Genomic DNA, 72,089 nt, shown 5'->3' with positions numbered 1-72,089 from the left:
AAAGGCAATCGATAGAATAATTGGTTAGAAAATAATCAATAGATGCAGCCCTTAATCTGCATTCACCTAAAAATGCGGCCAGCGGCAGCCACTCAAAGCCAGACACACACCCTGGATTTACATGTACGCAACTATGCACTATGCAGTACATATCTGCATTTATAGCTGGAACAGGACAGATAAGACTCACTCCAGTCCTCATATACATCTACAGTTGAAATTGGACAGCTTATCTTCACATATAGAGATCTGCATCTGGCAGCCTCAAGGTCAAACACCCACAAACTGTACAGTGGTTTTCGCATTGTTTGTGACTTTGTGCCCAAGGCACACGAAGGGAAGGGGCAGGTAAAAATGGGTGATCACGACTTAATAAACACGTTTAAGTCGTTTTAACTCACTTTATTCACCGTACGCCGGCAGGACCTGGAAACACAGGTTCCCTCCACAATTTACATCTGAGCCACTGCCCCACTGCGCATGCGTATATTCCCTGGTGTGTATTGCCGTAAACTCGTAAAGGGTACCATATAGAACTGTCGTAAAGTGTACATTAGAGAGCAACACAAGTTAACAAAAATCTCAATGCACAACTATATTGCATTTTGTATCTGTTTTTGAATTAACAGTTTATTTGTACTTGACTGTTGAGGCCCCAGGCAGTCACCTGACCTAGGTCGCGGAAAAGAAAAACCGCGAAAATCGCTAAGTTGTCTTTGGCTTTGGAAATGAACTATAACTATATCTGTGAGTTTGACATACTACACTGATGAAGACAGCATGTTAGCATAATGATGAAGACGGCGAATTGGTAAACTCCCAGGGGCCTTGGAGCGTGTTCCAGGCCATCTCCAGTGATACAAATGATACATAGTTACAACCACAGTTAAATTAACAGTGAGGATCTTTAGTGTAGATTCACAGAGATCCCTTCCAAGTCCCATGAAATGCACTTTTTCCCAAACAGTCGGTCAGGACCCATATGTGGGTCGCAAACCAATTTTTATGGGTCGTGAGTAAATACCCCTTTATTTCTTGTTTCCTACATAGTTTTTTAATAATCTTTTAATCCATTACTTAGAGGGGACTTATTTTCACTAGCTTGGGTACTGGGGAGAGACGTCACATTTCTCTTTTGGATTTAAAAAGTTTGGGAACCACTGGTCTAATGCATTATCAAACTCTGGTTCCTTAAAACCCTGTTATGTTCTAGTTCCCTTAATATAGATCAAGACGCAAAGTCACTACCCCCTCCTCTCTCTCTCTCTCTCTCTGTCTCTCTTTCTCTCTCTCTGTCTGCTATCTCTTTCCTTCCTCCTGCAGTGTGTCTGCAGGCCCCTCCAGTAAACAATGCTGCTATTTCCTGCTACTGTACAGAGAGAGAGAGAGAGAGAGAGAGAGGGGAGGATGGATGGAATATAAATATAAAAGATGAGAACAAAGAGAGGGCCATGGAACTAGAACGAAGCATGCCTGTTGGACCAATTCAACGAAGCACTTTGAACTGGGTTGAAAATGACATTTGAGAGAGGGTTTTTTCAGAGTTAAAATAATATTGATCATTTTGCTGTGTGTGTGTGTGTGTGTGTGTGTGTGTGTGAAAAAATGGGGAGGCACAGATATTAAGGTGAAAGAGGTCTTTTCAGGATTACGGGTCACGGCTGATGCGACGCGTCATGAGCTTATAGATCGGCTACGTTTGGCGCGAGACGGAGTTGAAACTAGGTTGAAATTCCCCAGAGACGGGGAGATAAACATCCTTACTGTGTGTGTGTGTGTGTGTGTGTGTGTGTGTGTGTGTGTGTGTGCTCTTCGTGGTCAGACAGATCGCTGAGTCATCTGCAGATGACCACGCATTCTTTCTGAGAACTCATTAGATTTACAAGAACCAGATTCAGACTCACAGGTCTGTGTGTCTTAAGTGCTTCGCTGATCTGGAGATGTCACACTGAGGTGTGACATCTGACTGTTGATTTCGTCGACTAAAACTATGACCACAGTACGTCAACCGATACAAACTAGACTCAAATGTTAGGGATGGACTTGTGGAGCAGAGATGGAACCAAAAGATAAGGCATTTTATGTTTTGGTTGTGTTCCGGTGTGGCGCTCTGAAAATAGCCGATGTAGAGCGGCTATTTTTAGCATGCCCAAAAACAATTCGGCCTGCCAAAATACATTTTAGTCGACAAAATCAACTGTAGATTTAGTCGACTGAAATCGTATATATTTAGTCGACTAAAACTAGACTAACTAAAACTTTTCAGATTACTAAAATATGACTAAAACTAAATTACATTGTATTCAAAAGACTATTACTAAAACTAAACTTTGCTGTCAAAATCTAATTGCAGAAGTGTTTAGGGTGGTCCTTTATATCTGGGTGGTGATGTGGTAGGTTTCCAAAGCAGTGGGACTAGTTAAAAGGGTAGGTCTATGCTCTGATATGTTTTAAAATATATATATATTGTATTTGGTAGCAGGTTTCAACAATTTAAGTTTAGTTTGAACATACCATTTTTTTTCATTTTCTCCCTCACCCCATCCCTCCCCCCACAGTTACCGTCTGTGCTCTGATATGTTAAAAGTGATATCTTGTATTTGGGAAGCCAGGTGGTATGAAAGGAGGAGGGGTGTGATGTGTTGGTGTTTATGTATCTCATCAGGATCCGAGCAGCGCCCGCTGTTCTGGATATACTGTAGCTTTTGAAGGCTCTTGCTAGGGATCCCGATGAGAAGTGCAGTAGTCCAACCTGGAGGACACAAAGGCGTGGAGTCCGTGGACACGTTTTGAGGAATCTGACAGGGTGTAAGCACACTGTCGCGTCAAAAAACGCCTAGTCCAGGCGTCTCTTTCGGGTTTTTAAACAGCTGGTCGATGGAAATGATGCTCGCACGCAGCTTCAACTTGACGCGCCGGCAAAAGAACGGAAACGCTTTGCCGACGCTGAAGTTGAAGCCACGCGCGAGCGTCATTCCCATCCACCAGCTGTTTAAAAACCAGGAAGAGATGCCTGCTCTCTGCCTTTTCTTGCCGCCTCTTGACGCGTATATGTGCCCGCGCCCACAGAGTGAGTCAGAGTGTGGGGCGGAGTTTGAATCCAATCCAAATTACACCTGCCCGGAGTAATTAAATCACAATGTTTTTAATACCAATGGAAAGTTTTGCAATCGTTTAGGCGTCATCGATCTACTGATCTACAAGCGCCCGTTGTAGGTCGTTTGTTTTTTGCCACGCTATTGGGTAGAGTCTGTCACTCCACTGCCTCCAGTCGGGGGGGGGGGGGGGGGGGGGTGTGGGGGTGTGTTTGTGTGTGTGTGTGTGTGTGTGTGTGTGATATCCAGTGTGAGGTGGCGTTTTTCCCATAACCCTGCTCTCCCTGTGGAGAGTGACTCAGACTTACTAGAGTACAGGAATCGAGGAGGAACCCCCCTTGCCCCCACCACACACGCACACTGTACTGTCACTGTACTATCTATTTTTGTACAACAATGTCACTGTGTGTTTATGCTGTGCGGTATGTACATGTACAGAATGAGAACACAATGCTATCACAGTAGCATATCTTGTCCTTGTAACGGAGGGAGTCTAAACGTCCTGCCCGCCCCCCGGCTCTCTCCTGTGTGTGTGTGTGTGTGTGTGTGTGCGCACACGGAAAGACTCACATTAGTTGTGACTCGGTCTCAGCTGCCACAATCTGTGTAGAGACCAATTACTTGTTAACGAACATTGAGACCGCAGGTGCCAGCTAGGTTTCATGTACACTAATCAATTCCCAAAAGAACCCCAAACAAAGCTGTTATTTTGGGGGAGCGCTGGTTTCTGTTCAACGTCCTCTGTGTAGGCTGATGAGAGGAGGAACCAGCAGGAACACTTCCTGTGTGTGTACGCATGCATGCAGTCTAATGCGTACGGTCGGTTCAGTGTGTGCCGTTTTATTTTTCCATTCTCACCATCATGGCCGGGCACTCTTTATCAGAGCAGAGTTTATCAATCGGCCTGCTGTTTCCTGCTCTGTGTGTGTGTGTGTGTGTGTGTGTGTGTGTGTGTGTGTGTGTGTGTGTGTGTGTGTGTGTGTGTGTGTGTGTGTGTGTGTGTGTGTGTGTGTGTGTGTGTGTGTGTGTGTGTGTGTGTGTGTGTGTGTGTGTGTGTGTGTGTGTGTGTGTGTGTGTGTGTGTGTGTGTGTGTGTGTGTGTGTGTGTGTGCATAGATTGTGCATTACAAATACATTCACCCATTCATACACCGATGGCAGAGGAAACCATGATGGCACCAACCTGCACATCAGCAGCAATTAGGGGTTCAGGGTCTTGCTCAAGGACACTTCGACCCTAACTCCACAAGTGTGTGTGTGTCTGTCTTTCTCTCACCGCATCTGTCTCTTTCTCTCCCTCCCTCACTCTGTGTGTGTGTGTGTGTGTGTGTGTGTGTGTGTGTGTGTGTGTGTGTGTGTGTGTGTGTGTGTGTGTGTGTGTGTGTGTGTGTGTGTGTGTGTGTGTGTGTGTGTGTGTGTGTGTGTGTGTGTGTGTGTGTGTGGTGCATTTTTACTGCGCTTTTTATCCAAAGCGCTTTACATAGATTGTGCATTACAAATACATTCACCCATTCATACACCAATGGCAGAGGAAACCATGATGGCACCAACCTGCGCGTGTCTTTCCCCTCTCTGACCATCTCCAAAATTGTAAATGAATCGTACTTCTTACTGCTGAACAGATTTTCAGACTTCAAACTAATAATCGTTTTTTATCAAATATTCAATCAATCAATATTCAATCAATTATTAAGATAATAATCGGTTTGAATAAAATAATCCAGATCTGTATACCAGATCTGTGACTGTGAGGTCTATGGCAGAAAGTCTACCTTCAGTCAAAATGTTCTTTCCATCAAAGGTTGTCAATACTGGAATGAGCTCCCTGTCACACTGAGGGAGATCCCCACTTTCACAGCTTTTTAAGGACAATTGAAACGGTGGCTAAAAAACAAAGTCTTGTGATTCTGTATGACTGTCAGTCCACAATAGAGTTGGCCTACCCTAGCAATAGTTTTAATCTTTTCTTATTTTCTCCTTTTTCTGTTTGAAATGCATTATGTTTTCGTATGCTATCCTCTCATGTCTTGTTATGTCAGTCTTGTTTAGTGTTCAATGTCCGGAGACTACAGATGGAAATTAGCATCTCTGCTAAATCCGGTGTATTTACGCTACATTTCTAATGTAATGTTCATTAATATACTCCCGTCCCGTCCAAATAAACAAATAAATGTAAAGTATGACCAAGTATGATGTAGTGAACTGCCGGTTAATCAGACTAATCAATTTAGATGACACCATTGTCAACAAGTCAGCTGTACAAAAAAGTGATTCTAATTAATATGTTGAGCAAGATTTTTGAGACGTATGTAGTATTACATTTGACAGTTATGACAATGTGATTATATTTGTCTAAATTCCTCATTGCTTTTTCCCGTCAGTTGGTTTAGTAGTGATGTCTGATTCCAGTTGACAAGTGATACAATGAATCAAACCGTGATATTTGAGACATCGGTATTGTCCAAACTTCCTCAGTTACACAATTGTGCAATCTAACCTCCTTCTATCATATGTCTTTATTTACTGCAATCAGATTAACTTCTGCATTTTTCATCCCCACACCCAGGACCTACTAATGCTAGCATTAGTATCCAGTCAGAAGTAAAGTTAAAGGGAATGCAGAGATTTCTTCTTCTTTTTCTTTTTTTTACTAGAATGTAGTCGTTATGCCAATTAATTCCTCCCCACACACATTTCTGTGTTGTCACTGCTGGCTCAACTGCCAGTGAGGAGCCCCCACCAGGAGGACATAGAGCTTTCGTCCTCCTCCTCCCGCCCAACACTCCCTGCTGACAGGTGCAAGTTACAAATATCACCCTCCCTGCCCGTCGTACCCGTTCGAACCCACAACCTCCGTGGTGGAGGACAGGGACTTTACCACTGCACCACCCGACACATTTCACCATACAATGATAATTAAAGATGGTCTGATTTTTTTTTTTTTAACTAACTAGGTATAGTTTCCACATTTCAGATGACTAAAATATGACTAAAACTAAATTAAATTGTATTCGACTAAAACTAAATCAAAATGTGCTGTCAACATTGACACTGCACCCTGGTCTCCCTCCCTGTTATTTGTCACATGGCCCTGAGCCAGCTATGACACTAGCTTCTCTGCCTGGTCTCTCCTCATCCCAGCTCCAACCCACTGTTCATTTTGACAGCAACAATGCTGAATTCTATAGAATCTCTAGGTCGTCCTCCATTGTCGCTTCCAGTCATCCCGGTTCTCTGGTGCTGGCCAGATGAATGGGCTCCTGCTTCGTTCTTGAGTACAGTACTGCAGGGTTGGCTTCAGGGTCCAGCATTCACTGCCGTATCTACATAACATGCTACATCTAAATTACATATTTTCGCCTTTGCATAAGCCTGCAAGGTCATCGAGGCTAGGGAAAAAAAAGTAAACTAAATATACAGTTGATTTTGTCTGCAAAAATGTCTGTTGGCTGGCCTTGATGGCGTTGTTGTAATGCCTGATTTTACACTTGGTTGCAGCACGACACGTTTTGAGCTTGTATTCTTCTATTTTCAAAGCGCAACACCCGAGCGCAACCTACCATAGATCTACTGGATCTCTTGTCCACTAGTCCCTCCCTAACATTTTCGTCTAGTTTTGATGAAATTGTCAAATATATATTTTGTCTTAGCTTTGGTCAGCGTAGATTTTATTTAGTTTTCGTCAGTGAAAAAAGCTCGTCGAGGTCATAGTTTTAGTCGGCGGACTGAACCCTCTTCCCTCTCCCTGTAGGTGCGGGGCAGCTCGGGGCAGGCGCGGGACGCCCTGCGGAGGCACTTTGCAGAGCTCCAGGCGGCGGCGGTGCGCCTGCTGGCGGAGCGGCTGAGCAGCCTGCTGGCCGAGGTGGACGCCATCGAGACGGACAGCGTGCGTCCTCTGGACGACTGCCAGAGCCTCATCGAGCATGGCGTGGGACAGGCCGACGAGCTGCTCAGAGAGGGTGGGTTCATCAGGAGAGAGAATCGGATACTGGATAAACAAGTGAATTCGGAAGTGATGAAACAAAAACATTAGCAGACAAACTTGTAATTGGGGACCACCTGATGACCTCTCTTCCAGGCCAAAGCTTTATCCATTAGAAATGCATTATAATCGCATCTTTGATGTATTTACAAACTGAACTCCCTGGGGAACCACTGACTTCCAGGAACGTCTGTATGCCAACCGAGGAAGGTCGGTGACGCTGGAGAGACAGCTGACCTCCAGGAAAGACTGCGGGGTAACAGGTGCCAGCCACCCCTGTTGCATCACTCGCAAGAGGGCTAGTTATTTTAGGCGAAAACGTGTGAAATATTTTTCACAAGGTTTCTTCCCGACAACACCTAATGCTGCTACGGGTGCAATGGTTCTCAGCCTGTCTGTTGCGAGGCGTTGTGAGCTTGTAGATCTGCTATTTTCACAATATTTATCTGTGGAACCGAGTGAAACTAAATGTAATGCCTACATTTCCAAGTGCTTGTCAGGGTGAGGGGGTCCCCCCGTTCAAATATGATTATTTTGGGGGTCGTGGCCTGAAAAGGTTGAGAACCACTGCTTTACGAGACAATAAATCCAGTGCGTTTGTGTGTGTGTGTGTGTGTCCAGGGGAGGCTGCACTGCGCTGTGGACTGGGGGAGAAGGAAGACAAGCTGGGCAGTTTCACTAAGAAGGCCCTCCACATCCAACTGGACAGGTGAGAGTTAACTAACTAGAATGATGTTGTTTTCATTTAACTCTGAGAGATACAACTTGGTCTAGGTCTTTGAGACGGTCCTGTAGCGGAGAGCTCGCAGGTTCAATTCATGAAGTTTTCCCCCTTTTTGGGAATGTTTTTTTTGTAATGTTTGGAATTTAAATAAAAGGAAACCATAAAATAAAGGGGCCCATAAAAATGTGTCCGTGACCCATAAATGGGATCTATGTGCTTCTTGTGCCGATCCAAATGGAATAATTCAAGTGCGTGCGTTCAGTGCTTTCGCGTAACATTGTGGTTTCTGTGGGGTGCAGTCTGCCGGAGGTTCCAGCACTGGTGGACGTGCCGTGCGTGTCGGCCCAGCTGGATGACTCTCTGCTGGGGGTGCTGAGGGAGCGCGTGGCCCGCCACGGCTTGGTGTCCTCCCACCCCCCCGTCCTGATAGAGGAGCTGCAGGAGAGGCCTGGAGGGGTGCTGGTCCGCTGGTGTAAGGTGAGGAATGATCATGGTTCGTCGTGGATCAAAGCTGCACCCCACCCTAGGGACTTTTAAAAACATGCTTCAGAGTAGACTCACCTTTTCACCGTAGATAACTCTGAGGTTCACTTGTTGTTTTGTGGGGTGTATGTGTGTGTGTGTGTGTGTGTGTGTGTGTGTGTGTGTGTGTGTGTGTGTGTTTAGTTTCTACTCCCTACTGTTGTGACTGCATGATGGAGCTCTTCACGGGTCGAACCTGTGAAGAACCCGAAATGGACCTGTGAAATTGGAGCCGATTCTGACCCGTTCGAGATTTCTTTCAAATATCGGCACCGAGCCAGAGTGGACCCCAGACAATTTGGTCCTATTCCGAGCCGTTACTTTCTTTCTTTACTTACCGAGATTTTTAAGGCCCGGCGAGGAATCCATGATTGTACGCCGGTGTTTTACATTCAAAACAGCCTGCATGCCAGGCAGTGGCAGCTGGCTTCCCTTGCAGTATGGTACGCTATGCATGCATTGTGTAGCTAATTTTTTTTAAAGAAGTGTGTGTGTGTGTGTGTGTGTGTGTGTGTGTGTGTGTGTGTGTGTGTGCGTGCGCGCGCGTGCGTTTCTTTTTCAGGTGGACGAGGACTTCACGGCAGCCGACTACCGTCTGCAGTACCGCCGAGGCGGCACCGGTGGAGCGCAGTACGACGACGCGTACATCGGTGGGGAGCGCGAGTTCCTGGTGCTGCACCTGGACCCGCACAGCGACTACCTGTTCAGGGTGTGCGCCCGCGGGGAGGGCCGCACCGAGTGGAGCCCCTGGAGCGTCCCGCAGACCGGATACACCACGCTGGCACCGCACGGTGAGCCTACACGACGACACGTCAAAACCACAATGGAAACAAACGAGTCCCCCAGGAGTGTTAATATGTTATCCTTTCAGCTATAACCAGTGGTGCAAAGCGTACTCGGATGTTTTTCTTTAGTAAAAGTATCAATACTGCAATACAGAAATAACTCCGGAATTCAAAATGGACTTTTACGTACTGAATGTGCAAGTACTCACTATGCAGAATGTCCCATTTCAAATGTATGAACATCTTTTGAAAATAGCAGATCTACAAGATCACAATGCATTGCATCGCGTTGCCTTGTGAGCTTGTAGATCAGCTATTTTTAAATGGCCAAATAGGGCTATATAGGGCTGAAGTGGATAATGTATGTTTTGTAATAATAATAATCAAAGTAACTATACTAACTAAAGTTTTCAGATTGATGTAGTTGAGTAAAAGTACAATATTTGGATACAAAATCTAGTGGAGTAGAAGTAAAAGTATTGGAAGTTGGAATTATTCAAGTAAAGTACAAATACCTCAAAATTGTACTTAAGTAATAAGTACTGTACTTAAGTAAATGTCAGCGTTGTGAGCTGGTAGATCTTCAGAGCGCAACGCCCGAGCGCAACTAAACTCAAACTTGTCTTATAGTTCTACTAAATCTCTTCTCCTCAAGTCCCTCCCAAACATTTTAGTCTAGTTGTTATCTGTTGACAAAATTGTCAATATATTTAGTCTCAGTTTTAGTCACCATAGCAGTTTTCGTCAGTGAAAAAAAGGCAGTGGATGGACATTTTTGGAAAGCAACACTGACTGGTTGTAATGCATTTCCTCCAGAGTGGCGTCCAGGAACGGAGGGCTACATCCTGAGCAGTAGGAGAAACATGGCCATGCGCAGTGACTCCTCGTCGCGCTGTCCTGTCCTCTACTCCAACGCACCCACCTACTTCTGTGGACAGACCCTCACCTTCAAGTCAGTACACACACACACACACACACACACACACACGCATGGGTGTGGCTGCTACAGTTAATCAAACTAATCAATTTCATAAGTTTAATAAATATATCGATATTAATTCAAATATGCCAATCTACAAGCTCTAAACATATACATTGCAGCGTGATGCGTTGTACGACAAATGTCGTAAAGTGGTTAATCTCGATTTAGTCCATTAAAAAAAACATGCTTCTCCATTATTCAAGATTATTATTGAAGAAGAAGATAATCGATAGTTGCAGCCCAACACACACACACAAAAGCATCTAGCTTTTCCATGAATGTTAGCATTACGTAATGTGAAATGTATCCGCATTTTAACCTCCTTACTGTTGACTCGCATGTCGGCAAAGTTCCATGAAAAGATATCTAGATGTGATTCACAGGTGAGGAATGTATCTATAATGGTTTTTTTTTTGTGGCTTTCGCCTTTATTTTATATATTTTTATAGAGGGACAGACAGTAGGCTGACTGTGTGTGTGTGTGTGTGTGTGTGTGTGTGTGTGTGTGTGTGTGTGTGTGTGTGTGTGTGTGTGTGTGTGTGTGTGTGTGTGTGTGTGTGTGTGTGTGTGTGTGTGTGTGTGTGTGTGTAGGATCTCAGCAGCAGGTCAGATGGATCGCAGGGACAGCTTGGGGGTGTGTGTGGAGTCTGACGGCGGAGGGGAGTCGCTGCAGAGAGACCAGGCGGTCTGTATCTCCACCAGTGGTATGCACGCACACGCACGCACGCACGCACACACAACACAACACACACCTCTGGGGGACGGCACCCGTAGGTGCTGCGTCCTCCCGGTGGGGGCTCCTCACTCACTGTCTGGCAGGTGAGCCAGGAAGGATACAACAACAGCAGTGACAACACACGGAAGTATGCGTGGGCATAATTAATGAATTGGCATAACAACTAACTTGGAGGGAGAAAAAGAGGTTAAAATAATTAGTTGAAATCCATTTGCTGAGCAACTCTCCGTGGTCCTGGACATGCAGTTTTCTTTTCTTTATTCAGTGCGAAGAAAGTGAAGAATATAGTGAAGAATATATTATTATTCAATACACATGTCTCCTCCTAGCTACTTTTTCTCACCTGACAGTGAGGCGTTTCACCAGGAGGACTTAACGCAGGAACCCTGACCAACCAGTAGGAGTCACTGTTAACCGCCTTCACATTACCATCTTGATACCTACGAATACAATCAATTCTGTATTGGAACATTAAGGTTCCATTTGTACAGAACACTGTCAGAGTTAATTTAATTAACTCTGAGTTAATTTAATTAACTCTGACAGTGTTCTAATTTCGTTTTGCTACCACAATATTTTGCATATGGTGGTTATGACATTTATATGTACATGTTATCTTTTTGGTATGTCCCGTATGGGTGTGTCACATATATTGTTATATTATCTGATTTACTGTATACCCTGAAATCTTGAATAAACAACTGTAAAAAAAAAAAAAAAAACTCAGTGAACCAAATGTTCCAATAAACAGAATTGATTGTATTTAAACACAGAGGATTTTACTGTGTAGATTGGGGTACCAGAGATTACAAAAATATATATATGAATTGGGGTCCATGGCCTAATAATGCATCAAACTGGGGTCCATGAAATGAAAAGGTTTGAGAATGTCTATTCCATCTTGTAAGGTTTCATGTGAATTGTTTACACCGCTGCTCTCCCCTGTACCCTCCCCAGGCGCAGTGTCGGTTAACGGCAAAGAGATGACCAACCAGCTGCCCGCCATCGGCGTGGGCTCGGCCGTCACCTTTGACATGGAGGTGGTCAGCATGTTCCCACTCAGCAAGATCGACCCGGCGGACGGCGGCAACTTCAAGCTGCGGGTCACCATCGGCTCCGGCAACCGCGAGGTGGTGTTCGATTGGCTGCTGGAGCAGGCGGTGGACTGCCTTTGTTTCGGCTGCTCCTTCGCCCACTCCGGCTGGAAGGTGCTGGTCTTCTAAAGAAGGAACCTGAGCTCATCCTCAACTCTGTGTGCCGTCTCCTCCTTTAAGGTCAAGACTTTAGATGTTGGACAGTGTTTTGAGGATTTCGAATTGCTGGACAGTATTTTGAGGATTTTGAATTGAATGAACAGGATGGGCCTAAGCAGTATGGCAGCAGTGACCGCATTAGAGGCCGACCGATGCCAGATTCTTGGGTCCAATGCGAGTCCTAGACCACAGATTATAGATAAAATGGGTTGTTTTATTTTATTTCACCACTATTCAAAGATGTTCAAAAATAACCGATCTACTTGCAGCTTGTAGATCTGCTATTTGTTTTATCTTTCACTTTGGGTACGTCATTTCAATGACATGCCCAAAATAAGCAGGCCAGGTATAAAGTTTTTGAAGAACCGGGACACATTGCCTTCGTAATTGATTGTCAAGACCGAAAAAGTGAAATAACAGCCGATATTATCAGTCTCTAGGCTCTAGACTGTATCGGCTACACTGGTCCAGTTTGTTAAAGAAATGTTCTCCAAGGGAAGCAGGTGGTCGGAGGACAGTGGTGACTGGTTGTCAAACCAGGGTTCTGTCATGTTGAAAGGTTAGCGATTTTCTTGTCTTGTCGGGTTTATGTTCGGTTCCTGGGCCGGTCGAGAGCTTGGCCATCGTTTACAGACCCCTTCCCAGCGCCCCCAATGGCTTCAGGACAGGTCACCATTTACCTGAATACGGGGGAAGGGTTTTAGTTGTCTATATATACAGTGCATACAGTATCTATGCATTTGTTTTAGTTGTGCATGGGGGTAGGACATGTCGTGAATTCTGTACTGTAAGTGAACCGTGCACCATAAAAAAGTGCAAAAAGACAATCTGACCTTGTGTGTGAAGAGAAGATTAATAGTGTGTGTTTGGGGGGGGTTCACATGAGAAAAAAAAGAAAAGGTTTTGCCGCAAAGCATGCTGGTTGATTTTTATTGCAACAAAAGCACAGCCACTGTGAACGTCGCTTCTTTTGTTTTCCTTTCGTCTCCATGCAAGCCTGTAAGGCTCAGTCTGTTACATGTACCTGACTTCATTTCAAGATCTTACTTAATGTAAAAGAAAATGTGTATTTTCGCTTCTCTCGTTGTTTCGCTGTGACAATCCTACCAGTATTTACAAAACTGTATAACTTGTAGTTATTTTAAGGTGGAGAGGAAGATGGGCTGTTTTTTATGTGAATTTTGAGGAATACCTTGTTGAAATAATTAATTCAATCACTAGCTTTTTGTTTAACCACTTGAACCCTACTAGTGTCCTTATTCTGGGGCAAACGTATAGATCAGCAAAGAGGTTTGTTGTAGAAATACCACCAGGATCTAGTAGCCTATAGAGCACTGATTCCTAAACAGTGGGTCTGGACCCATTTGTGGGTCACAGACCAATATTTACGGGTCACGACTTCTATTCCTACATTTAAAGGTATATTCAGTGATTTTACTTAATTCAAATATCACTTATTTTTTCTTCTTTTCTGGATAATCCTCCCTACTATAGAGTTTGCTGACCATATAAGGAGTTCCTGCCTGTCCCCAGTGAGCCCCTGGGGTCAAAAAACCCTAGTTTCAGTTTTGGTGGCGGGTGGCAAAGCCTTCATCCAATCAGGATGAGAGGGGCCTTCCTCCAATCATGATCGACTGGGGGCGGGCCTTGGTGCACATGCTGTTGGCCTGTTGCACTTCCCCCCACTGTAGAGCGTGCATGTGCACATTTTGTTACCGGGCGGACTGGGTGGTTTTCTAAATCACCCAAATCACTGAATGCTCCTTTAAGGGAAAAAAAAGAAAAATATTTTTAAAATAAATTGTATAAATGTTAAAACAAAATCACCAAATCTAAGAAATTCCATGAATAAAATAATAAGAATTAGTGAAAATAGCCAATATACTCGGTTGTGAGCTGTTTTCACTAGTTTGTTTCCTGGGCAAACGTCTATTTTACTCTTTTGGTTATTGAGCTAAAACGTTTTAGAGCACTGGTGGACTCTACTCAACTAAGTACATAGGGTTTAAGTGGTTAATGTAAATCAACAAGCTAGCTTAGACCAATCCAATTCATGTGTCTGATCGGATATGTTTTGGTGTTTGGTAAATGGTAGTCTTGCTGTTCTAATAGGGGACATTAACCTATAAACCACAGTAAAACGGTTGACCAACAGAAGTAACTTGAACCTTTTACTAACAAGATAGCTTCAAGTCAGTTATCTATAGCCTAATCTATGTTGTGTGTGTGTGAATAAAATAGGTTATTGTAAAGGGGAACACTCCAAGATATGTTATTCCCACAGTCTAGGACAGTCCAGTTATAACTTCAACGGGAGCAACTATTAAAAGCTGCAATCCGGATTTCCAGAACTTTTTTAAAAGAAGAAAAAATATTTTGAATCAATCAGTATGGTGGAGTATATTAAAGGAGCATTTCATTGATTTTCAACCTTATCTTCCATATCGTCTCTGTTAGGTGGAAACCTCATAACCCTAACTTTTCAGGATTCAAATTCCAAAACATCAAAAGTAGCTCAGCCCCCCCTAGAGTTTTATGAACATGTTCAATCGGCAACAGGATTTGGAGGATTTTGGATTGGAGGATTTTTAAGTCAAATAACGTTGCTAATTTGAAACAATTGGTGCGCTTATCTGCATTATACTCGTTTCGGTCTGCTCACTCTGTCTTAGCTGGTCATTAGGTACTACGTAGGCATGTTTCTTACTGTCCACAGCCCTCTATCTTTCCAGTAAGAGAATGGCTGTTTCTATTATATTGAAATAACCATCGATGATGTCATTGGTAGACGGGTTTTGGAACTGTCCACAGCCCACCTCTGAGGCACAGATCGAGTAGACAGAAATGGTACCATCTTATTTTAAGCATTAGCTATGACCAATTATTTGAAGATCTAGGTTGAAAATGGGTGAAGTATTCCTCTAAAAATATAACCAAAACATGTTGTGCAGTGGTTGGAGGTGGTCTCGCCACACTTCCATTGAGACGTTTAGGCCCCATGGTTTTGAGTAGGACATCGGCTGGTTGACAAGTAGTACTGCCTGAACTAAGCGCACAAGTGCAATAAATCCCCCATACCAATTGGGCATTGCCTCTTGACTGAGCTGTAGATGTTTAGCCTCCCATGCGAGGGTTCGAGTCCCAGAGTGTACATATACTGTAATTTAACACCACAAACCCCTTGAGCCTTGCGAACTAACACTGACTGTGACATTGACAACTAAGACTGCCTGTGACATCATTGACAACTACAGTAGTGTTGTGTTCACAGGGGCAGATGCAACGACGCAGTCTACCATTCAGTATCAATGGAAGCCAGCGACGTGACGCTGCAAAGAAGCAATGATGCATGTAGCTGCTCCAAATGAGTACCACAGACGAATAACAGTCTAAGTCCACACTATTGATCCATAATATATAAATGATAGATAAGGGTTCAGGACAACGAGGCCTTTTCGTGGAGGGGTCAGTCTGAAATTTGGACTTAGACTGTTTTTCGTCTGTGGTACTCTCCCATTCGTCTTTGCGTCTGCCTGTGTGAACGCACCATTACACACTGCCATTGACAACTACGGTAACACTGCCTGTGACATCATTGACAACTACAGTAACACTGCCTGTGACATCAACACTGCCTGTTTCATCATTGAAAACTTAAGGGGCTGATGTGTCTAAGGACTTTTTCCCCCTGAGGGCATCGTATATTTTGAATAGTTATCAATGCGACCGATTCATTTGTGTGGCACTGAGGCCATCCACATTTTGTTTGGCATTTGGTCCCGCTGCATAACACAGCCTGTGACACCATATAGATGATTAAATCTGAAATTTCAGGAGATTGAAACCCACAAAAAGGAGAAGGTTGCTCATCTCCACAGGTTATGGGATGGACACGAGGAGACATGATTGGTCTAATGTCCAGACTCCAGATAGTATGATGATGGTTCATATTTACTCTTCAGACCATTTCATCAGCTGTCTCATGCATCCTTTATAGATGCTGATCGATGTCTTGGCTTCTACACTGTATGTTTTTTTTCAATGTATTAATTTCGAATTCAAGAGTATTCAGACGGAACCAAATGGACCCGCCATTTGGTTCTGTTTGCATACTGTTGAGTTACATGAACACTGAGGACTTTAGTGTGCAGTTGTGTGTTTAGAGCTTTTTTTTAAATGTATTGTCAGTGTCACGAACAATGTTTGAGGTAGGACTGACCCTGCCAACCAACGGTACGTTCAGTTCACTGCCAACATTATATTCATTCAACTGTGATTGGCTGTTTAAAGGCTTGTGACGTGGAATATCTGTATGACCTCAGCTTGTCTTGTCCGTCTCCCTATATCTGAATAGAGAGACTTGTATTTGCAATAAAGTGCTATACGTAAGTTTTGTGATTTTGTCGTCAGTGGTGGAAGTGCTCAAATTTTGTTTAGGGTCAGTTACTTTTTACAGACTATGGGGGAAAATGCCTTAAAGTTTGTTTTCTTCAACTCTCTCTGAGTCTGCAGCCTATTTAAATTAAATATATTTTTAGGACCATGCCATGCTGTGATCTACCTGCACAGCCTTTGTGATCTACTGGTAGATCGCGATCTACCTTTTGGGCACCCCTGGTATAGAGTTAGCTGGTTTGGTGGACAATTTGAGGATCCAATGAGTTTGTCAGAAGCGCTTTTTAAATACATACTTAATACATTGGTTTCACAGGAAATGGGGAGAGAGATGTCGGGATTCAAACCCGCGACACACTGCTAGGTGGTAGGTTCAATATATATTTTAACCAACACACAAAGGGTGTTCAATAGTGTTGATTTATAAAAGAAGAAATAGAGAAGGTAGAGTGGCTAGTTCGAAACCCAGGCTCCCCCAGAGTTCATGTCGAAGGGTCCTTGAGCAAGACACTGAACCCCTAATTGCTCCTGATGTGCTGGTTGGTGCCTTGGTTTCCGCCGCCATCGGTGTTTGAATGCACAATCTTGGATAAAGGCACTATATAAATGCACCAATATAATAATGGGAAAGAAATAAGAATATCAAGCATTTAGCTGGGGACCCCCTGGGCTGGAACTCCACATCAACCTCTGTGGGGTCTACAATTGTCTACATGATTTCAAAGGTTTTTATACATTTGAAAAGTGAAATCTGACATTCTGCAAAATGAGTACTTTCTACTTTTGGTACTGTTACTTTTGTACGTTTACTCAAGTAGTTTTTTATATTGTATTATGGACTTTAACTTGTAACAGTGTGTGTGTGTGTGTGTGTGTGTGTGTGTGTGTGTGTGTGTGTGTGTGTGTGTGTGTGTGTGTGTGTGTGTGTGTGTGTGTGTGTGTGTGTGTGTGTGTGAGAACAGCGTATCTCGAGAACCGCACAACAGGATCGACTTAAAACTCAGACTGCGTATCACCGAGGACCGGGTGGAATGTGCCAAGTGGGCGGATAGGCAGATCTCCCATAAAAATCACACCCATGTGAAGTGAGGGGCACTAATATATTAAAGTCTAACTCATGTTGATTAGGTGATGTAATGGTGATGTAAAACAAACGGTGCCAACACAAACATTAAATGCCATTAACAATAGAGACAATATGACGTAATGAGGGACAATATGATGTAAATGTTCCCTTCATTGTCAATGGCGTTTTTAAAACAAACATTGAACTAAAAACAAACATTAAACCTGTTATACCCTCAAAATTTGATAAATGCACAAATCCCCACATTATCATGATGTCACCAATATGACGTCATAGATGATCATCATGCAATGACATCGCTATGTCATTTAGTCACCAACAAATCCACTTTTCGGTAGTAAACTTCCACAGTCAGCAACACGCACGCTTATGGCACCATTCCCTCTGTGGAGAGAAAAGATATTCTGTCATGATGTCTTTCATTGTAGAAAAGAAAAAGAAATTTAAATTCAAAGTAGACTTTGACTTGGTCGATCTCTCTTTGATCCCCCTCGTCAATGGAGTTATATTTTGTAAAATCAGACTCTTTGATGGTGGTCGCTTTACCGAAGTGTCCTCTCGGGAACCAGTCCAAGATAACAGTGTTCAGTGGAATAAGAGATTCTCTTTTGAATGCAAATTAAGTGCCAAGGAAAGGACAGGAGTTCTAGAACCCTGTGTGTGCCGGGTGTCTGTGCGCATGGAAGAGAAGGGAGGAAAGTCGTTTATGAAGCTGGGCTATGTCGACTTGAACCTCTCAGAGTTTGCTGGGTCGGACAGTACCACACGTCATTGTCTACTGGAGGGATATGACCTGAAGTATTATAACAGTTTTAACCCTTTTACATTGAATTTTAACCCAGTCACCAGAAGACAGGACAATTCCATCCTCAAGGTTGTTATCACCATGCAGCTTATGTCTGGAGACCCCTGTTTTAAAACGCCGCCATCGACGGCTATGACGTCGCGAATCCCACAGGCCGAGACCGGAGGTCTTAATAAGGACAGAAAGGGAGGAGTCATGCACAATGTCATTGAGACTCATGTCGGGAGGTCTGTCACCACCACGAGGTCTGTCACCTGCTCCACGAGGCACAGCTTTGTAGAGAATCAGTCAAGGAGAGTTAACGACACCAGGGTGAATCCTGACGACATCATAGAAAAGATAATGCAGAGTGAGAATTTTGCTCATAGTTTGCTGAGTTCAGAAGAGGAAGGTCTCAGGCTATTGGTTGGATCTGATGGAAGCACAGCACTGGGAAACCAAAACACCAAGGCCAAAGTTGGATCCAGGGCCTCCTCCCTCGCCCTATCTTCCTTCAAATCTACGGCAACGACAAAATGGTAAACGGTAAATGGTGCATTTATATAGCGCCTTTATCCAAGTCACTTTACAGAGATTGTGCATTACATTCACCCATTCACACACACATACATACATCGATGGCAGCGGAAACCATGCAAGGCACCAACTAGCACATCGGGAGCAATTAGGGGTTCAGTGTCTTGCTCAAGGACACTTCGACAGTAACTCTGCGGGAGCCCGGGTTCGAACTGGCAACCTTACGGTTACCATCCAGGCACTCTACCCCTGAGCCACCGCCGACCCTAGGGGAAAATAGGCCTGGTAGAACTTAAGGTGGTATGAGCAGGTAGATCAGGATCAAGGATGCATCCATCAGTAAAGGGGGTGTCACAGTATCCTGGTGTGATAGAAGGAGACAAAAGGGGTGCAGCACCAGGAGAGGTGATGGTACCATTTTCATTCCAGGAAAATCATTGGCCTAACAGATGGTTATGGTCAGTGTCAAAGTCTATTTATTTTATTGACTTACTATTTTTTTCATTCCTATAATTGTTTTATATTTTATTGTTATTTATATATGTGTTCATAATTTCTTATCTCTATCTTTACCCTATCCTGTGTTCCATGCATTTATCTACTCAACACCACTCCATCGACTCACAAAATCATGTGATACACCAGAGTTCCGGAGTATTCAAAGAGAAATTCAAGGCCACATTTCCAGTCAACAGTTTTGCTAATTGAGTTAATTTGCTAATTGTGTTAATTGGTATATTTAGGGACATTGTCAACTGGTTGGATCAGAAAGGCCTTGCTGTTCATTGAAAGTCCTATGGCATTGTGAACAAGAAAGCCTTATTTCATCTCAGAAGACTTCAGATCTGCAGGAGACTTGATAATGCATTATATACCTCCCCAAGAAGTCTATAGAGGGTATGTGCATGCATGCATAAAGTGAGTGGCAAAGTGAGTTTTTAATGCATGTTTGGATGTATGGGCTGTCAAGGCCAGAAAGTAGTTTTTGCTACTCGGTAGGTGTTCCCAGTCACTCGCATACTACCTATAGAGATAGGCTATTCCAAATAATTTAAAAAAAATCATCTGCTGCTAGGATGCTGGACAAGAACTGAAAAGCGAGCAGAGCACATCACACCAATCTTGGCTACTTTACGCTGTGTAATTTAGAGTTGTCTTCAAAGTCCTCCTATACTTGTTTTTTATAGTATTAATGTGACCAAGGTGAACACTGAACAGCCACCATCAATGACACATGAACGCCTCCAAGAGTACGTTTAGGCCTTCTGCTGCTAGTTTATCCCAGAAGAAACTTGGTGATGCTGCGTTCATTAATTATGCCCCTAATCTGTGGACTCCCTTACCAGAAACCAGGGAGGCAAGAAAGCAAGCAGAGTCAACATCTTTAAGCGTCAGTTAAAACCCCATCTTTTCAATCTAGCTTAGTATCTTATGAGGTGATTATGTTGATTGTGATATATCAAACATGCATTTATATCATTTATTATTTGCACAGACAGCACTTTATTGATGTTTTTTCTTTCTTTCTTTCTTTCTTTCTTTCTTTCTTTCTTTCTTTCTTTCTTTCTTAGGTCTGTACAGCACTTAAGCTGCATTTTATGTTAGTGTAGAAAGACAGGAAACCAGGGACAGGAGAAATCTGCTTCAGCTGGAGGTTGGTCTTGGTCCTCACACTCACCTGGAGCATAACCCAACTGGCATGTTTGGCCCAGGCCCAGGGGCCCCTGAACTAGGGGGGACCCTGAGCTTGTGCCTCCCCGGTCAGGCAGAGGCTCAAGCTCAGGGGCCCCCAAAAAGTGCAAAGTTAATAACAGTGACGCGGTCTGCGTCAGCGTCACTGTTATTAACCTTGCACTTTTTGTCAGACAATGGACAATGTCAATAAAAGAACCCCAAAAGTATTAAACCATCATGATGTTTAAACCCTCAGTTTATCCATAAGGCTTCCAGAGGGAGGGATCGAAAAAGCAAGGGCAAAAAAACAACAACATTAGATGTTTTAATGTCCACGCATACCACAATGAGAGAATGAGAGGATTTAGATAAATACATTTGGGTATATATGGGTAGATAACATCTACTCCGATTTATCGAAAGGGGCCCCTCATTCATACAATAGAATCGTATATAACACGTGGTCCTTGGGTGCTATAGTGCTATTTACCATAAACCCCTATGTTTAGCAAATATGTAGGGGCCCAATTAACTCTTGCAAGAAACCAGGGCCTGCCCTATTTACAGATAACAGATATAAAGTATAATGATGTGAACATTTTATTATTAAAATAATAAAAAGCAGCAGCACTGCAAGACAGATACAGTACAAGACAGGTAAGAAGAGAGAAACATCTATTCGATTCAGGAATAAAACAAATCACTCCCATGTTACTTATTATTTTGAGTTTAAAGGGATAGTTCAGATTTTTTTAACTTAAGTTGTATGAAATACTTGCCATTAATATAGTGGTTGCAACTGTATTAATTGATTGCCCGAGTCCCATGGTGGGAGTTCTGCTCTGGTTTTGGTCAATATTAAGTAGTTCCGGTCATTTTGTGGGGGGCACTGGGGCCACGCAGTAAAAGTAAATGAATCCACAAAACGAACGTAATTTGTATTGTTGACCTATTTCTAAAATATTAGCGCGACTTTCGTTCAACTTTGACCCCTCTATCACATGGAACTATTTTTTGGGCGTAGTGATATGGACACAAAAAACATAGTTCTGTGTGATAGAGGGGTAAAAAAAGAACGGAAGTTGCACTAATATTTTAGAAATAGGTCAACAATACAAATTACGTTAGTTTTGTGGATTCATTTACTTTTACTGCGTGGCCCCCAGTGCCCCCCACAAAATGACCGGAACTACTTGATATTTCACCAAAACCAGAGCAGAACTCCCACCACAGGACTCGGGCAATCAATTAATACAGTTGCAACCACTATATTAATGGCAAGTATTTCATACAACTTAAGTTCAAAAAATCTGAACTATCCCTTTAACATTCACAGACAACTTGTACAAGACCGGCGAAAATCTGCGCCAATGAGAGGCTTCACATTTCCAAACAAGCACTTCAATTGGCTGACGCCGTTCGAAGGCGGGTTCTTCTAACAGAAGAATCAAGATTCATTTCTCCCATGAGAAGCGGCTGCAGCAGCGCTGCCGCCCGCCGCTGCAACAACAGTACAACTACTTAAGCGTGACGTTCAGTGTGTGTTTGCGCGAAATTTACGGCCAAACAAAACACCCGGCGACAACACCATGTCATGTTTCCTCGCGTGAAGCCTTCACCGGACATATTGCATGTTGTTGTTTGTTAGTTTTTTGGGAGTTCAGACGGGGAGTGTTGGACATTATTATGTATAATCGATAAAGCCGGGAGGATGGGTTGTTGCTGCTAGCCTCTATAGCTAAGGAAGTGTAGCTGAGCTACAGAGCTAGCCGCGGTGTTAGCAGCAGCTGCTGCCTTTTGGAGCCATTCATTTCCCAGGGCGTGTTTACTGTGAAAACTACTCGCAAACCTCACTTATTCATTATTCATTCATAAAAGCCGTCAGAAATGAAGACGTATCTGCGCCGTCTGCCCTCATGAGGGTCTGACCAGGCAAACCCCCCTGTTTTGTTGTGCTGTGTTGACAAAGAAAGAAAGAACCCCTTTTTTTTCCTTTACCCCACTCGTGGTGGTGGTCACGGTGGGACAAGAAGACTTTCTTGGGCTTGTGTTTGTGTCATTTGTTTAGGTTTTTTGGGGGGTGGTAGGAAATGGCTCCGCATAAGCACAATGGAAACCACGTCGGTTCGGGGGGCCCGGTGGTGGGCTGTAGTATGGCTGGGTCGGGAGGTTCTGGAGGAGGGAGAGCAGCAGCAAACGGCGCGGTGGTCCAGTACCACTCCTCCGCTGCGATGGCAGCCGGCAGAAAGCAGCAGCCCAACATGGAAGTGGTCCAAGCCGACCACGAGCTGTTCCTGCAGGCCTTCGAGAGTAAGTAAGGGGCTTGGTGGGTGTATTTTTTAGGTGTCGCTTGCCGACAAGAGCAGATGATGATCCTACGAGGGTAATTTCCTACGAGCTCTGTTCTCGTCACCAAGTTGGTGTGCCATAGTTGCATTCTTTTCAGACAGAACCCAGCCATGACATAATTATTATTAATAATAATAATACCACCATATACATGTAGCAGCTTGTTATTTCAGCTCTTGGCTACTTTGTCTGTTTGACAGTATTCCAATGCTGCCTGTGTTCTTCAGAGTTCATTGTTAATCAGGTGAACTCTGTTGCATTTAGGATGTCTGGAGCATTAGCTTACCGATTTGTAAAGCGGGAAGAGTTTTGTAATTTATATTTACTTCTTGTTCAAACACAAACATGCATACTTTCATCAATAAACAAGTTGGGTGATTTTATCAATTAAAACTGCATGTCAGACAAATAGCACATCGCTTTAACATATACAAATATATACTATAAATGCACCTATAATTTAAAGTAAAGTGTCACATGATGTAACCCCATTATCTTTTTACAGAACCAACTCAAATATACAGATTCCTTCGCACCAGGAACTTGATAGCAGTGAGTAATGTTTTTCCTTCCAACTCGTGGTAACTCTTGCACCTGCCAATGAGTTGTAACAGAGTTGTAAACATGTTCTTATGTCTATTACTTTTCAGCCTATATTTTTGCACAGGACACTCACCTACATGTCCCACAGAAACTCAAGAACGAATGCCAATAGGTAAGAACCCATTGAAGCTAATTGTTTTATACTGCTTATTTGTGATGGTTTGGAGGTTGCTGCTATTCAGATACAGTTCAATGTCTAATTTAGCAAAGCCTTTTGTTTTTATACCTGGTCAGTGGGTTAAGCTGTCTCTTGAATCAAGGGGAAACATGACATCTTTATTCTTTCTCTCTTGACATGCTTTAGTGTCTCAGGATTGTAATCATAATTCAGATTGATATTTAGGCTTATGGCCTTTATTGCTTAAACTTGTCAAAAACATGTACACTTCTTTCCTTTCCCCATGTGTGTTTGTAGAAATTGGTAAATGTTTAACCTTTGAACTGTGGGCGGTTAACCATGTGATTAACCATGGAATCATATCAATAAAGTTGCAGTCCTATGTTTGGGCTGTTCGAATGGAGTCTAAAACATGTATTTGTAACATACATTAGGCCTATATCTAATTCTGTAAGGTTGTTTTCTTCTTTATTAGATATTGTAAAAGGGTGTATGAGGAACAATATTATTGATTATATTAAGTAAATATTAAGTTGATTATATTAAACATTATATTTATAGGCTATTGATGGATAGATATAGATGACTTAATTTCAGTTAAGTCCTAAACGGTTAGTGACACACTCAGGTTATACGGTTAACCGTTTAACTGTTCCATCCTTATGTGTTTGATTCCGTTTGACATTTCGCACCCAGGTTGGTACTGGATTTGAAGGAATGAGCCCTATTGCATATCGGCAGTAGAACAAGCATAATAAGAACACAAGCTAAATGTTATCTCAGGGAAAACGGCTAACTGACACAGGGCCAGGCTTGTTCATTGAGTAAAAGTGAGATTGGTGACATGGCGGTTAGACTGCTTTGCATACAGAGGCTGCGCAGTACTTCAGTGAACACCGATACGATACACATGCTGTTTCTTATTGCTCAGCATGTGCTGCGATGTTTGTGACCTAGTCTGGTAGAGTCATAGGATGTTTCAGTTGTTTTGTTTAAGGATAGGATGTTCTAATGAAGCTTGTCTGTGTCTATGTAGGCTGTGGTTCAGTGTGTTTATTCTGTGTGTTGCAGGTTATGGTTGAATAATGAATACTGCTCGAATGAGAATCTTTAGTTGCTAAAACTAGGGATGTCTGTTAATTCATCCTGATGTTTTTGGGAATGTTATGTTTTGATATACACTGAGTGAACTATTTACAATTTAGGCATTTAGCAGACGCTCTTAATCCAGAGCGATTTACATTAAGCAATAACAAAAAGCATGGCATACATCACATATATAAAAAGTAGTTATCATGAATCATGCGTAAACTAAGAACGTAACAGTGGAGTATCTATGTAAACTATACATACTATACTATATAATATCTATTATACATTTGAAAAGGTGTGCCCAAAAGCTGTGCCCAAACCACGAAAAGAAAGTCACCAGCTACTACGTCACTGACACGCTGCAACACGCTGCAACACACACTGCAACAACACACTAACACGTCACACACTTACCCTCCGCGTCGTTCGTTCCCTATCTCCTAATGTCGCGCCGCTCGGCCACACTCAACACCACCCGCGTAAAAATTGTCATCGCACTGCCACTAAAGCCGGCTCCCGTCCACACTCGCAAACAATATCAATATAAATAATAAACACAAACACGCCACAAGCACCGACACCCCCGCCTAATTTGTTGCCACGTCTATGAAAACAAGCACAGAAAAAATGCCATTCAACACGCTACTTACACACACTACCACTCGCTTACAATACGCGGACCTGGCAACACTACATTCCCTCTCCCATTTGCTCAAAGCCCACCACGTGACCCACACAGGGAGGGAGATGATTGCGTGATGCTTCTATGTACAGGATTCTATAGGTCACCACTTTTGGTGTGACACACACGGCTTCTGTTTACTATGCGTTGTCAACACGTGCTGAGTTGACAAACATTGACCGATTTCGGAGAAGACTGATAGTTTATCCTTTAGTAATTAGGCTGTGGAAGTATTCACACTAGGCAACTTTTGCATTTATTGGGATTGGCAATTTGAGGAGAAAAGGAGGAGGAGGAGGTGATCAAGCTCCACAACACCACATTGGTAGCTAGGCTCAAGGCTGCATTTATTTCCCTTCTTTTTCCTCTCGAGGGTGCATGGGATGATGTGAACCCCTCCAGCAGGCTAGGGAGCACCGCTCCGGTTAGCGGAAAATGACCGCGGGGTGCGGGTTGCCAGGTTTTTTTATAAAAAAAATATATAATACATTTTAATTTACGTCATATTTAGCGGCATTTCAACCTCATTTCTCTGTTCTTTGTCAATGGCAAATATTGAGACGTGTGGGGACTAAAGCTGTATATAGGAGGGCCCTCAAACACATTATTTGATAACTTTTCATCGTGCTCCTAAAAAAAAATGTGTGCTACTAGCCGCGATTACATACACAGTTAAAATAATAAGAAATTTGCGCCAACGACTGCGTCGACACCTGGCGTGGAACAAACGGGACGAACCGAGGCGCATATATGGATAACAACAACAACACTACACGCGCGCTGCAACACAAAACAGCTGCATACAACGCGTGTCACTGTGCACTTCTGTATCTGTGGACTTCTGTATCGCAACGCGGGCCAACGCAACTCTGGGATGAGCGGGCCGAAGGCCCGCGAAATTCTAGTATTATACATGTGTACTATAAAGTGCTATGACTACATAAAGTGCAATTCTACAGCTGTCTACATAACAAGCTATAAGTCTGTTTAAAATACTATCTAAGTCTACATAATGTGCTATCTAAGGGGCTAGGCTAGGGCAAGTGCTACGGGCCATGGTGGAGTCTGAAGAGGTGGGTTTTCAGACTACGGTGGAAGATTGGGAGTGAGGCTGCAGTTCTGACTACTGTATTTGAGTTTAGAAACTGAGTAAGGACATCTAAGTCGACATGACTTGCATATATCTTATTTATTTAATTAACTGAATGATGATGGCTAATCGGTTGCAAAACCATTTTTGACATCCATAGCCATAATGGCACAACAATTGTTACAACATGGCATGTTTTGAGCTTGTAATACAACAAACCCCTAATGAAGGTAAAAAGTCAATGGATCATAATAGAAATGTGCTTTCATCGTACCGGTGCAGAAAGCCAGTGCAAATGGAAACCTTAAATGTTTAGATGTTTGTCAGGATTTCCATTTGAACCACATGAGCCCTAGCGGCCCTATTCTGCAAAAATCCAAAAATTGCTGATCTTGAACTACTGTACAAGCTCAAAAAACGCATTACAGCATGACACGGTGAGTTTGTAGATTGGCTATTTTTTGCAGAAGAGATTGGGTACAGAGGGAAAATAGGTGCTTGGCCTCAAAGCTGCATGATGCATGCCCTTTACCAATAACAAATAGTTACAATAACCACCCAATGCGTTACCATTAAACCAGCTTTCCCTCTCTACTGCGGTACTTTCCCCAGGGTCCCTGCCTGGCTCTAGTCTCAAAAGATACGACACCTAAGTAACAGATTGCAGCAGCCAAATTAAAGCAAGATAAACGTAGCCACTTCGAACTGAATACTGATCCAGCTGATAATTGTGCTATGTCAAATGAAGAGATGGGTAGCTTAAAGGAGTAGTTCACCCAAAAAATTACACGCCCCATGAAACCTTGAATTCGTGGAGTTTTGTTTTGTTTGTGTTGCATTCTTGAGCCAATAATTTGATGACCGGGTCATCGGTCAGTGTCATCAAATTATTGGCCTAGGAATGCGACAAAATGTGTCTGGCAATTAAATTGACATTATTTTTCACATCAATAGATAGTTTTAAAAAATGCTTTAGAAAGGGAGGGTGAAATGGAGAGCAAACTTTGGTTAGTAGTGTTATATATCTATTGAACTTCAGGCAGACTTATCATCGTATACATATCACAGTTTTCCATTCATAGCTGCTCTGTTTCTGTGTCAAACACGGAAAAGGAAGTAATCAATCCATGGGGGCCTCCATGACTTGTTCAAGTTATTTTTGTCTACAGCACAAAGACCTTGCTCAGTGCAGTTTAATTTAGTGCAATAGTCTACACAGATTCAAGTACACTACACAAAGATTATGTTTTTTTTTCTGTTTTCAAATGCCTTGTATGGTCTTGTTGTTAATGTCAACCTTTTCAGCACTTTTCAACCTTTTTATCAGTCCTCATGGCGGGATTATTATGTCTAGGAAATTTTACATCTGATGATTTTAAATCGAGATGCAGTTTAATTTAGTGCAAGAATAGACCATGATACATGGAAGGCTGGGTGTCTGTGGAGACATGGCAAATGATGGCACAAACATCTAGAGCTGCGATTCGTCACAGAGCACTTTAGGAATACCCGAGGAACATAAACATAACATCATAGCTGGTATTAAATTACGTTAAACTCTTAATAACAGTGAATTATACATTGATGTTGTTGCATTAAGATGTGAAAGAAAGGACAAACCAAGATGTATCATTAAATAGGGTTAATATTGTTTCTCACTTGCCCAAGAGATGGTGACTCGGCTGACTGTATCTGCTGCTGTGTTTTATTTTTGCACAAGTGAGCTATATTCAGCGCTTTTATTTTCTGTGTGTATTTGACATTGTCTTATCTGGCTTTTTTCCCCTTTATTTCATGCTCTACTCTTTCCACTATTTATGAAACTGCAAAACTAGGAGTGTGTAAGAAACTAATTTCACCCACTATCTTTGTAAAGTTGTGATGTGACAATGTACTTGAACTTCTTGAATTGAACTTCTTGAATTGAAGTTGTTAATACAAAATCTAGGAGCAGTCGATATGGACAATATTTAGGCCCCTATAAGACTTTATTCCATAAAAAAGGTATAACCCTGGTGTCCCTAGTTTGGGCATGTCAACTCATCATAGATACATATTTTGTAAACATTACCGAAAGAGCAGAAATAGCGCGTCTACAAGCTCACAACACTTGTAAATATACTATTTCCCATATTATAAATGGGACAGAAAATGTAAAATTTGCTCTTTGTATTATATCCAGTATCCATGGCACCACTAGTGCAGGCTGTGAATTATCAGTGCAGGGAGTTGACTGCACTTCCATAGATGAAAGTAGGGTGTGTCTCCCACTGTCAGTTTCACAATACCATAGTTTTTCAAAGGGCCGTGGGAAAAAGAAAACATGTTTGCAGGTGATGGATTTTACTGTAGGACAACTGGCTGAGGATGTTCACCCCTGAATAAGGCAGTTGGGGACTGCCATTGTGATATTTCCTACATATCATAATCATAACTAAGGTGTCTGTGGGGAAAGAAAAAAAAAGTACGGTACCTCAATTTATTCACTTTAATTCTAGAGATTTGCTGTACACGAGACAAATGCTAGCAGACCTAGCTAGTATAAAGTCCTGTGCGACCCGGTCCGTTAAGGTATGGAAAATCAGTTGCAGTGCAACAAGTTACAGTTGGGATGAAATGGCTCTTTTAAATCATTTCACCACTTGAAATAAAGATGGAGGCAGAACTGCTACTTTTGTGTTCTGCTCCGCTAGTCTGTTCTCAAGTCCCTGACCCAGCTGTGTTTCTGTGGCTTCAGGAAGACCTCCAGGGTAGATGACCTGCTGTTCAAAGTGGAGAAGATGAGGGGTGAACAAGAAACACACAGGTAAGCAATTCCACCTAATTTAAAAACCTAACTTCATCTCTTCCACTCTTATTATTTTTTACATCTAAATTGTCCACTTAGTCTGGTTGTAGATTCTTTGAACTTTCAGAGATGAAATGTAATATTTACATTAAGTACTAGTAGCCCAACTTTCATGAACATCCAGTAATTCTGCCTACATAACTACTAAATTGTGGTCTGGGTTTCTGAATACCTTTCTTATGCAGGGCATCTCAAAAGGCATTTAGAAAATGACAGTACGGTCTACACACATTCTACACACAGTGCTGACTGTTTTGCAACAGTTTAAGACTTGAGGCTGCTGTCAATATTATTATTATTAGTTTTTGAGTGGTGCAACCACTCCAAGGAACAGCAATGTCCGTCTTCACCTATGTGACTATGAGTACCATCTTCACCTATGTGACTATGACTACGAGTACCATCTTCACCTATGTGACTATGACTACGAGTACCATCTTCACCTATGTGACTGAGTACCAGTAGGGGCAAAAGAGGCGCTGTTGTGCCAGAGAGAGAGAGAGAGAGAGAGAGAGAGATAGTGTTGCACTGTTGCCTGCTAATTACAGAGAGCGAGAGAGAGAGGGGGAGAGGGGAGTTGTGAAGTTGATCTCCTATATTTGCTTTTATTGGCCCTTTTAAGTTTTGAAAACTGTCGCCTATAATCAAATGTCATGCCCAACATAGGAATGCCAGGTTGTTTGTGAATTCCATAAATATTTAACCAATGACAAATATTAACAAGAGCTTGTGACTAAATAACTACATTGGATTGGAACTACCTTTCCTCCCATTTCCTGACAAGTAACGTTTTTGGATGTTTTTGACAAACATTGTCTGTTTTCAATGTTTCCACCGGACAGCGACTATATAAGGAGGTAAAAGGAATGTTCAAAAAGTGTTGTTATTGTCTCCACAGTTTGGCCTCTCATCTGCAGCTCACCTTCACTGGCTTTTTCCACAAAGTTGGTAAGTTCTCCTGGGATGGAGCTGTCTGTCTTTGCTTTGCTCCTGAATGACTGTATTTTCACTGAACATCATAGAACACATCAGAGAAAGTGTGACTCATTAGTTTTCCTTGCTTTTGTGTTACCCTTTCAGACAAACCATCCCAAGACTGTGAGAATGAACAGAACTCTGTATCTCTTGAAGTGCTGCTCATCAAAGTCTGCCACAAGAAGAGAAAGGTGTGCATGCGTAAACATTGTAATCACCATTTGAAACCACAGAAAAACTAATACCTCAAAGTGGAAACTAAATAATGAAGGCTCACAGGTAATGTCAGCAGGTAAAATTATGTTTAGTGATTAGTTCTGGCTACAAACCTTTGTTAGAAGAACACAAAATGTATTTTTGCACACCTATTGTAGTCAGAGGATATTAACTCATCCCCCGCCAGTAGGCCACCATTCAGTCCCATTCTATTTGGCTTGCAGAAGACCGTCTCCTCCTCCCAAAACATGTAATGGCGGAGCTTGATCACACAGAACCTAAATCACTCCATGTCCCACGCCAAACTTTTATTCCTCCTTTTTTTTTTTTTTTTTTTTTTTTTTTTAAGTTTCTCTCTCACTATAGCTGCCTGCCTGTAGTCCACCGTGTTGTTTCCCTTGCCGGCAAACGTGTAGTAGGTGGCTAATTTGTGCCTGATGGAAAAATATGTAAATACTAATGCACGCACGCTGTGATTTTGTGCGTTTTAAAAGCTATAATAGGCCTATAGATAGATGTCATTAATTTATTTCCCGCATTATTTCACCCGTGGTTTATCCAATATTAATTAATAATATATTGAATTGACCCAAATCCACCCTCAACTCCGATACCCGCGGCTAAAACCGCAATCCGCATCTCTGGTGTGAGGCATCTCTGTTGTGAGGCATCTCTGTTCTCTCTAGAGGAAGGACACTATAATCTATCACAACTAAAAACCAAAAGAAACCCATTGCTACCACTCCAAATCAAAGCAACTGTCAATAGTCCATGAATGTTATAATTATGTAACCACATGAAACCCGGGGTCCCATTTCTGTGCATGTCATGGTAGGAGATTATTCGGCAAAATGCAGTAAGTAGATGTGGGCAATGCATGGTGAACTTTTATATTGGCTATAAATGGTTAAACCCTTCATCCCCTGCGGTTACTCTCCTAACCGCAGGATGTGAGCTGCCCGGTGAAGCAGGTTCCCACGGGGAAGAAGCAGGTCCCACTGAACCCAGTGAGCAGCACCAGTGCAGGCAGCCCGGCCAAACCGGGGTCCTTCCCTACCCTGCTGGTGTCCAGCAGCGAGTTTGAGCCCAGCAACTCTCACACGGTCAAGTCCTACTCGCTGCTCTTCAGAGTGTCCAGACCCAGTGCCCAAGGAGGCCACACCCGCCCACAGCCGAACGGCCATGCCAACGGAGACACGCACCACACCAGAGGTAGAGCTGACTCCCATATGACTGAAAAGTGGTATGATAACAGTTTTATTGGACCATATTGAGGCCACGTTTAGACAACAATGGTCTGTAGAGAAAACGGCAAAGTCCTGTTGCGTTCTCACTTGACTTGACTGCCTGAGATGGCTGCATGTGACCATATTGGCAGATTTTGTCTAAACGATACAATACAAGTACTACATATGCAGTGGTTGGATGTTTCTCTTCCACTGAGACACTTAGACCCTGGTGTTGGTAGGACACCTACTGGCTAACAATTAGATCTGCCTGAAATGTCACAAAGCCCAGTAGCTCCCCAGGGCAAGTAGGCATTCCCTCTAGATGAGCGGTAGATGTTGCGCAGAGAGAGGTAGTAGGACAACGACATAATGGATCGGTGTGAGCACAGATAACCTAAGCCAACGTGAGAGAAGCTGTGTGTTTGACTTTTCTCTTCTCTTTGTGTTGATCTCGTATCTGTGTCTCAGACGTTGCAGAGGAAGCAGCAAACAGGAAAAGGAGGAGCTCTGTGCTCAGCGAGGAGGAAGAAACCATGTTTGTGGCCCAGATGACTGTGTTCGATAAGAACAGGTAACAACGCATTGTCAAAAAAACTAACAAAAAACAAAGCAGATCTACAAGCTGAGCTCACAAAGCATCACATCTGCATTGTCAGAGGAATGATATTTTGTTGTTACCTGAACTAAAAGTGTGTGGGCGCGCGCCTGTGTGTGTGTGTGTGTGTGTGTGTGTGTGTAGACGTCTACAGCTATTAGATGGGGAGTATGAGGTGTCCATGCAGGAGATGGAGGAGTGTCCTGTCAGCAAAAAGAGAGCTACCTGGGAGACTATTCTTGATGGAAAGGTGTGTTTCATTATTTAATGTTGCGAGTGCTTAATTTAGTTTTTCAGTCTACGTTTTGGATTGATTTACTTTTAAAGCACGGTTGTCTTTTGCCTGTGTGGACTGTAAAGACAAAACACTGTCACAACCTATACTTCTTTGCACAGGGTCCTTGCAGAAATTCAATTATTATCAGGTCCTGTGTCATGTGTGTGTGTCTCTGGTTATAAGTTGTCTTCACTTGTGTGTATGGATGGGGAAGTTACTAAAAACATGGCACCTCTTTTGCGTAGCGTCTGCCACCTTTTGAGAGCTTCTCCCAGGGCCCCAAGCTTCAATTCATCCTGCGCTGGACCGGCGACGGCTCTGACCACTCCACAGCGCCCGTGGCCAAGCCCCTGGCCACCCGCAACTCTGACACCAGCTCTGCTACTGCCAACCAAGAAACCAGAGGCAGCTCGCTCAGAGCCACGCACACACTAGGTCAGTCTTTGCAGCTAGTGCCACTTCAGGCTAATGTACTTCAGTGCTGAGTCTTATAATAATAATAATATAATATAATTTACAACTGTGTGTGTGTGTGTGTGTGTGTGTGTGTGTGTGTGTGTGTGTGTGTGTAGCCATGAAAGAGTCTATAGGCGCTGACATACAGAGCAGAAGAGAACACTCCCCCGTTGTACCTCGACAGAAACTACGCATTTTCTACCAGGTGAACGTGCTCATGTGACCTCTCCTCCACCATTAATCACCACTTATCTTTTATTTCAGCTCAACGTCAGCAGTATTATTGTTTTGACCTGCCACTGCAGGCGATGGAGCTCATTAGTTGACATCAGCATTTTGTTCTCTGTACAAACATGGTTCTTCCTAGAAGCACTGACCTTCTGCGTTCTGGTACAGCCTATGTTTACTTTTGGGCTTCTGCTATTATACGTTTGTTCTTTTAACCTCGTGCTCACTTAAGCCTAACATATGAAAATACCGTAGGGCTAATTGCATTGTGTGAACTCTAGATGGCGTGGTATTTCGACAGACTCAAAGTTCATTGTTTACCTGGTATCTTATATTTTCATGTACAGATTAGTATTCTTGATAGTATATTGTATATATTGTCAGACTGATGCTAGCCTAGGTTCTTTGATTGCACGCACGCACTGTATTGCTATTATATTTACAGTCCAATACATTGTCTTTAACCAAGTGTAAAAAGGTGAAAGTTCTCTACAAAACAATAACGTGTGTGTCACTGTGTGCGCTGTGCAGTTCCAGTACAACCACAACACGCGGCAGCAGACGGAGGCCAGAGACGACGTGCACTGTCCCTGGTGCACGCTGAACTGCAGGAAGCTCTACAGTCTGCTCAAACACCTCAAACTGTCCCACTCCCGCTTCATCTTCAACTATGTGGTGAGCCTTTCAACATCATCAATACATAACAACCATTGCCCATTTAGAGCAGTGGTCCTCAAAGTGGGACCCGGACCCTCCCAGATCCATCCCTCGAAAGAATGCATCCTCTGAATGTTCCTAACTTTACTTTCCCGTCTCCTTCCATCTCTTCCCTCGGCAGCCCCACCCGAAAGGAGCCAAGATTGAGGTGTCTATAAACGAGTGTTACGATGGCTCGTACGTGGGAAACCCCCAAGACATCCACAACCAGCCGGGCTTCGCCTTCAGCAGGAACGGCCCCGTCAAGAGGACTTCGGTCACACATATCCTAGTGTGCAGGTTCACATGTCATTTTGATCATTCATTATTTAATGTAATTATTCTGCCTTCGGTGTATCGGCAAAATAAGATGACATTTACTGATGCCAGTGGCCGATGTTTATCTGTTTCATACACCTACATGGTTTAATTTCTCATAATGAAGATTTATTTGTTTCCCTGGCAAACAAGTGGGAATGAATAACAACATAACAATTTGGCCGATGTGTTTTTCTTTGTTTAAGCATCAGTATCAGATTAGAGTTTCCCAGTAGGGGGCGCCCGCTGGCCAAGTGGTCCACATTGTTTTGGTGGTGAAATCTGACCAAAGGCCCCATCACGCTTTCCTGATGCTACAGATCACCAGCCTATCTCTCAAGGAAGACAACACAGCATTTTTACAATAATGAATGCATAAAGCTATTTCATGTTTTGCCATCCATCCATCCAGGCCTAAGAGGACCAAGCCCAGCCTTTCTGAGTTCCTGGAGTGGGAGGATGCGGACGCGGAGCAGCAGAGGACGCTCATCAGCGGCCACAACCGTCTGTACTTCCACAGTGACTGCTGCATGCCGCTCAGGCCCCAGGAGATGGAGCAGGACAGCGAGGACGAGAGAGACCCCGACTGGCTCAGGGAGAAAACCGACACAGTGAGTTAACCCATTTAGGACTGACCTCAAAATAAATAAATCTTCTAAATCCTCCAGTTTTCTGAAATAAATATTTTCACGATTTTTCAAAAATAGCAGACCTACAAGCTGCGCTATGATCTTGTAGATCTGCTATTTTTCAATAGCTAAATTATAACAATGTTTAAATCACCAAAAGGGGTTCCCGCCCAAAATGGGTTAATGCGCCTGTAGATCTGACTGGTTCTCCCAACATTTTCCATATCGAGGACCACAGACCATTATCTGTACAAGACCTTTTAAATGGTAAAAGTTATTCCAGAATTCTTCAAATTTGTTGCAAGAAAAATCACACACGCATTGTGAATGTGCTATTTTCAAATGGTGAAGTTGCCATTTTCAGTTTGGTTACAGTGGTTTAAACAATTTTTTATGCTATTATATAATTTCGCTGGGGACCCTCAAGCGTTATTCATAGTCTGGATTTTTGGTGGTGAGGTGACCACCGAACTACAACATGATGTCACGAGCCGCAGTGAAGAGCAAGCCACCGCCCCAGCCCTTCTCTCTGTTTTTACTCACCACCGCTCAACGTTATTTCAGCTCCGGTGGTCACCTCACCACTGGAGCGGTGGTCACCCCACCACCGAAAATCCAGACTATGAATGAGCCTTTAAGGACCCCTGAGGTCCGTGGGGTCCAGGGAACCCATTGAGAAGCGCTGTACTAGAATACACACCTGTAGATCTGATGAGAACACACGGAGACCGGAAGTAGTAGTTTGAAACGTTCACATGCTCTGTTTGTGGCTGTAGCAAATCGAGGAGTTCATGGATGTCAACGAGGGCGAGAAGGAGATCATGAAGCTGTGGAACCTCCACGTCATGAAGCACGGGTGTGTATGCTCTGCTCCGCATGGTTTCATGCGCTTGGGGGGGGGGGATTTAATCCATGCTTCTGGTCAGACTGAACAAAATACATGCGTTTCCTTTTGGTCAGATTTTTGTTCTGTTTTTATCTTTGTTTGATAATATCATTAACAATTGAAAAATGTATGTTTAACCACAGTTTCTAAAATGACAGATGTACAGCTGACATCACGTCACGATGCCATTTAGTAACACTCCTTTCTTAGCCTGTAGCACTTGACCATTGACCATGCAGTCTTATGTGTTTACCTTGCTTACTAGATAAAGCGCTTCTGCTAAATTGTTTCTCTTATGCGCTCCTTTGTCCAGCTTCATTGCGGACAACCAGATGAACGACGCGTGCCTGCTGTTCGCCGAGCGCTGTGGCCCCCACATCGCGCAGCACGACCTCTGCCGCAACTTCCTGCTGCACCTGGTCAGCATGTACGACTTCAACCTGGTCAACACGGCCACCATCGACCGGGCTATTGCGCACATACGCCAGCTCCGGAGCCAGCTGCAGGCCGCACGGACACGCCGAGGCGAAGAGGAGGATGACGAAGACGACGGATGGGAAACGGCTGCCGAGTCCTTGCCGGAGCCGGATCCCAATCTGAGCGCACACACTTCTCTGTCTAACGACGAGGGCAGAGATAGCGGCACAGAGGAGGTCGCGTTGAAAGACTAAGAGGAAAAGACACTCTGAGGCCTGTTTTATACGTAGTTGCGCGCCAGTGCCGTGTGCCAAAATCTGTCACGCTAACAATTTTTATAGCACGGCTACGTATATTATAGGCCAAAGGTGGTCTCTGGCTTGTCTTCAGAATGTCTGCCATGCTTTACTGACGGTTGGCGTGGAAACGGTCATCGCCTTGGCGGTGGTCGGACAACCTAAAGAGAGCACGTTTCCCCTGTAAGTCTCGGAGAAATGGAGTGCACCTGCCAGAGTCGACTTTTCGTATTTATGATAATGTCAGATGTAATATGTCGGTGACCACAGGGAGCAGTATTTCTTTCGTTTTTCTTATTTTCATCTCCGTCTGGCCGGACGGAGATTATGTTTTGCATCATGTGGACACACAGCTTGGATCAATTATGTGTGACGTTTCTTACTTCATAATGTCAGTTAAAAGGGTCATAACTCAACTGCATTGTGCTTGATAATCAAAATCGGTCAACATACGGTAACTGTGCAGTTAACTGTGCTTGAAGTATACATGAGCACTGACATTGCTGTCTTCTATAGAGGCAAGCAGCAAAGGTGTATAGATTTTGTTAAGGGGAAGATCAGTGTTTTCTTTCTGCCAATTCCACACTGGGTGCTCCGACTTGTGTTACACATCATCATCACTGCACTCTTGTATTTTTCAGTTATTCTGGTGCTAGATTCTTTCCCCAGCAAAATGCTCAAAACCAACGGTGGGATTGGATGAGTGTCTAACCTCAGTCGTACCTCGTTTACATTGTGCAAAGCATTTGTTTCTCAACGTCGGTTCTGGGTACCACCAGGGGTCCAAACGGACCCCTGCAGGACTGTAACTCTGAGAGTGTACGAATAGAACCAAATTATTTGTCGATAATTATAGGACGATGTCCTAGTCGAGAAAGAAGTCTGATTTTTACTTTGTAATTGACAGAACTGGAAAGCAGAGTGAGAATGTCAAATTGCATCTATGGCTTGATTGAATCTAGTGAATCTAGTGCGCGCAAGCTATGAAACTTGTAGACAATGACTTCCCTTCCCCAGGATATCTGGGCCAGCCCTGGAGGCAGCAGGTTCTGCACATTGTCGCTGTTGGGTGAAAACCTCATGTCAAACGTTTTTCTTATTATTTTTAGCTGTGCCAGCCGCTCGACATTTGACCGCGTGTGCTCGTCCGTCCGCATGAGCACGGCATCAACAGCTGCAGCCTATTGCAACACGAAGGTGCAGTAATTAAACACAAACGGGAGACGCAACACATCATGTGTGCATGGCCACAGCCATGCACACACAAGCCCCATGGGGACCCAACACAGTAGTACCGCCTGAATACCAGTGCCCACACAACAAATTAATTAGTACAGCCTGTTACACAGATGATTCGTTATTTCATTTTTTTTTTAATATACCTGTGTGTATATACAATGAATTGGGTGATAAAGTTCAATGCCTTTTGACATTTCCACTTGCTCCACAGATGTGAAACGGTAAAGAACTCAGACTTAAAGGGGAAAACCACCCATTTTCAACATTTTACTATGTCATTAATATACCTTAGAGCTGTTGTGTGGAATTAATAAAAAAAAGTCCCCCCATTCTGTGTTTCCTAGAACTGTAATTATGATAAAAATCATTAACATGGTGAAACACATCTTGATGACATCAAGATGTGGTCACCATGTTAATGATTTTTTTCAGACCTCTAGTTCTAGGAAACACAGAATGGGGTAACCTTTTTTAATTATTTCCACACAACAGCTCTAAGGTACATTAATGACATAGTAAAATGTTGAAAATGAGTGGAATGCCCCTTTAACTTTGCAGGCTGCTAGCCCGCTGTCTGCTATTCTGCTTAATGTGTCTACTCATCAATTTGTCTCATACTGTGTGTAGCATGTGAACTACAGAAATGCTAGTCCTGGGTTGCCAAGTAAGTCAAATGGACGCTATTTGGTTCCATTTGTACACTCTGAGTTAAATAAACAGAATTTTACTTTGTAGATTGTGTTCCCAGAGATGATTATGATGTGTTTTTTTGTTTTTAATCAAATGGAGGTCTGTGGCCTAATGCATAATTATTCAACCTGGTGGTATGTGGAATTTAAAAGGTTGCGAATCACTGTTGTAAAGACCTCAGCATTGCGCACCACTGCCTGCAGACACGCTGTGCTGCTTTGTTACCACGTTTCCTGGTTGATTAGCATGACTCTGTTCCACTGCATCCAGTGTTCCTTTCTGATCAAAGTGATCTATATAAGTAGCAAACTTATTTTGTGATGTCATTTAAACCTAAAGCAGGTGTAGTCCAAATATTTAGAATATCAGTGGAATACCCCCGTAATGAACTTTTCCAAGATTTTCTCATTTGTTTTGAAATGCACCTGTGCTTAACAGACTGAGGTCCACATGGACCTATACTTTGTCCGCTTCTTTTTCCCTCTACACCAGATCTACACCGCAAATATATGATCTCTAAGACAATGACACAATGTGTCATCTTGTGAGCTTATAATTGGTTGTTTTCACCGAATGTTCACCCTCAGAATAGGCTAGGGTTCATGTCTTATTTCTCCAGACTCCAACCATTGCTCCCTCCCTCCCAGCACACCAATATTGTTCAATGAGCTCACTGGTATAATATGGTTTGTTTCATAGTCAAGAGGTGGAAATTATTAAAATATTAGTTTTTTGGTAGGTTGCAGACCAAAGTGATTGAATTTGCTACAGATTTTGGTTTCTTGTCGATAAACTGTTATTAAATCCTCCTTTCTAGTCGCCTTAATTCTGCTAAGGATGTTTAAAAGTGCATATTGACAATACTTGGAATGGAAAAAATGGAATACTTGCAGTCATTCCATTGAGATTTCGCACAACTTTGTCTATTCAACATGTGATTAAAGGCCAGTCCACTGAAACTCAACATAGTAGATGCTGATCAGACTTTTCCAAGAATGCCTCTAATAACTCATTTTCAAGCAACATCATGCCATGGAATATAAATTAATCTTAAAAGCCTGAATTATACTTGAGTTGCAGGTGCGTGTCGCACACCTTCGATGTGTCGAGCTCAGAGATAGGCTGCTTTCGGACACCCACGTGCAACTAAGTAGATATTGGAAGCAGGATTAATGGGTGTGAATACATTTCAGATTTTATATCATACATGGTTAATCTGATTAGTCTGGCCTTTAGTGCAGTGTACTTTTCTTTTTCTTGTCTTCCATAATACTTTTATTTGACTTGACTGCCCTGGTTTACAGGGAGTCTTCAGTCTTCACACATCGTTCACAAGACCAGCAGCAGTTTGCACAGGATGGAAGAGGAAACAAGAGACAGCAAAATGTCAAACCAGCAAGTTGACCACTTTGTAATAATGAAATACGTCAGAATGGTTTTCTATTTAAAAGAATAAAGAGTTTTGTACACTATTGTCCACCTTGTAGGTCTACTGCTTGATCTAAATGCTCAACAGCATTGCATGACCCCCAGTGGTGGGGAAGTATACTGTATACACTGTCACCTTGATATCAATATAGTGTGAGAATTATGTGTGGATTGCCTAATGGCTTTCACAAAATATTTGCATATTGAGATCTTTGATAAATTATCATCTGAACAAGTGCATATGTCTACGGTCAGAATCTAAATCTATCAATATATTTCTAACTTGATAGTGTATTATCTATCTTGGTTTGACTCTTGACTACTGTTACATCTCGTGTTATACTGCTGTTTCTTCTATGGCACCTAGATCAATATATGTTTATCTTAACTCGTCATAATTATATGCAGCTAGAACTGCATGTGCAATAATTTCTGAAAACTATTAGGCTACTGTAATGAAACCTTCAAAAAACCAGGACAAGACAACAGTTATGGCTATGCCATTCATTATGATACGATATCCTAAATCCTACATATTCCTGTATCAATATTGACATAGATTTCCGATGCCATAGATCAGCGACAGGCAACCATTAGCAAAAGAATCAATCAGTTCAAATTCATAAAATGAAATTTACAATTTAGGCATTTAGCAGACGCTCTTAATCCAGAGCGACTTACATTAAGCAAGAACAAAAAGCATGGGAATACATCACATATATAAAAAGCATATATCAAGAAACATGCGTAAGCTAAGAACGTAACTAGAACATATCTATATAATGACACTATACATATATTATACTATGCTGTACATATATACTATGAAGTGCTATGACTACATACAATGCAATTATTGTGCTGTCTACATGACATGCTATAAGTCTGTTTCAAATGCTATCTAAGTCTGAAAAGTGCTGTCTAAGGGGGTAGGGTAAGTGCTATGGGCCATGGTGGAAATGTACAGTATTAGCCTACTGCTCTGTCCATTTGTGCTCTGTTTTCTGTAGTAGCCTACCTGAAATCTCTCTCTGATCCCCAGGCAGATACGTTTCAGCAAATGCAATGTGCTTGTTCTGGAAATTTCTTTCAATAATACTATTTTTGTTGTTGTCTCCCTGATTGATTGATTGAACATTTTATTAACAGAATCGGTACAGTTCAACGACGGTACAGAACAATACAAGATCTGCTACTGAGGATAACACAAGGAAAAGCACTATTAAATGATGTTTTTAGGGTCCTCCATGTTCAGTTCATCAGAACATTTAAAGAGTACAAATATACCTATGCAAAAAAAGGAAGTCAAATATATATAAAATATAATAAAAACAGCAAAAAACTTGTACAGTAATGAAAACAAAAAGGGGGGTGGACTTTCACTTTTTTTACAGGGGCCAGTTTCGAATTGCAGCCGCCCGTAAGTGCTCTTTGAGAGCAGTTTGGAAGGAGTCTAGGGATTACATTTCTTAACGGCTGTTGGTATGGTGTACCACATTAGTGGCATAGGAGCTAAATTAATTTAACCCCTTGTTGGGGCCGAATCGGGGTTGAGCGTGGTTTGTGGTACTTAATCCCTCTGGTGTTGTGACCATGGACCTTGTTGACATTAAGGAAGTATTTGGACAGGTACATGGGTATCTTAAAGGTGTAGCCAATCTTGTAGACCAGCCCCATTGCTAAGCATATCATCAAGCCAGCAGGGTTAGAGGCGAAAGCAGACAAATCTACCCAGTACCCACACAATTCAATATTATATTTGCTGTATTTAATAGGGGTACTCATTTGTACAACTGGAGAATGTAAGAATCACATTATAACAAGTTAACAGAGTCAACAGACTGTTGACTAATGTCAAGACAGACTGTAAAAGAGGGTGCTGCTTTTCCTTTGTTTTGCCAATGGGTACCCAGATTGCAACAATGTTGATGCTGGAGGAGGCCTCCCTGTGGACTGGGAGGCCAGTAGTCCCAGGCTAGTCTCTCGAGACAGACTGTTGACTCAATTCAAAGGAAAAGAGGGTGCTGTTTTTCCTGTATTTGCCGATGGGTTCTCTCAGATTGGTCACAGGCTAAATCAGAATCAGAAGACTTTATTGCCATGACATGTAAACATGTTAGGAATTTGGTTTGGTGGACAGCAGAGTGCAGTTACAACATTAGGACAAGTGCAAAACAGGACAAGACAGTGCAAAGAATAGTGAAAAAAGAAAAAAAGTGCAGAGAGTTCAAGTGATCAGTTCAGAGCACAAGTCAGTCCATTCCACTCTGAGTGGGGGTGGAGGGAGGATAAAGGGGGGTCAGGGGGGGACACCAGCAGCGTTGAGGAGCCGGATAGCCGTGGGGAAAAAGCTGTTTGAATGTCGGGCCTTCATAGTCTTTAGGGACCGCAACCTCCTGCCTGAGGGAAGCAGGGCAAAAAGACTGTGGCCTGGGTGTGCAGGGTCAGCCATGATCTTCCTGGCCCTCCTCGAAGCTCTACTCCTAAACAGGGCCTCAAGGGGGGGCAAAGGGCAGCCAATCACCCTCTCTGCTGATCGTATGACCCGCTGCAGCTTGGCCTTGTCCTTGGCCGCTGCAGCGGGGAACCAAACAGTAATGGCGAGGGTGATGATAGATTCTAACTCGTCAGGGTTATCATCTTGGAGCAGCAGTGGTCTGGTCTCCATATGGTGTACTGTGCAGGCCCACCCTGGTGTCGCCACTGTTGAGAGTGTGAGTCTGTGAACAGTTCATTTTAATGAATAAATAATAAATAATCTTAATAAAGCACCCCTTGCCCAAATATGCTGACCTCATCACATTTGTCAAGACGGCAATGGCCATGTTTAGGCCAAGGAGTGTTTTTTTTTGTAAAAAGAATGCTTGGAATGGATTCAGCATCATGAAAACCCCCTAGTTTGACATGTCACATGCTACTTAAAGCATGATGAAATGTTTTTGCCTTATACAGGATGTTAATGGTACATAGGCCTACATATTATGCTAATAACTCAAATTGCTCAACGTGCAACTTTTAGCAACCAAGCTCAATCTTCTAAGCCTATAGATGATAGGTGGTAGTACAAGTTTACTAACCACCATTTCTGGGTTCATGAACATTCCAGTAGACTAATAAGATATAGACTGAAAATATAAATTCCAAATTTGTCAAGTCTGTGAAGATATTCTTACCTTTTGGAGAGAACACTTGTTTCTGATCATGTTACTTTTGGTTTTGACTTTTGACAGGATGTGTCCTAGATTCTGGTGGGCATTTTTCTAGGATGTCAGTCAGCTATGCTGCCGCTACACAGGCGGCAAGGAAGCTCCTTTGGATTTGAGGCCAAATAGGAAGTCATTATCAGCATGCAGTTCTAATTGCTAGTATGCAGAGTGGAGATGGGTTGATCTGTGGCACACTCACAAGAAATGGCAAGAGAGAGGTGTAGATATTGCATCCTGTCCAATATAATCTGTTCACTTAATGATTGTGTTATGTTTAGGTAGGCTACTGTAGCATTTGCCATCTGGTTAAGACGATTCATGTTGATTCATGTGTGTTACTTGTCACACAAGAAAGAAAGAAAGAAAGAAAGAAAGAAAGAAAGAAAGACATTTCGCTCTATGAATCATGTAAACAAAACTTTAAGCAGAATGATGGGTGCCAAGGAACGCTTAAAGCTGATGCAGTGTTTTATAATTCCTCATGCAGTAATTAACAACTTTTCATAAAAACAACATGGTTAGACCAATAATAATCTAACATGATGACAAAATAGAGGACGCGTTCATGATATTCAATAAGAAACAGAGTTTGTTTTGTAAAAATATGAAAAGAAAAAAGAAAACAAGGGGGTAGGCCGGGCATTTGTCTTAACTACATCATCACCCCCACCATCCCCAATACAAATGTGAATACTCGCATTTATATTATTAATAAAAAAAATGTTTTACGGTGCAGTCACACCGAACTTTAATTCTGCCTATGCAGCGGATTCTGTCAATGCTAAAAAAAAATAAGAAAAAAAGAAAACTGAATGTGAATGTCAGTATACTATACACAAACAAAAGGGTTTGAAGGAAAAGTCATCATTTATTTAGTCCTGGTGGTCGCATAGTGTTAAATATGTAATGATTTTTTTTAGGAATAAAATGGTTGAAATCTGGATTAGAAGAGGCTGGCTCCAGCCCTGAATCGCTGAGCCACGCTCATTTAAAAAATAAAATTCTGAAACGAAATGAAAAGTCAGGCTGATTGTCACTTGTCAGGCTAGGAAAGTTACATAGTGCACCTTGATGGAGCCATTCCAAAACATTGCAGTGACTTGTTTGACACCAACAAAGCGCAAAGATGAAGGAAAGGAGGACATGGTTTACAAGGCAATCTGAGAACCCGTCGGCAAATAAAGCAGAAACAGCGCCCTCTAGTCAACAGTCTGTCTCGAGCTTAGAGTATAGGTCTCGAGAGACTAGCCTCAAGGTACAATATTCAACATTGCCTTTACGTATTGCTTTTTTGTTTGGCCAATGTATGCCTTTCCACATGCAAGGACAGGTAGCCTAAGCATGTATAGGGCCTACATTAGTGGAATTACAGACTTCACGTTTGAACTTTTTACACTGTCACCCGATATCAATATAATGTAGTGTGAGGATAATATTGTGTGGATTGCCTATTGGTGCTTTCACATAATATTTGCACATTTAGATCATCTGAACAAGTGCATTTGTCTACGGTCAGAATCAAAATTTGGTTTGGCTTCACGTAACTCTATACTCTTCCATATCTTGTGTTTCATATTACAACAGTATTTCAAACAAAAGGGTAGGAGCGCACACCAATAGTGGGTGCCATTGTGTTCAGGGTATGAAGAAGGCATATACTATTACAACAGTAACCGTTTTTCCATTTTTCCTTTTCATTATTTCGCATGATGAGCCAGACCAGCAGGAATGCTAACAGGACCAGCAGGAATGCTAACATGGCCATCATCACCCACTGCTGAACTATGAAGTGGTTCAGCATTTTCAGCATGTCATGATTCCTCTCTGCCATCTGACTGAGGGATTTCTCCAGCACATGGATCCTGTTCTCCATAGTGGTGATGACATTCTCTAGCTTGTGGTTCCTTTTCTCCATAGTGGTGATGACATTCTCTAGCTCGTGAAGCCCTTCAGGAGCGATGCAATTCTCCGGCGGTTGGAAATGGTTGTAGATCTCTTTTCCAAAGACCCACAGCCTCATCAAAGTTTCAAAGTATTCTTTCATGGCGGAGAACAGAGATGTAGTGAGGCGTGGGTCAAAGACTGTAATTTTCAAGCAGACAAAAAAATAATAGGTCAGGGTCATTATATTTTCAGTTCCAGTTAACTGATACAGTAGGCAGTTGAGACCCCCTCTCGTGGGGTCTCCTCTCTAGTTAAGTGTGTCATAGTTACAGTAATCTTCCCCATATAGAGAACATTCAGAAATTGTCATTTTGATCAGTGGACCAAATCACAGGCCGTATCAGATTTGGGCCCCTAGATAATAACTAGCTTGAGTACCACTGATGTAATAGACTTTGAAACAATGGCATCTCTTGCATTACTTTACATAAGATAAGATGACTCGTGATTACATTTTATTTATTGTAATTGTATTGTCAGTTACTGTAGTTAGAACAGTACTATTATCAACATTATAATCCAGGCTCAGTATAAGGATATATAAGTATAAACAGTTAGTGTTTTCAGCTACAGGGTAACAGAATTATAAATCATGCAATACTGTAGCCGAAACCCTGATGACCTTGGGATACATCACTGAGTTGCATCCATGCGATGTTTTTTCATTCTTAGTTATTCTATTTATAGTGACTCAGGAGTAAACTATGTGACAAACGGTAATTCAAATGCTAATCTTGTTTAACCTGCCAGGTAGGGTACAGTACTGTACTCTGCTTAGGATACTTGTTCACAATGAAAAGGAGTAGCCTACCAGATGACTCAGTGCTGAAATCATGGCATTTAAACAAACATGCTCTTATAATCTACAAACACTGTGACACGTTTTTTCCCCCCGTTGCGGTGGGCGCCCCCATGGCGATTATAAAAACATTTCGTCTCTGGGATACATCACTGAGGATATGTCCCAGGTTGCATCCATGTGATGTTTTTTAGGCTACGGCCAACTGTTGAGCTCACAACTTGTTTTGTTATAAGTATTAATTAGTTAGAGTTATGTTCACTGTTTAGTTTATGTTATGTTTGAAGTTAGTTTACCTCTTTTAAGGGCTCTATAATTATTATTATTATCATACTTATTTATTTAGAATTAGATGCTGTTTTGGAGGATAAATCACATTTTGAGTTTTGAAAACGTGTGTTGCTTTGTGCTTTGACTACTTGGTCCACAATAAACCCTGAGCCAATTAATAACAGTGTTACTCATGCCTTATTATACACAGCTCAGAAAATGTCACAATTGAGTGTTACTTAAGATATAGTATAATAAAATATCAATTCCAACAATATTTTTCAAGTCAGTGTGAAGACATGCTTACCTTTTGGTGAAAGGTGTTGTTACAGGTGTTGCTACTTTCGGTTTTGTCATGAAGGGAAACTCTTACCAGGAAATGGTAAGAGGGAGGGAGATATTGCATCATATCCAATAGTTTGCATCAAAATCAACAAATGTATCTAGTCACTTGATTGTTTGTATTATGTTTATAGGTAGCATTAGTCAGCAACCAATGTATGAAGTTGCAAACTACAGCAGTATTATGGATGCCAAGGAACACTTCATGCTGATCCTAATATATCCTAATATCCTCCACGTTGCTAACAATAAAACCAACATAGTAAGACCACCATCTATGACTATATATGTAACGAAGACTCTGACTAGGACGTTGGGCTATATGACATATGACATGTCTAGTATGACAATCCCTATATTTGGCCCAAGCCGGGGAAAAAAAGTACACACAAATGGTGCCATCTTGGTGCATTATTACCATGTTGATCATGTATATCTGCTATTTTCTATTAGTCCAATACCGTAGTCACTAAGACAATAATTGATAATTGTAGCCTACTTGACATTGATAAATCTCAAATGAAGACCAATGAATGAGTAGTACAATTTATTATTAAAATATGTTACGTTTCATTTCAATATGGTCATGGCACTGTAATGTTTTGTCCCAGTAACTTGGAACAGCAATTACACAATGAAACACACAAGGTGAGACGTTACAGCAGTAAGTAAAGCCTGATTTGTATTTATTCGTATGATGGGGTCAGTGTCGCTTGCCAAAAAGTGCAGATCTGCAACCTCACAATGCATCACAACAATGCATTATGAGCTTGGGTATTGGGTTACACTGCCACACGTAAGTTTAAATCAGGAGTCGAAAAGCAAACAACACATAAAATAGGATAAAACAAAATAGTCATTATACACAAAACATCTGCAATGGCTCTCTGAATGACGGACTTTACATAATAGTCTGTAATTAAATAGAAGTACCGTATAAACGTACCAGTTATCCTATGAATAGTGAATACCCATGTTAATCCCTTATTCTCCAGCAGTATAAAAACATCACATTGAGTAACAGGTATTACAGTGTTTATGTTTAGATGACAGTCACCCAAAATGTGTGCTCTTCAGTGTTCAATAGCAGCCTGTGCTTGACTTGATGAGGCATCAAGCTTGCATAAAGACCAATGAGCATTAAGCCATAACCATGTTTACTTCCAGGTGTCTGATCTACTTCTTCACTTAAAGTAACTTTAAGTGCTGAAATCCAAACCTCAATCGATGTCTACAGCACACCGATTACTACAAACTCGTGGAAACCTTGTATGTCTAAAACCGTTCAGGAAATGAAACACAAAAAAGAAAAAAACAAGTATTCTAATGGATTCAATGTAGTTATTTAGTAACAAGCTCTTAATACGTTTAATTTGTTCAATATTTATAGACTTTGAACCTGTCTTTCCTATCTGGGATCTTATATCACCCTACCCCAAACCCTAACCGTAGGTGGAAGCCACGGGTAAGTCTTAACGGGCCATGTATGTCGGAGCCTGTACGTCGGACTAACGTATGCCCTCCGAAGATCTTCAACAGACCTGGAGGAGACCTGTGTTGATCCAGGCAACGTGTGTTCCTCGTTCCCCGTTTGCAAGGCCCTTTAGGCTTCACGTGAATTTGGGACATCTTGTGGCCATTCTGTGACGACAGTCGTCTATGACGTGACTCCATATTTGGGCAAGGTTTTGACGCCTGTCCACTTCCTCTTACACATAGATGGCTTGGCTCTAATGTCAAATTTTGACAACCCGAAACCCTGCAGTGGCTTCCATTATGAGAAAGGAAAAGTTCAAAACTTCCAAAGGTAGAACAGTGATTCTCAACCTTTTCAGGGCGTGACCCCCCAAAATAATCATATTTGAACTGAGGACCCCCCACCTTGTTGAGTTGAGACATAACATGTTGATTTTCAAAATCCTTAAATTGTCCCTTTAGGAATGTGCAGATGCCCTGTATACACTTATACTGTATGTTGGTTTGGATCCCTGGGGGTCCCTACCCACAGGTTGAGAACCACTGCAGTAGAACACAATGTGAACAAACATTGGTTAGCCTAATGACAGACAGTATGAACAAGAAACTTCCCATTGATCAGTCCAACAGTTTAGGAGAACATAAAAAAACACAACATTAAAAAAAAAACATCAAAGATGAAATATGGAGATACAAGATTTCGGCCAGAGCAACGATATTCTCCATGGACGGAAAACTAACATTTCAAGTCTCAGCAGATGCCACCTAAACATTTTAAAAGTCTAGGTTGTCACATCGCTCATTTGGGTGTCAAACACAGATGATGACAGATGTTGGAGATTTTGGGGAAGGTCTCCGTCTCTTGAGCCGCGATGGAGAAGGGTTGAACGTGCGCTGTGCAGCGTGTTCGGAGCGGCCCAGGTGGGGCCCGCATTTCAGTGTTTTCTCCACAGTATGTAGGTCATAAGCAGGACCAGGCCTGCTGACAGGGCCATGATCACACACTGGTGGATGGTGAGGACGTTCTCCAGCGCGTGGATCCTCTCCTCCATGGCGGAGGTTTGAACGTAGTCGTAGACACCCGCTCCGATGCTCCACAGCGCCCACACGGCGTCTACCACTAGAGGCATAGCGGAGCCAACAGGGGGAGCTCAGAAAGGCAGGGTGTGGAACATAAATGACTCCCGGGGCTCCGTCAAAGACTGTAATAATGATTAAGCAGACAGAAATATAGGATTGTTACAGTATATTTGGCAGTTCCAATTTGCAACTTATTGATGAGATGAGCACTTCAATCATTGTATTACTAGTCCTACTCTACTCCCAACTAATGCTCATTATGCTACCGTATGGCACCATTTCTGTGAACTCACTCTGCGTCTCGTTGGTGGGTTACTGGGTTTGATTGAAAATTTAACAGTTTGCAGAATGGGTACAGGTCAATACAACATCTGCTAAGAGGATAAAACCAGAAAAAGGGTCCTCCATCGTCAAAACATTTAAAGACATACAAATATACACTTATAAGTAAGTAAGTAAGTTCTTACACACTTATAGTGTTATATATTATATATAACACTTATATATTTATAACACTTATATATTCTTATACACTTCTATGCACAAAATAAATCATATACATGATTGAAAAAAGGGTGGGGGGGGGCTTTTTGTTTCTAAGGGGGCTATTTTAAAATTGCAGCCGCCTATAAGTGCTCTTTGAATTGGGGTGTTATGGACAGTCCATAAATGTGCCTAACAATACTGTAGGTAAGTTAGCATGCTAAAATAGAAGCCATTGTTCTTGCATTAATACAAACAAGTATTACAAGTTTTAAATTACCTAACCTGCCTACTGATGATGTCACTGGTAGACGGTTTCTGAACAATCCACACTACACAGCCCTCTGAGACACAGTTTAGAAATTGTGCCATTTTATAATGACCATTAACCAAACAAGCAATTATATGAAGACATGGAACTATAGTAACTATTATTATGATGAGATGAGTCATGAATCACGATGATGCTTGACATAATTTAAATTGATCATGCAGCACATGTCAGGTGAGCTATGTAGTTAGAGCAGCCTATTTTCAACAATCACCCAGGCTCAGCATAATAATGCAGAATAAACAGTTTTCAGCTACTGTGTAACAGAATGATAAATAAATCACGTAGGAGGGAGGCTATCGTAGCTGCTATACAATAGCTTTCCGGGCTAATAAACGTAGCACATCAGGTCACTCCCATTTGATTCGTGTATCAGCCCAACTTACCACCACATGAGTCGTTAACATACGCGAACAGGCGGCTATATGACAGCACACAGGCTTCAATCCCAGGTCATCTACATTGTTGTTTTAATGCAAACATTTCAACAGGATTATTTATAGCTGTGACACGCGCAGCCAGCGATTGAGGGCTGAGCCCCAGCTGTAACATAACAGCCAGGCTGGAATCATGGTTGTTTCTATTTGCTGTTCAGGACTCATATCCGCTCTTGGGCCAGCCCACTGTATCCTGTCATTTCCACTCACACATAGATGCACACGCACAGACCGTCTCCGTGTCCCCTCTAGACCGGATCCACAGACGGATCGCAGTCTAACCAACTGAGCCCGGTCTAACCCAGCTGTCATCATCCACCCTGACACACATCCGGGTTGTGGTGGTGAATCCGTGCGCGGGTGCGCGCCGTGCCACCCCTCCGTGCGCGTGACACTTTAGTAAAGTTGTTTTAACGGCACATTAAAGTAGCGATTGCTGAATAAAGTCTACCCCTCAGCGATAACAACGTCAACGCAGAAATAAATCACTGTCCTTGGTGCCGGTGTACCTTTAAGTTATATGCCCTGAGTTCAGCTCGCTACCAGGCGCGGTGGCCAAGTGGTAAGGCGTCGGTCTCGTAAACCGAAGATCGCGGGTTCGAACCCCGTCCGTGCCTGAGTACAATGGACGGCAAACGGCTTTTTGGAGCTGGATCTTCGCTGTTTGATAATGTGACTGTAGTTGAACTTCAAGTATATAATCGTGTATAACGGGTGGTAGAATGAACTGTACGTACTCGTCTCTGAACTAAAGTGCACCAAGCAAGGAAAAGAAAGAAAGGAATACTGTAGACATATTTATTGTCGATCCTCTGTTGCGAGTTGCGACTGATCCAAGCGGACTTTGACTTTTATAAATCCGGTGAAGTTACAATAATATGCGATCTTTATTCTTTATTAAGTCATTTATAAAATTATTACTAATGTCAATCTGTAGCCTACAGAATAAAGTCTTCAAGGAAAATATATAGCCCACAGTCTGTCTAACTAAAAGACAAACAGAAGTGTATTACAGAATAAATGTGAATTTTACACCTTTGGAAACCCAGTCACAGACTCACAGATTAGTAATTTTGTAACTGCAGCATCGTGTTGTTTGGTCGAGTCCCTAAACCTGCAGCAGAGGGCGCAAAAATATAACATCAGTGGCAGTGCATGTGCCTGCCTCTCTACCGCGCGCACGCACGCACACACACACTCACACTCACACACGCACACACACACACGCGCGAGAGCATGTGCAGTTTGTGCAGCTTTTGTAAACATGCGCCATGCGGCCTGCCGCCTACTACATGTACTTCATAGGAATAAGTTAGACACTTGAATAGTTTCTTTAGACTACGGTATAAAATAACTATTAAGACGCAGGTTAATAAAACACGTTTTATTTTTTAAAGGTAATTTATTTAGGCTAGGCTATTAATTTGCTTCACAGATTTACAGCCTCCAAGCCTCAGGCTGATTTGCCCACTCAATTGCAGAGCAGTTGGGCAGTTGACCTTGTATGCCATATTTAAACTTTTTATGTTTTGATGTAACTTGTAAAGTAATGCCCTGGACAGGCTGGGTGACGATCATCATACAAGTGTGTCGCACAAAAGTAGAGAAAATAGCAGATCTAAGCACACAACACCTCGTGAGTCGTGATGCAAGGCGGTGTGAGCTTGTAGATCGGCTATTGTTAAAGATGTTTTGGTTTTTTTATAGTAATACAAAAAGTTTTTTCAACCCGACAGCAACAACTTAATTGCATATTGTCTGTCGGGCAGAAACCTTGTATCTTCATAATGGAACTTTTTCCCCTGTCGTAAAGTTAAAGTAGTTTTTTTTTTAAATAAAATATCCCCCATTTCCTGAAAAGTAGGCTAACAGTTCTGGAGATATGAGGTTTGACGATATTGTGAGGTTGACCTCAACTCATTGAATTCCATTTTGGGGAGGGCCTGGGGGAGGATCAGGCAGCACACTGACTGCACAGTGCACACTTTGACTGTGCACAGACAGCAACATACTGCCTACAATACTACTGCACACAATAGCCTGCTACTGCAGTGCACACTGCAGATTCAGAAGAGACAACACAGCACTGGTGGATTTTCTGGTGAAACTACTACTTGAGTCCAAAACAGGCATGTATTTTTATTGATTGATTTTTTTTCTTTTAAATAGTTTCTGAAGAGAGTTGGCACAGAGCAGCATGGGTGCTATGCATGCAATGCGATACAATTAATTCATTCAAAATATTGTTCTATTTGTAGACTGCGATTTAGGCTAAATTAATCTTTTTTTTTTTACTGTGCAGGCTATATTGGATGCTTAAATTTAGGCATTTGAGGATTATACGGTACTTTAGACAAAAGTAAGCTCCAAATATACACAATTAGACACACCTGTATCCACACAAACAATCATTTCACCTCCTTGCCTCATTGGAACAAAGTGTCTTTTCCTTTGATACAATATACTGTTTTCTGATGAACGCTTCTGACCTAACAGTAGGCCTATACATGTGAAGCTATTGTCTAACTTTGTTTGAGTTACTGCATTTGGGCATGCGATTGCGGGCAAAAACCTTCGAAACTCTCCAATAGCGACAATAGCCGATCTACAAACCTCCCTCGTGTCACATCAGGACTCGTTGCTTGTAGGTCGGTCATACGACTATGAATAATATATGGCATAAAAAACATGGAAAGATGTAAAGTGGGGATACTGAGTTTAATGATGCATGAGTAAGTATATTGTTACATCATGTCGTTGTAGTTGATGATGAATATAATGGGTTAGAGTGTGGGCCTTTGGCGGCAAGGTGAGTTGTATAGAAGTCCTCTCAACTGGCCTACAAAGTCCCAGTTTCTGGCTCATATGTATCTCCCAGTTCTGCGTTCAAATGCCCTGGTTCTCAATGTGGGTTCCTGCCCGGGACCACCAGGGGTCCAAAATGGATGGGTTTGTAAGGGCCGATTCATACTCCTTTTTAGTGCCGACAAAAAGTCGACTTGCGATGGGTCCTCGACTCGACTTTAGTTCGGCTCTATAAAGGTCAATTCATACTCACTCACGGGCCACGGCTAGCACCGAAGTGATTTGTAAATATTGGAGGTCCTTGACGTCACAACTTTTCGGTGGCACTGAAGAGCCGAATTTAGGACGGTAATCCCCATCCCCCTCGGTGGCACAGAAGCACCGAATTGAGGATGGTACCCAGACCTGTGAATGACTGTAGTTTAGACAGAGCTACTTAAATTTGGCTTTAAAAGTGGAGTATGAGCATTTAACGCAATGAACAGAATCACAGGATTTAATAAAGAAAGGTAGAGAATCGCGTTAGCGCCTCGGAATAGTAAAAGACTGCAGTCCTACTCCACTCCTCGAGTGTGCATGTAAATGTGCACATACTACATACACATGTAGGTGGTGGGTTGCCAAGGCCAACAAATGCTGAGATCAGTGACTAAATATGGGTGCCTTAGGTCTTCACAAACATGTGAGGTAATGGCCTTCCACTCCTCGCACCTAGCGTAGAAATACTTAATACTTAATTAGCAGTTAGGCCCTCATAGGTGCTAGAAGTCTCCTCTCTCAAGCTCTCACCCAAGCAAACCCAAAAAAATACATATTTTCTATCAGTTACACACGCCTTGAAGCCTTATTGAATTCATGGAGATTTTGCGAACCGGGAAAGCATCTGTGTTTTCAAAAATAACAGATGAGATCAAATACATAATTTTGGAGGTCCTTGACTGACATGAAAAGTTCGAGCGCCACTGATACAGCAACATGCATTTTTCAGAAAAGTTAGGATTCATCAGAAACAGGCAAACGCTTAGTATATTATATTATATTATATATACTGTATTCTTTTTGCAACTTAATATTATGTACACTTACACTGAGGTACACGTGTGAGTGTGACACTTGCTATACTCTAATTTGAAAACGAATTACTGCTCATTAACCACTGCTTGTGTTTTCCTTTCCCTTCAGAATAGCAAGGAGGGTTCTATTTTTAGTTAGTTACATTCGTTAATCTAGTTTTCCAATAGAGGCTGTATATTTTTAACCCATATGATCTTTCTTTCTCCACAGGCTGCAGGGTGGAAACAAGGTCTAAAAGCCCCACTGCTGTGAAACTTTGCACGCACCCTTTCGTTTTTTTGACGTAAACAAAAGTGGATAGAGCAGATCATATAATTCATTCATTGGGAGATCTAATTGTCAGAGGTCCTTTGACGAATGACTGTGAGCTTCAGTTCTTGAGCGCTTCCCACCCTCTACCATATTGCCGAATTTCGTGGAAAATGACAGCACAGAACTGCAAAAACTGCGAAAAATGGCAGAATCTATATGAAAACAATAAGCCCTTTGGGCTTGACCCCTAATAATTTAATAATAACTAGAAAAGTCGCAATTTTGAAAAATTGCAAAGTGTGGTTGCCGCAGTCGCTTACATAGGCCCCTCCCACTAATATTGTCAGCCAATTACAATGTCACGTTACCCCTGTGATCATGCATAGGTAAGTCGGAGGGGATATATCCTTGACTCTCTTGAAAAGTAGAAATAGAAAATTTCTATAATGCTTGAATAGTTTGGTGTTCTGCCCCTGCAAGGGAATTTATGTCTTTATAAAAACATGATTGGTTACGTAACCAACAACAGCCAATTAGCTACTACAAACGTTATGCAAAGCTCGGCCAATCACAGCGGAAGTTAGGTAGGTTACTCCAGAATAATAATAAAGTGTGACAATAACTATAGTCTTTGGGCAACCACACTAATAATAATATTATAGAAGAAGAAGAAGAAGAAGAAGAAGAAGAAGAAGAAGAAGAAGAAGCAATAAAACAAGCAAGCAGTTAAAACAGAACAGTGAGTACAAGAATAGAAACACAGATTTTAAAACTCAACTAAAAGCAAGAGTGAAGAAGTGGGTCTTGAGTTGTGCTTTAAAGAGAGACATCTTTAATTGGATAATCGGATAAGGTGAATTTTGTATTTAAAGTTTAAACTCTATATATATTTTTGTTGACTAGGGTCCGTCCCTGGACCTATACTAGGCCCACTCCCTTTTCTCCCCTCTACACCCAAATGTCTTCGTCTACAAGCTCAACAGTTGTGAGCTTGTAAATATGTATGTTTGCTTATTTTCTCTGGGTGTTTTGTTTGTCTATATGTATGTAAAAAACAAAAATATATTCTGTGTATGTCTCTGTGAAAAAATATGTAAAACGTGTAATTTCACATGTCTGGCGTACTTTGCAGCAAAATATTGCCTACAATCACACCATATTATTAATATTACCAACTTGCATCAGAACAGTGGGATTTAAGTTGAATATCTTTTAAATGTCCCTCTCATTTAACTCTGAGAGTGTGCAAATGGTTTTGTTTTGCTGCTATTCCTCAACAGCTGACCTCAGGAAACTTCGTCTTTTGTGATTTTGACATGTGCATTACTGCATTGTATTTCCAACACTGCAACTGCCCCATGCTTACCAGAGGTGTGTGTGTGTGTGTGTGTGTGTGTGTGTGTGTGTGTGTGTGTGTGCGTGTGTGCGTGCGTGCGTGCGTGCGTGCGTGCCTGCGTGCCATCACACCAGTGGGACTTGACTGGAGCTGACTTTTCAATGAAAGTCTATTGTGCTGCTTCCCATTTGCGCTGCTGTGCCTGTGTGGTGGCACATTGCAAATGCTGACTGGACACATTAATATTCTCATAAGTTCCATTTTCCTTTCATTGCTCCGTCCCTTCCTCTGTACTTGGAGTTGGAGGGTGGAAATATTGTATTTCCCTGTGGAAACAAGTGCTCTGTGTGTGTGTGTGTGTGTGTGTGTGTGTGCGTGCGTGCGTGCGTGCGTGCGTGCGTGCGTGCGTGCGTGCGTGCGTGCGTGCACATGCACACAGGGTTATAGACATTTATACACACTTTAATGTTACACTTTCTCATTATAGCCGTTCACTGAAATAGTTTGTGCCAATTCCTCCCAGCAAAACAGAACACTGGATGCCAGGAAGCCTGTGAAAGTTTCCTTACCTTTGGTGCCATGATGGAACTTACATTTCATAAACACTTCATCCCTGGGCATGTCATAATAGGCAACATTGGATGGAAATTGGCTGGAAAAACATTTGCAGAATTTTCGGTGAAGAAGGATTAAATTGGAGGGGACCAAGTACAGAGTAGTTACACCCCCTTTTGATTTACATCAAAAGGGCATGTGAGCTCAAACCCACAATTCAACATTTTGGTTTTAAGATGTCGATATTCATTTTGGATTCATCCTTAGGACCCCAAATCACACCTTGGAAAGCATGAGTGTCTATTTCAAACAAAGTGTTTTGTCATGATCTGTCTCTCCACAGACCATGTCAGCCCTGGCCACTCCCACTTTCCATTTCCACACTGCAGTCCCAATTACTCACCTGTCTCCAACTCCCTCGTCATCCCACCTGTGAACTATTCCACAATCACCTTCCCCCTATAAGACTGGACTCATTGCAAACATTCAGTGTCAGATCATAGTTTAATGTTGGTGCATGTGCCTGTTGTGACTACCATGTCATTTTCTGTTTGATTCCTGATTCCTGCATTCTACTCTTAAGTGTGAGTTTAGTTCTGGTTTCCTGCGTTCTAATCAAGTGGAGATTTATGCCTTGATTCCTGAGTTCTACTTCATTGTATGGTATGCCTCATTTTCCTATTAAATACTTTGAAATCAACACTGTTTCCTGTGACTCTGCATATTGGGTTCAATCATCTCTGCGTCATAACATGTTTTTTGACTATTTGACTATTCATTCATCAGCCAACACTCCCCACTGACAGGTAGTACCCCTGTCAGTGGGGAGATAGATAGTACTGAGTACTCTATCTATCTCGGGCACTCGTGTATCTTTTGGATGTTTTTGAGCTGAAAGAGACCAAAACCCTCCTCACGTTAAAACATGGATCTGTGCTCTCTCTATAGTTTGTATACAGTAGTTTCAATGTACAGATTAGCTTTTTTTTTATATATTTTTTTTTATGATAGACTGATGATAGATTCAGTTTACCTATGATCCTAGACTATTTCTATGCATTTGATGTATTACCTCATGTTGACCTTGCACTCTCTGGATTAAGAGCATCTGCTAAATGGGCCATTGGAACAACACGCCTGGGTCTCTGAATCTGTGGACATTATTTTTCCACTGCTTTTGCTATAGGTTTATGCCTTTCTCTAGCTTAATTTTCTTTATGTAGTTTTTAATGTCTTTGTCTTCTATTTGACTTTAACATGTATTTTATGAAGCACATTGAACTGCACTTGTATGAATTGTGCAGTGCTATATAAATAAAATCTTGACTGATTGGTTTTTAAAAAAAAAAATTGTATGTGTCCTCACTGTAATGTATCCTCTGACTAACTGGAGGTCAGTAGACTACATAGCATTGACCAAAATAAAAAGTACAGCTGCGTAAAGATTAGCCTTGATTTCAAACAATCAAAACATGCACTGGTATCAATGGTGTCAAACGTTGGATTGGTTTTGATGGAAAGTCAACATCAGAACAGAGGCCTCTGTGTTCTGTTTACTCCAGACTATATGGTTTCTCCTGTGTGATTTTCTCCTCAGTCTAGTCGGATGCATTGATTCCCGCACAGATAATCATCCATAGCCTACTTCAATGCTTGAGAGAAACACTTCCTGTACAAACAAAGAGCATTTCCCTGTATGAGTGCTCATGGCTCATATGCCTTTTCAGATTTCCAATGGGGTTAAAGCTTTTGCTACAAACTGTACAAGTAAAGAGGATTGTATGAATCATCATGTTCCTTTTCAGATTTTGAGTATATGTTTAAAGTTTTTGCTACAGAATGTACATGCAAAGGGTTTTTCCTCTGTATGAACACTCATGTGTGTTTTCAGATATTTCGTGCAGTTAAAGTGTTTGCTACAGACAGTACATGTAAAGGGTTTTTCCCCTGTATGAATCCTCATGTGTGGTTTCAGACTTTGAGTTTGGTTATAGCTTCTGCTACAAATTGTACAAGCAAAGGGTGTATCTCCTGTATGGAACCTCATGTGTGCTTTCAGACTTTGGGCATAGATAAAGCTTTTGCTACAGACTGTACACACAAAGGGGTTTTCCCCTGTATGAGTTCTCATGTGCCTTTGCAGCTTTTCAGTTTGATAAAGCTTTTGCTACAAACTGCACAAGGGCTTTTCTCCAGTATGAATCCTCATAATAGTCTTTTCAGAACATAAGAACCCACTGACCCAGCCCTCCAAGGACACAAGCAGCAGTGTCTCAATCAGAGACAGCACATTGAACACAACACTCTGCCAGCCCTCCTGCCTCGTTTCTGGGCATCCCCAGTCCCACTCCGTGGTCATGTCCCAGGCTGGACCACCAGAGGAAACAAAGTTCCTAATCCACTCCGTAGCTGCTCCCATGGGCCCAAAAGTCCAAGCAACGTAGCCTAAAAACTGTCTGGGGTGCTCACAAAAGCCTGGCCCTGTGTAGACGATAAAACTACCCCAAACATGTTTGAAAGTAAAATATCCGCTTTACCATTTTCAACCTGGCATCTTCCCAAAAATGACGGAGAATCCACTAACGCACCCGTTCCTAAACAGTGGGTCGGCAGTCGGGACCCATATTTATTTGGCGGATCAATTTTTATGGGTTGTGACTTGTGAGTGAATATCCCCTTTTATAATTCTATATATATATATACCTATAATTTCAACAGATTAAAAAAAAAAGTTTATCAGGGTTTGTATAGTAAAGGTGTAAGCTGTGTGTGTCTGATACATTGAATATCTACTGAATCAAGCAAATTAAAAACGGTTTGGGGTGGTCAGGTCACCAGGCCTATAGATGAAATGACCCCAATTTTTTTTTAAAGTTAAACATCCCTTTAAGAAGAAGTGAAAACAGTAGATCTGCTATTTTTTTTTACTTGTTTGAGTCCTCCTGGGCAATCTAATTTCTCTCATGGCCATTGAGCTAAAACGTTTGGGAACTGCATGCACTAACCTCTGTTTCACTGGGGTGTCCGGCCACTTTCTCGCCACTCTGGCACCTTTTCCACCGGTTGGGAAACGGTTCCGTTCTTTTTGGTTCTTAGTCCATGAGCCAGCTAGAGCTCCAAAATTGGAACGTTAATTATGAATTGAATGTGCAAAACCATACATATATTAAATTGTTATCACCATGAAACTTCCCCAGATTACTTAGGCCTACACAAAGACAATGATTTATTGTATTACAAATCTTAAAATTTTGCAAATTAGGCATTATATAGGAAAATATGCAAAGAAATTAAAATATGAAAAAGCTACTACTGTGGAAGGGTTATCATATTCATTTACTTATATTGATCCTATAAACAATTCAAATATAGGTATGGTTTTGCACACTCAATTCATAATTAACTTTCCAATTTTGGAGGTCTGGCTCATGGACTAAAAACTGGTTCTGAACTGAACCGATTCCCAACCGGTGGAAAAGGGGTCTCTGTGAACTAGAGAGGACTAGGCCATGGTGGGGCCCGTGGCCGTGGGGGTGACAATATATCCTCCTCCTTGCTGATGCAACCCGCTATGAACGTCTCGTGGTCATGTATCCCTCACTCCAGTCCAGTCCCCTCCACCATCTCAATCAGCTGTTCAGTCTCACCCTCGTCTCATATGATCACTGATAAGAGAGACACATTTGATTGATTGATTGATTGATATACTTCATTAATACAAAGCTGGAGAGACATGGAGACTCCTGTTACTGGACAAACATACACTCTATACTAACTTTAAGTAGCTACTAATACTATCACAATATATAACTTTTTAACAATTATTTTAACCGGTCTAGCTCTGGTCCATAGCCTTCTACTGCTTCTACCGGTCCAAAAATGTTTATAAAATAAAAGCTTCCCTGGGGGTCCCCTACTTTGAGAACTACTATTTTGCAGTTAAGAGCATCAAAACTCTTAATACCGGTCCAAAAAAAATAAAACGAATAAAAGAAAAGAAAGAAAGATTACCGGTAAAGTTCCAAGATTTTATTTTGAAGTCAGAACTGGAATTTGTCTTTGTATTAATAAGTCTCATTTGACACTTCCTTCCTCGTGTTTTGGTTTGACCAGCTGACTAGCTCCGGTCTGTCACGTGACACTATCTATTCCGTTGAATTTATTTCGGAGCTGATCGTTTATGGGGTAAGTAGTACTCAACTCAACTGTCATGTTTACCTGATAATAGCGACTTTGTCACTTTGATCATCAAATATAATATCTGCATCTGCATCTGCAAATTTGTCTTTTTAAGTTATGACTTATGCCGCACCTCGATGAAGATGGAATGTGTAGAATCTGTAGATGGACTCTGTCCCCGCATGGGGGTGAACGGGGTAGGTAGATGACTTGAGACACACACAGAAGTTGTCCTGAGATAGCAGTAAAATATAAACATCTACCCTTAATTTCAGGATGTCCTTTATCAATTGAAAGTATGAGTAAGCGTAAGCATCTATGAAAAAGGGCCATAAAAATATGACTTCTAAAAATAAGTGGTCCTGTCCTGTGGCTCAACTTGCCCCAGGTTAGGGGTAAGTTGATCCAAGTGTTGACCCACATTTTCTTTTTCCTTTCATTTTTCTATAATAATAATAATAATAATAATTAATATTATTATCATCAAGTTTAAACTTGAACAAATAATGTGTTTACTTATCAAAAATAATTGCATATCACATTTACGCAAAGTTACAAAATAATTAGTTTGACCCACAGGGCTCCATTTTCGTCACCGCTAAACCCCTTATCCCTAACCTTCTTTTCCTTTTTTTTTTTTTTTTTACTATTTTGAAAAACACTTTTGAATAGTTCAACTAGCCAGTCTACATTGACACGTTGTGAGCTTGTGCATTTTAACTTTTCAAAAAGGGTTTAGCGGTGACGAAAATGGAGCCCATAGTCGACTCATGCGATTTAATATTATTTAGATATGGGGTCAAAGTCAAGAACTGCACCTTACTGTGATAAGATATCATCTTCCTATATGGGGATTATCTGTGCTTGGTCAATTCATTACCGCATATTTTATGGCATTCATAGGTCAATATCTATTCCATAGCAGTGTTATAGTGGATATTGTGCATATTATACTTTGATAACAAGGCTGCTGACATCAGAAGCTCTTTCTCCCATCTTCCCAACTACCGCTAATCAATTGCGTGTTATTTAGATTGCCATTGCCCTTTCTGTTCTCTCTGCACTCGATTTATGTGACTACCTTGTTTATTGACTTTGAGTTCTTTCTTACTCTGTTTACTTCAATCTAATGCTTGTAAGTCACTCTGTATAACAGCGTCTGCTAAATGCCTAAAATAGATTATTTCATCTGACTTTTATCACCTGAAGCAAGCGGACCAGAGCTATCATTCCACCACACTGAGCGGATCTACTTCCGTTCTGAGGGAGAAGGTGACCTATTGGTCCCATTCCGCCGAAAGATGCCATCCAATAAGTCTGTGTCTGACGCTCCGATCACCCAGTTTGTCAACTGCCAGATACTGAGAGACCACAAGCTGCAAAGGTATAGCACGCATGCACACACACACACACACACACACACACACACACACACACACACACACACACACACACACACACACACACACACACACACACACACAGGGAGAGAGAGATAGGGACTGAGGAACTGAACAGCTCTGATGCAAATACCTTTCTTAAAACCTGGTGTGCCTATTTTGGGCGAATGGTACGAATGGTACATCAAAATTATTATTACATTTTTTATTATAATTATAATTATTACTAATGAAGAGTCACTCCACACCACAACTATAACAACGACAGTGTTGATGAATATTGCTGGGATGACTTTTAGGGCGATTTGACAAACGATAGATACACTGTCTGACAGCCAGTGAGAATCCATCTCATTGTTCAACATGTTTACAGAGCGTTAACGATATTATAGTTAACCATGTAGTGTAGTTATCATTCTTGGGTTTTCAGTATGTCTGTCACATATATATTTATTTATAGGTGAATTCATGATGAAAGTGAAAGCAAAACACCTTTAACCAAGCAAACAAAACGACACTGCCCCACCCTGTCCTTAGACCTTCAACCAGGTTAGGAGCAACTCCAAATCACAAAAGAGGGGGAAAGAGGCCTCGTTCTTATATTATTTGACAATTTGGCCAATGTTTGACCAGTTTCTATAGTATAGTTTGTTGATTACTTTTGATGCAGCATCCCCCTGGGGGTCCCAACCCACAGGTTGAGAACCACTGCTCTAACCTGTGTGTGTGTGTGTGTGTGTGTGTGTGTGTGTGTGTGTGTGTGTGTGTGTGTGTGTGTGTGTGTGTGTGTGTGTGTGTGTGTGTGTGTGTGTGTGTGTGTGTGTGTGTGTGTGTGTGTGTGTGTGTGTGTGTGTGTGTGTGTGTGTGTGGTAGAGAGGACCTCTGGGTGCGCAAGGGAAGGATTCTGGACCCAGCGAAGCTGTTCTTTGATGAACAGGGTTCTGCTGACCGGCGTGTCGACTGTGGAGGCTGCATCATCGCCCCGGGCTTCCTGGATGTCCAGATCAACGGTAATGGACCAATAAGGTTACGGGTCCATTTGGTTGCATTTTTTGGTTGAATCCTGATTCTCTTGGTTGAGTTAATGCTCTGTCACCAGACTTTCCACAGTACTTCCTCAGTACCTGTGGAAAGTCTAGTTTCTGTTTACTGTATAAATTAGACTTCACAAACCAAAAATAGCAGATCTACAAGCTCACAACATGTCGCAGCGACACCTGCATGCAACTAGAATAACGTAAAGTTTTAATGATGTCACAGGTTAGAGTCACAGGCTTTAGGTCATAGTAGCCATAGGCTCTCATCCATAATGAACTGAATCAACTTTAAGTGCAAGTTAAAAACAACCAACAACAGGGATAAATGATAACAAAATTGAGAACCTAGAGAATAAATTCAAGGCAGGAAACTACCTTAAAACTGTAATAACATAACATTAACGATCTACCTGAGATTTAAACCCAGGTCACCCAGGGGACAGCAGATGCTAAAAGGCTGGGTTTTGACTATGATGCAGTAGCTCTTGTCAACCAGTAGGTGTCCTAACTGACCACAGGATATACAGTACATTGCAACCGCCACATAGTTATTATTCACACAAATAAACTGTGAGCTTGTAGACATGCTACTTTAACTACTTTAGTGTGACACTCTTGTATGATAAAGTAGGGCATTCATTTATGAAAATAATAATAATAATAATAATGATAATAATAATACAAAATATATATATATATATATATATATATATATATATATATATATATATATATATATATATATATATATATATATATATGGTATCTATTTGCATGTCCTAGACCTAGTAGACTGTGGGAAGAGTTGGTACACATTAAACATTGACACAAGTATGACACTTGGATTCTGCCACCGTGTCGTCCTAGGAGGGTATGGCGTTGACTTCTCTCAGGCTACCGACGACGTGAGCGCCGGGGTGGCCCTTGTGGCCAAGAAGATCCTGGAGCACGGTGTCACATCCTTCTGTCCCACGCTGGTCACCTCTCCTTCTGCCGTCTACCACAAGGTACAACTTCACCACGCCACTAGACTGTTTTAGTAAGTCTATTAGTTGCAGCGATGGAAAAAGTACTACATTATTTTTTACGTAAGTAAAAGTATCAATAGTATAGTACAAGTAGAAGTCCCATATTCAAAAGTACAGAACTGATATCAAAATAACCTTTTACCAAAAGTAAAAGTACTCATTGTGCAGAATGTCCCAAATCACGACTCACAAGTTCAAAATGTATAAAAAAATCTGTGGATAATTGCTGATCAACAAGCTCACAAAGCGTCACATGCATTTTGAGCTCGTAGTTCGTCTATTTTCAAATGAAGTGGTTAATGTAAGTTTAGTATTATAAATCTGAAGTAACTAGTAACTAAAGTTTTCAAATAATTGTAGTGGAGTAAAATTACAATATTTGCCTCTGAGATGTAGTGGAGTAGAAGCATTGGAAATTGGAAATACTGAAGAAGAAAGTAAACCTATCTCAAAAGTACTTAAGTACGAGTTAATGTATTTAGTTACTTTACACACCACTGAGTAATTATTCAATTTAACCACTTAAGCCCTACTGTATGTACTGTATGTACTTTGTTGTCTGGCGATTTGTGACCTAATTCATGCCCTATGGTGTTGTGGGTCATGACCGAAAGAATACGGTCGCGAATACAAGCGGCCGAAATTAGTTTTCTCCGATGGGTGGCTGGCATCTCCCTTAGAGATAGGGTGAGAAGTTCAGTCACGCGAGAGAGACTCAGAGTAGAGCCGCTGCTTCTTCGCCTGGAAAGGAGCCAGCTTAGGTGGTTTGGGCATCTCGTTAGGATGCCTCTCGAGCGTCTCCCTAGGGAGGTCCTCGATGCACGTCCCACTGGGAGGAGACCTCGGGGCAGACCAAGGCGCAGATGGAGGGATTACATCGACTCACTGCCTTTGGAAAGCCTCAGGATCCCCCAGGTCCTTACTAATGTTGCTCTGGAGACGAATGTCTGGACCCGACTATGGATAAGCGGTTGAAGATGGATGGATGGATGGATTTGTGAAGATACCCGATCTACAAGGTCACAACGTGTCACTATGCGATGTGTTGATCGGCTACTTTCCTTACTTCTGTAAAGATTTTAAATTGTTGATTTTGGTTTTATTTAATTAAATCCTAGGTCATACCTCAGGTCAAAGTTCAAAATGGAGGAATTGAAGGAGCTGGGATTCTAGGTAAGATTCTTATTTTACAGCTGTATAGACTAGGGCTTTAAGCAACTAGTCGACTATTCAACTAGTCGACTAGTAAGTTCACTAGTTGACCTCGTTGGTACTAGTTGACTAGTTGATAAGAAAAAAAATAATTAAAAAACATTTTCTCCTGTTTTTGTAGGCCTCAAGATTAGCTAGAATGCTAGATTATAGTCACCAATGTACACAGTTTTTATATAATATATTTTTTGTAATGTTTATTTTTCATTGTTTTTATTTAGATTTTTTTTTACACAATAGGTAGTTAAACAACTAGTCGACTAGTAAACTAGGCAACTAGTCAACTAGTAAAAATCACTAGACATGAAAGCCCTAGTATATACCATTGTTTATTATCATCTAGGGACCCCCCCCCCCCCACACATCAGAAAGCAGAAACACATCTCTCTGCTTTCCTGTGTAGGCCTTCACCTGGAGGGTCCGTTCATCAGCAGGGAGAAGAAGGGAGCCCACCCGGAGAAGTACCTGCGGTCCTTCCAGTCCGGAGGAGAAGGTGGAGGTGCAGGCGGAGGCGTCAGTGACCTGCTGGAGACCTACGGCAGCCTGGACAACGTGGCCATGGTGACGCTGGCCCCCGAGCTGCCCGGCAGCCAGACGGTGGTGAGGGAGCTGAGCCAGAGAGGCATCACCGTGTCCCTGGGTGAGCCTCCTTTAGCTGCGTCTAGGGCTGTGGGCGGTCACCATTACAACATTTAAGTTGAAGATTAATTGTCACACAAATAATTGCAATTAATGATTTAATTGTATTTCTGTTTGGTTTTTAGGCTTTGTAATCACAAATTGCACAGGGCAGATATGAAATCACTGACACGTTTAATAATAAATAATATATATTACATTTTTTTCTTTTTTTACAAAAGTGTGGAAATAGTTGATCTACAAGCTTACAACACATCACTTTCATTCTTTGAGCACTTGGAAAAGCGCTATAAAAATGCAATTCATTAAATCAACACAATTCCTTTTTCTAATTGATCATATATAATCAACTAAATCTGTCGGAACCACTTGTGTGAACATTGCCTTGCCTTGCCATACTGTACTGTACTATACTGTCTTGTACTGTGTAGGACACTCGGTGGCCAACCTGTCCCAAGCAGAGGAAGCTGTTAATAATGGAGCCTCCTCGATCACGCATCTCTTCAACGCCATGAATGCCGTGAGTCACATCTAGTCCTCCTCAATGCTGTGTGTCTGAAATCAAATAAAATGAATGTAGAGCCCGACCGATCATATCAGGATCCGTGGCCTAATGCATATCGCTGTTGTCGGGCAGAAACCTCCTATCTCCATATTCTAACCTTTTTCCCCGTAAATTAACGCCCTACTTTGTCACCAAAAGCATCAAAAGTATAAGATACACACTCGAAAAGCGCCGCAAAGCTCATAAACAAGTTGTGAGCTTGTCGATCTGCTACTTTTGATGCGTTGAAATTGAAATCCTGAAAAGTAACGTTTTGGACATGAGAGACAATATCAAACTGATGGGGGGGGGGGGGGGGGGGGGAGACCTCGAAATAAAACATTTGAGAATCGATGCTACAGTAGTTGGACGTCAAATTTGTTGTGGCGGTGGGCTTGCTGATGACACGTTATTGGTTTTTAATCTGCTCTGAAGAAGGCTACTGCCGAAACGCGTCAGCGTTCTCAATAAAAAAGAGAAATTGCATCTGAGCCAGTCTTGCATCTTTCATTTTGGAGTGCCGCTTTTTCCACTTTGTTGGTTTAGTTAAGTTATATTTAAAGCTGAGCACCCACTGCCTCAACCAAGGGCAGTTTCCACAGGAAGCGCACCTTCTTTCTTTGACACGTTCTTGTGTTTGTTGTCATGGTGTCATCATGTAGTTCCATCATCGTGACCCAGGTATAGTGGGTCTGCTAACCAGTGACCGGATCCCTGCTGGCAGGACGGTGTACTACGGCATGATCGCTGACGGAATCCACACCAACCCGGCCGCACTGCGCATCGCCCACAGAGCGCACCCTAGTGGTCAGTATTATTATTATTCTTTTTACTCTATTCTGAACTCCCAGCTTTGGAATGAACTGAAAAATGGCGCGGCCTCAAAGTATAGTAAACTGATGCGTGGCTTTATCTCTGAACTAGCCTCGGTACCCAGGCTTTTATTTTCATTCGCATTCGGCTCAAAAAATTATCGGTGAACCAATATTATCCAGCGCAAGTTCCATGCGCTACCCGACCCTCTAGACCAGAAAGCTCTTAACTACCCGGTAGTAGTGCTCTCCTGAGGGCCAAATGTAGGACTAGCAGGGACAAGGGTCTGAAATACACAGGGAATCAGAGAATCAGCACAACAACTTTATTGGGAGAAGAAATAATAAGTACATTATTGTCCAAAGAAAAACTAAAGTGTTGGGAACGAGGGACAAATGGATAAAAGGCTTAGGATATTACTGTAGTACTACATTAATAAATGAATGTGGGTTTTCGGGGTTTGTGCTTCAGGTCTGGTGTTGGTGACAGATGCCATCACAGCCATGGGTCTTCCACCTGGACGTCACACGCTGGGACAGCAGGTCCTGGAGATACAGGGGCTCCACGCCTACGTAGCAGGTCCCAAAACTGTCATCATTGAGTGTTTAATTAGTTTTCTTTCACCACTGGACATTTGTCACTGTGTTGATTGGTGGCTGCGTATGTCAAGAGCCATTACAGTTAGCCTAACGATAACTATTAGGTCATTCACAGAATTTAAAAACGTAGATTGTAATTGTATGTCATACATTGAAATCTGAAAATAGTTGAAGAATCATATATGCTTATTTGAATGTGGTTCAATCTCAAAATCAAGAGATGTGTGTTATCCGATAGCTCTTACAGAAGTTACTAGTTTATTGAGAAATTATTTATTTGTATTATCCTAAAATGGTTGTTGTACTGTCTGGCACCACTGACTGTAATCTCACCAGCTCGGTTACCAAATGAAATGGATACAGGAGACTAATGTTTCATTCAGTGGGTTTACTGAGCACTACTGTATCTGGAATTCTGGATGCTGAATATGCTGTCCCATTTTAGGTACCACGACACTCAGTGGAAGTATAGCCACCATGGATATGTGTGTGAGACACTTCAAACAAGCTTCGGGTGAGTCCTACAATAATAGTGTTGTGTATTTGTTGATGAGGTATTTTTGTGGTATTCTTATGCTATGTTGATGAATTGAATACATAGGACCACAATGTAAAGAAGTCCCCTGAACCTTTTTGCGTTATCCTTTTTAGCCTACATGTCTGACTGTACCTCGTGCTGTTTACTTTTGATTCCATAATGGGCGTATTATGCCTGAGTTACACTTGGTTTCACGCTGTGTCACGCACTGCAAATAGCTAGCCAAAAATAGCGTCCCATTGCGACGCTTTGTGAGCTTGTAGATGTAGATTCGCTATTTTCAGTGTGCAACACTAACCTCGCTCCCAGCCTTTTCTCATCTCTCGAGGAGAAAAGCCTGGCAACAACCTAAGGTGTGCTGTGTAAGGTGTGCTGTGCTGTGTATAGGCTTCCGTTGAATTGACTTGCACCAGAAGCTGTCTTTTTCAACGTTGTGATTGATAATAAAAAAAAAAAGAAAGATCTTCAAAACATCAATGTACTTCCTTGGGCGGTACGTCCGGTTAGATGCTCTAAGTAGCAGGTCTCGACCAGCGTGGTGCAACACTGGCGCATAACTAAGTAAAAATGAGGCATTTGCTACTTCTACTTTATGCTTCTACGTCAGTGAAGAGAGACACAACATGGAAGACTTTAGTTTACTTTATTTGTTTATTTTGACGGCACAATGCATATTAATGGACATTACATAAATGCAGAGATTTAGCAAAAATGCACATTTTCATCGCAGTCCCCACATAAAAACATAAAACAAAACAAGCAAACAGTACCTTACATTAGGAAACAAAACATTTAAAAACATACATACACAAGGAAAGTGTGTATGTAGGAAAAGGTGTAAAGTGCATCTATATAATTTAGCAGCGTTTTTTAAGGGTTTGTAACTAAAGTAACTTGTGCATAAGGTGCAGTATTGCTTTCAAATAATACAGGATTCAAGTAATACAGGATAGGCTGTCAAGTGCACTAGACTATTATATACATGGTCACAGGTTTGGTTGTCGAGTAACCATTGTTTTTAGATTTTACTTAAAGGACCACTTCACCACTTTTCAACCTATTTTCATATAATAGGTCCTCACTAATAATCATGAAAAAATGGCGAATTTTTTTTCTTCTACTCTGTGTCTCATAGGAGGTCTGTGGGCAGTTCAGAAACCGTCCTCCAGTGACATCATCGATGGGGAATACAAGCTAATAGAAACTGCAGGCTTTCTAGTCCTGAAAAGTTGCAATGCGAATATGGAAGCCTGAAAATCTAAACATTTTTGTAAAAGAATCTTTAAAAAAATATCTGCCTAATGATGATGTCACTGGAGGACAGTTTCTAAACTGCCCACAGCCCTCCTATGAGACAAAGACTGAGTAGAAAAAAATCGTGCCATTTTATCATGATGTTTAGTTAGAGGACCTAGGTTGAAAAGTGTCCTTTAAAGGATAGAAATGACAGACAATCTCTTATTGTCAGAGGTAGGTCATTCCAGAAGACAGAGACATAGACAAAGATTATATTGATTATTAGCGCTAGGACTTATTTTAATGAATTTAATATAAACTAGAGCGGTGCCCGTTGTTCACTGGCCTACTTGGAACGATGCAAGTTGGAAATGCAGTTATTATGTCTGTATCCCTTTTATGCCCATATATGGAGTTCTTTGTCAGGCATGCCCAAATATGGAGTATATGCACAACAGGCCAGCTCCATATATGGAGATATAGGGGGGATCAGGTCCAGAGCCCGGGCAGAGGCTTTTGTGCTAGTTCTGGACAACCAGCTATCCGACAGATTCCCAAAAACCCCAAAAATATCTTTAAAAATCACACCCGTGTGAACTGAGTGGTGCAAGGTCTTATATAGTCTGATCAGCTATGTCAGTGGCGTCACACACTAACCATAGCAACCATGCTCGTTTTTTTGGTACGAACACGGGTACAAAGCCAGTTGTTGGAGTGGTTTGCACCACTCAAAAAAAGAAAAGAAATCTAATGCACTGACCACATGGTCCTTGTGAATCATTCAACTGTGGTCTCTGTCGTGTCTTGCATGTCTCTCCCCCTTTCTTGTCTCTCTACACTAAAACAACGAGGTGGAAAATCCCAGAATCTTATTTTAACCAATCTGTACAGTAGAGTATGCTAATACAATATAACTAGTATGTCTGCAGTGACTTCCACTCAAACATGTAGTCTGCGTGTGTGTGTGCGCGCGTGCGTGCGTGCGTGCGCGTGTGCACTGACAGGCTGCAGTATAGAGTATGCTAATACAATATAACTAGTATATCTGCAGTGACTTCCACTCAAGCATTTTGTGTGTGTGTGTGTGTGTGTGTGTGTGTGTGTGTGCGTGTGCGTGTGCGTGTGCGCGTACGTGTACTGACAGGCTGCAGTATAGAGTATGCTCTGGAAGCAGCCTCGCTTCACCCTGCTCAGCTACTGGGCATCAGCGATCGGAAGGGAACCCTCAACTACGGCACAGACGCAGGTAACCATTCACTACAGGGATTTTACATTACAACCACAGTTTGATATGTGTTAGACTAAAGACCCCTATATGATATCATTCTTCATCTCTGGGACCTCCGATCTACACCACTGCGCCACCCGAGCGCTTGTAAGGATCATAATTTAATTTGACGATTAATTGTGATACAAATAGCCTACTTAATAATATCTAACCCGAACATACAATGAGCGGTACCAATAATCAAAATGAATAATCTACTAATGGACAAAACAGGTCATGTCACAACAGGCAGTCTTTTTTCTATTAGGCTACTTGTTTCATTTATTTATAATAAAATAAAAATAAATACATGAATAAAGTAATTGAAAAAACACGGCCCCCTCACGTATTAGGAGGGCAGTATGAGTCACCAGAACCAAGGACGGGTGTTTTCAATTAATCGTTTAAATGGAGTTTGAAGTTACAATGGGTTTGTATGCGAAGGGGGGCGGCTAAAATAAATATCAATTATCTAAATTAAATACTGAATCAAGCAACAATTAGTATGAAATGACCCAAACATTTCTGAATGTGAAATATCCCTTTCAAAATGTTATACTTTCAAAGATTTTGAAAAATAGCTAAAATAACGGTTCTATACAAGCTCAGGATACGTTGGCACAATTAATACAAACAACAATTGATCATTAGCTGATTATTCTATTGTGATAATAAGCAGTTTATTGGTTGATTTAAAATAAGAGTTAAGTTAAGTTGACCGGGTTTTGCAGTGAGTATACAAATGTCTACCCTTCTTCACAGACCTTGTTTTGGTCGATGAAGACCTCAACATCAAGGCAACCTACATTTCCGGGGAGGAAGTCTGGAGAGAATGACCATGGGTTTTGGTGGTGGTTGGTCGACACTGTGATAAAGCGCTCTCCTCCCAACGCTCTCAGGGGACGCTGCTGCTGCCACAGTCCCCCGGCAGCACAACACTCACTAGGAGACAAAGGAGTGGAGCGCTGTCTGTCTGTCTGTCTGTCTGTCTGTCTGTCTAGCCCTGTACACCCAGAGTATACAGCTTCTTCTACAGGAGGAATAAGTGACTTCTACCATTGCTGTCAGGCAGAAACCTCTCATCTCCATATTTTAACTTTTTGTGTTTTTTCGTAAATTAGCGCCCTACTTGATCACACTAGTGTCACACAAAAGCATCAAAAGTATAGCAGACCTAAAGCTTGAAATGAGGGCTTGTAGATCTGCTACTTTTAATGCTTTTGAATTTGATGTTGACATTATTTTTATATGATTTATATGCTTTTGTGTTTTTTCCTCTCAGATGTAATCTAACT

General features: G+C 41.9%; 3 protein-coding genes and 1 long non-coding RNA gene across 6 annotated transcripts in view; 3 read left to right on the top strand and 1 right to left on the bottom strand.

Annotated features, from left to right (window-relative positions):
- crlf3 (cytokine receptor-like factor 3) overlaps window positions 1-16,467 on the top strand; it is a 30,287-nt gene extending 13,820 nt beyond the window's left edge. The window contains exons 4-10 of the mRNA XM_079521111.1: window positions 6,846-7,053; window positions 7,698-7,785; window positions 8,100-8,277; window positions 8,885-9,113; window positions 9,924-10,059; window positions 10,681-10,793; window positions 11,783-16,467. Of these exons, the coding sequence (XP_079377237.1) occupies window positions 6,846-7,053; window positions 7,698-7,785; window positions 8,100-8,277; window positions 8,885-9,113; window positions 9,924-10,059; window positions 10,681-10,793; window positions 11,783-12,048 (1,218 nt within the window). The 3' untranslated portion in view covers window positions 12,049-16,467. The remainder of the gene's footprint in view (window positions 1-6,845; window positions 7,054-7,697; window positions 7,786-8,099; window positions 8,278-8,884; window positions 9,114-9,923; window positions 10,060-10,680; window positions 10,794-11,782) is intronic.
- A 5,563-nt stretch (window positions 16,468-22,030) lies between these two features.
- LOC306937384 (polycomb protein suz12-B-like) lies at window positions 22,031-39,958 on the top strand. The gene is made up of 16 exons (XM_079521101.1): window positions 22,031-22,865; window positions 23,410-23,456; window positions 23,555-23,619; window positions 29,227-29,295; window positions 30,236-30,285; window positions 30,418-30,503; window positions 31,476-31,740; window positions 32,226-32,328; window positions 32,497-32,602; window positions 32,875-33,064; window positions 33,202-33,290; window positions 33,845-33,988; window positions 34,152-34,309; window positions 34,740-34,938; window positions 35,733-35,812; window positions 36,156-39,958. The coding sequence occupies exons 1-16, from the start codon at window positions 22,646-22,648 to the stop codon at window positions 36,511-36,513; spliced, it is 2,229 nt and encodes a 742-aa protein (XP_079377227.1). The 5' UTR covers window positions 22,031-22,645; the 3' UTR covers window positions 36,514-39,958.
- A 7,048-nt stretch (window positions 39,959-47,006) lies between these two features.
- On the bottom strand, window positions 47,007-50,550 carry LOC306937410. Its single transcript, XR_013791600.1, has 2 exons — window positions 50,230-50,550; window positions 47,007-49,151 (listed from the first exon to the last, which is right to left on the bottom strand). It is a non-coding gene; the product is annotated as an uncharacterized lncRNA (long non-coding RNA).
- A 9,851-nt stretch (window positions 50,551-60,401) lies between these two features.
- amdhd2 (amidohydrolase domain containing 2) overlaps window positions 60,402-72,089 on the top strand; it is an 11,955-nt gene continuing 267 nt past the window's right edge. The window contains exons 1-14 of one of the 3 annotated variants that reach the window (XM_079521104.1): window positions 60,402-60,487; window positions 60,597-60,678; window positions 61,515-61,554; window positions 61,695-61,865; window positions 62,755-62,891; window positions 63,786-63,925; window positions 65,065-65,119; window positions 65,562-65,798; window positions 66,229-66,317; window positions 67,004-67,148; window positions 67,626-67,733; window positions 68,199-68,267; window positions 70,672-70,773; window positions 71,557-72,089. The exon at window positions 71,557-72,089 is cut by the window's right edge and continues 267 nt beyond it. In XM_079521104.1, coding sequence (XP_079377230.1) covers window positions 60,606-60,678; window positions 61,515-61,554; window positions 61,695-61,865; window positions 62,755-62,891; window positions 63,786-63,925; window positions 65,065-65,119; window positions 65,562-65,798; window positions 66,229-66,317; window positions 67,004-67,148; window positions 67,626-67,733; window positions 68,199-68,267; window positions 70,672-70,773; window positions 71,557-71,630 — 1,440 coding nt within the window. In that variant the 5' untranslated portion in view covers window positions 60,402-60,487; window positions 60,597-60,605 and the 3' untranslated portion in view covers window positions 71,631-72,089. Of the gene's footprint in view, window positions 60,488-60,596; window positions 60,679-61,514; window positions 61,555-61,690; window positions 61,866-62,754; window positions 62,892-63,785; window positions 63,926-65,064; window positions 65,120-65,561; window positions 65,799-66,228; window positions 66,318-67,003; window positions 67,149-67,625; window positions 67,734-68,198; window positions 68,268-70,671; window positions 70,774-71,556 lie in introns of all 3 variants that reach the window. The other 2 variants (XM_079521105.1, XM_079521106.1) reach the window with 2 other exon arrangements.

Source organism: Electrona antarctica, assembly GCF_951216825.1.
Source record: "Electrona antarctica genome assembly, chromosome: 14".
NCBI classification, from domain to species: Eukaryota; Metazoa; Chordata; class Actinopteri; order Myctophiformes; family Myctophidae; genus Electrona; species Electrona antarctica.
The sequence above is the reverse complement of the archived record's forward strand: the minus strand, read 5'-3'. Positions and strand labels throughout refer to the sequence as shown.

Excerpts from the sequence above, each read along its gene's own strand:
- LOC306937384 (XM_079521101.1), top strand. The coding sequence starts at position 22,646 with ATGGCTCCGCATAAGCACAATGGAAACCACGTCGGTTCGGGGGGCCCG. Across the intron at positions 32,329-32,496 it reads ACTGTGTTCGATAAGAACAG|ACGTCTACAGCTATTAGATG; the intron begins GTAACAACGCAT and ends GTGTGTGTGTAG. Across the intron at positions 33,291-33,844 it reads AACTACGCATTTTCTACCAG|TTCCAGTACAACCACAACAC; the intron begins GTGAACGTGCTC and ends TGCGCTGTGCAG.